The following is a 71,028-nucleotide window of genomic DNA, read 5'->3' as shown; positions in this document are numbered from 1 at the left end:
GACAGGTACCACGTACTGCAATCTACCCAGCGAGGACCGTGATGCCCCACGGTGTCGGTTGGCCAGAGGTGGGAGGCTACTCTCCCGCACTTGGCCCTCTTCTGCCACCTGAGCGTCGGGTTCTACACCTGAGTATCCGCGGCCCCCAGTCTACTAACGTCGAGGGCTATCCGTTGCCTCACTACCAGCTGTCGGGCTACGATTACCTCCACAGTACCTCTTGGGACTGATGTAGGCTTGCTTGTAGTATTAGTTGCAGTCGCCGCGAGCCTGTGTGCCGCCTATGATGTTTTAGTCTATGCACTGAACTCTGTGTACTGAACTCTATGCATGACCCCTTTTGTAAGTTATGCCGACTACTATGTAGTAGCTATCGTGCTCCTTTCATTATGCATGTTTCATCATGAATGATTCTTGTCATTGCAAATTTCTCAATGCTGAACTACCCCTGTTATATATTAGCAGGATGGTTAGACCAGGTGGTCGTGGTCGTGGTGGCGATGCCCCACCACCACCTGAGTACATGGCTGGTATGATCCAACAGTTTGAACTGAACCGCCAATTCATGGAAAATATGATGGCTCAGTTTCCTCGCCCCAATATGAACCAGCAGCCAGCTCAAGTGACTCTTCAAGATTTCATACGCCTCAACCCAACCATCTACCGCAGCTCAACTCAGCCCCTGGATGCTGATGAATGGCTCCGTGACATCACCTATGAGATGGAGTCTACTGATGTAGCCCCTGCCAGCTATGTCACCTTTGCTTCCTTCTTCTTGAAGGGACCCGCAGCTCAATGGTGGGACAGCCACAGGCGTACTCTGCCAGCTGGAACAATCATCACATGGGCAGACTTCCAAGCTGCTTTCCGTGCCCGCTTCATTCCTCAAGGAGTCATGGACCGGAAGAAGCGTGAGTTCCGCAACCTCACCCAAGGCAACAAAACTGTCGCAGCTTATCAGCGGGAGTTTCTGGACTTGTCCCGCTATGCTGAAGAAGACATTGCAACTGATGCACGCAGACAGGAGAAGTTCCGTGATGGCCTTCAAGCTGACATCAAGCTCGCACTTCTAGTGCATGACTTTGCTGATTTCGCCACCTTGGTGAACAAGGCCATCAATGTCGAAACTGGTCTGCAGGAATACCAGAGCTCTCACAGGCGCAACCGTGACACGGGCTCATCTTCGGGCTCGCCCGCACAGAAGCGTAAGATATGGATCCCGAACAGCATGTACCGTCCAAATGCATCTGCCCCAAGGCAGACCTATGCTGCACCTCGTCTGCCTCCACCACCCTCTAGGCAGTCAAGACTTCCAGCTCCACCATCCCAAGCTCCTGTTCCCACTCCCAATAATGGTCTGTGCTACAAGTGTGGACAACCAGGTCACCGTGCCAGGGACTGCCATCAGAATCAGAATCAACTTGCCCTCCCAGCAACTGGCCGTGGTAACAATCAGCCCCGCAACAACAATGCTAAGTCTTATGGTCGTGCTCATGCCAACCACGTTGATCTCAACGAAGCTCAAGACCAGCCTGCTACTGTGATGGGTACACTCCTCGTAAATTCAGTACCAGCATCCGTTTTATTCGATACAGGTGCATCGCATTCATTCAGTCAGAAGATTTTGCATACAAGCACGACGTTAAATGTGAGGAGATGAACACCTCTGTATTGGTCAAAACCCCCGTGGGACAGTGTCAAACCTCCTTGGTTGGCATCGATGTCCCCGTGGAAATCGAAGGGCTGGAATTCTATGCCTCTCCCATTATCCTGAAGACGTCTAACATCGACCTCATTTTGGGTATGGATTGGTTGAAAGCGCATACTGCTTCTATAGTTTGCGCCACTAAGACCGTCCATCTGCTACACCCTTCAGATGAAATAGTTGCTTACCAAGCTCATCTGGTGCAAAATGCCGAGGCAAGGCTCTATGCATTGAATGCATTGAACGCTGCACCACTCGAGGGCATTGAAAACATTCCCGTCGTGCGTGAATTCCTCGACGTCTTCCCTGAAGAACTTCTAGGGATTCCCCCTGCTAGAGCTGTCGAATTCATCATCGACTTGAAACCAGGCACCACTCCTATAGCCAAGCGACCCTACAAAATGCCGCCGCATGAACTCCTTGAGCTTAAGGAGGAAATCGACAAATCTCTTCGCAAAGGATTCATTCGCCCAAGTTGCTCTCCTTGGGGAGCACCTTCCCTCTTTGTCAAGAAGAAGGATGGGACAAACCGGTTAGTTCAAGACTACCGTCCTATAAACGAAGCTACCATTCAGAATAAATACCCTCTTCCTCGGATCAATGATCTGTATGATCAGCTGGCGGGTTCGTCAGTGTTCTCTAAGCTCAACTTGAGGTTGGGCTACCATCAGATCCGTGTTCACGAAGAGGATATCCCAAAGACCGCCTTCGTGACTCGCTATAGTTCATACGAGTACACCGTCATGTCTTTCGGTTTAACCAATGCTCCAGCCACCTTCTCTCGTCTGATGAACTATATATTCATGGATTACCTCGACAAGTTCGTCGTGGTTTATCTGGATGATATCCTGGTATTCTCCAAGAACGAAGAAGAACATGCTGAACATCTTCGACTTGTGCTGGAAAAGCTACGAGAACATCAACTATATGCCAAGTTCTCCAAATGTGAATTCTGGCTACCGGAAGTAACCTATCTTGGGCATGTCATCTCTAAGGATGGTATTGCCGTCAACCCCGAGCGAGTTCAGGCTATTCTTGATTGGACTCCTCCCAAGAACGTTAAGCAAGTCAGAAGTTTTCTCGGTCTCGCCAGCTATTGCCGTCGATTCGTCGAGAACTTCTCTAAGATCGCCAGGCCTCTGACTAACCTATTGCATAAGGGTGTCAAGTTCCAATGGACAGACAAATGTCAGGAAAGTTTCCAGGCACTCAAAGACAAGTTGACTTCTGCTCCAGTTCTAGCTCCACCTGATACTAAGAAGGACTTTGTCATTTACTGCGACGCTTCCCGTCAAGGATTAGGCTGTGTCCTAATGCAAGACCGCAAAGTGATTGCTTATGCCTCTCGACAATTGCGCCCTCACGAAGAGAACTACCCAGTTCACGACCTCGAACTTGCTGCTGTCATTCATGCGCTGAAGCAGTGGCGACATTACCTTCTCGGTAATCGTTGCGAGATCTTCACTGACCACCAAAGCCTGAAGTATCTGTTTACTCAGCCAGATCTGAACCCCTGTCAGCAGAGATGGATGGAGCTTGTTGCAAACTTTGACTTGGGTATTTCCTATACGCCAGGCAAGGCTAATGTAATGGCTGATGCCTTGAGCCGCAAGTCTTACTGCAACCACCTCCAGGTTCATAAAGTTCAGCCCTCGCTTGTTGAAGAATTCAGGAAGCTGAACCTCCATATTGTTCCTCCGGGTGCACTCGCTCCCCCTCCTATGGAGTTTGGCAAGGTGAACCTCCACGTTGTTACCCAGGGTTCCCTCAATACCCTAGTTGCTAAACCAGATCTCGAGGACAGCATCAAAAGGCTACAGAAGTATGACTCTGAAGCCCACAAGATTAAGCGCTACCTCGCAGAAGGAAAGCCCTCATTCTTCACTATTGCTGAAGATGGCACCTTATACTTCAAGGGCCGCCTAGTGGTGCCATGTGCAGAGAAAAACCTGGATATGACACAGGAAGTTATGAAAGAAGCTCATGATACGCCTCTGTGTATCCATCCTGGTAGTACAAAGATGTACCAAGACATCCGTCAGAGATTCTGGTGGTCTAATATGAAGCAAGCCATTGCTCGTTATGTTGCTGAGTGTGACGTTTGCCGTCGTATCAAAGCAGAACATCAAAGGCCTGCTGGAACTCTGCAACCTATCTCTATTCCTGAATGGAAATGGGACCATGTTGAGATGGACTTCGTCACTGGATTTCCCAAATCACAGAAAGGTAATGATGCTATTCTTGTCGTCATTGACCGACTTTCCAAAGTTACACATTTTCTGGCAGTCAAAGAAACGATCACTGCTAGCCAGTTGGCAACGCTCTATATGTCCAGGATTGTTTCACTCCACGGTATTCCATTGGTTATCAGCTCAGACCGTGGCAGCTTATTCACTTCAAGATTCTGGGCAAGTTTCCAAGAAGCTATGGGAACTCATCTGTCATTCAGTACTGCGTTTCATCCTCAATCGCAAGGACAAGTTGAACGCGTCAATCAAGTTCTCGAAGACATGCTTCGAGCTTGCGTTATTTCCTTCGGCAAGAAATGGGAGGAATCTCTCCCGTATGCTGAGTTCTCTTATAATAATAGCTATCAAGCTAGTCTGAAGATGGCCCCCTTCGAAGTGTTATATGGACGAAAGTGCCGAACCCCTCTGAACTGGTCAGAAACTGGGGAACGTCCACTCTTCGGTCCGGATATTATCCAAGATGCCGAAGAACAAGTCCGCATTATTCGCGAGAATCTCAAGACTGCTCAGTCACGTCAGAAGAGTCAGTATGACCGTCATCATAAAGACATGGTCTATCAACCTGGCGAAAAGGCTTATCTTCGAGTCACACCTATGAAGGGTGCTCACCGCTTCGGGATCAAGGGCAAACTAGCTCCTCGCTATATTGGCCCATTCACTATTCTCGAAAGGCGTGGAAAAGTGGCATACCAACTGGAGCTACCGCCGAACCTTTCTCAGGTTCACGATGTGTTCCATGTGTCGCAGCTCCGCCGCTGCTTCAAGGACCCAATCCGAGTTGTGGATCATGAAGTGCTCGAATTGCAGCAAGACCTCTCCTATAAGGAGCATCCGGTCCGCATTCTCGACCAAGCTGAACGCCGCACACGTCAGAAGGCGATCAAGTTTCTCAAAGTCCAGTGGTCGCACCATTCTGAAGATGAGGCCACTTGGGAATGAGAGGATCGTCTGCGCGAAGAATACCCCGCACTGTTTCCTTCTACCTCCTAAATCTCGGGACGAGATTTCTTGTAGTGGAGGAGATTTGTAACACCCCGAGAATCATGCTACAGTAACCCTCTGTGATTAAGCTAAGCATGTTGCTAAACAGGGCTTGATCACATTTGGAACACATTTCTTTTCAAACTCCTAATTCAAACTTCAATTAAATTTAAAGTGGAAAATAAAAGTTTTCAAAAATTTAAACCAAAATGTTCGGTGGGTGCCAGATAATACACTGGTAATTATGGTGGAGAAAACACATTTTTATAAAATACCTAAATACTTTTAAATGAAATAAAACAGAAAAGAAAATAAACAAATAAAAAGAAAATGCAAAAGAACACAGACAAAGAAAAAGAAAAAGGAGAAGGCCCCCCCCCACAGCACCCCTAGCCCAACTGGGCCGACCCCCGGCCCAGCCCACCTCTCCCGCTCGCCCCCTTCCCTGTTCCCCCGACCGGGGTCGGAACAGGGGCAGTCCCCGCCGCACCCCCTCGCCGGCGACGGGGAGGATAAGGGCGCCAGCTCCCCCCGCCTCCTCGGGCCCCTCTCCCACTCACCCCCGCTCACCTCTCGGCCCCTGCGCCTCTCTCTTTCCCCCCCAGATCCGCGCCGCTCTTTCCTTCCCCACGCCCGACGTGGTCGCCGCCGTTCCCGTCGTTCACACGGCCACCGTGCCCACCTCGCCGCCCCACGTTGTCTCCAAGGACCGTCGTCGCCCGCTGCTTCGTCTGGTGCAGCCCGTTGGAGACCGGAGCCCCTACAACGAGCACACCGAGCTCGTCTTCAACTTCGGACGCCGGCGACCCCCTTCTTCCCCGGCGCCGACCTGCTGCTCCTAAGCCTCTCACCGGCCTCCGTGTGCCGCGCGGTGACCCTCTCCCCCCTCCTCCCCTGTCCTTTCTCTCTCGCGCGCCCCCTAGCTGCTTCCCCACGCGCGCCCGAACGCCGCGCCGCGGAGCTCGCCGCCGGCAAGGCTCCGGTGACCAATTGGTCATGGGCGTAGGCCCGTTAGCTCGACTGCATCGTGCCGCACCCGCCTAGCTAGTTAGTTCGGCCGCTCGCGCGCTCTAACGCCACACCCGCCCCAGCCCGAAGCACCTCGCCGCCGGCGAGCTCGTAGCGCTCGCCCCCGCCCGTTCCAGCCACTCCGGCCACCACCGTTGGACGCGCGGCGCCGAGCCGCGTCGAACGCGCCCAGCCACGACCCCGCAGACCCCCTGTGCGCGAAACCCGCGCCCCTCCTGAGCCGCGCCGCCGCGTTGGGCTCGTCGGAGTCGCTCCGGCGCCGGCCGCCGACGTGGCTGGCCTGGGGCCACCCCAGTGCCACTGCCAGTGGGCCCCGTGGGCCCCGTTGACTGGGTCAACCCAGTCAACGTGCTGACTGGGCAGGCCCAGCCACTGACATGTGGGCCCCCCTTCTGTTAATTAGTCTAGCAATTATTTTATAAATAAAAATAATTATATTAACTAATCACTCACTGACATATGGGGCCCACCCCTCTAATTAGACTGTTAGTTTAGTTTAAATTACTGTTAGACTAACAGAGGCTGACATGTGGGTCCCACTGGACCCACCTGTCTGGTTTGACTGGTCAGCTGACCTGTTGACCTGCTGACGTCAGCATTACCTCATGCTGACGTCATAATTCATTTTTTTGCTTAATTCAAATAATTCCAGAAATTCAAATAAACTTTGAAAATTCATATCTTTTAAACCGTAACTCGGATGAAAATGTTTTCTATATGAAAGTTGCTCAGAACGACGAGACGAATCCGAATACGCAGTCCGTTCGTCCACCACACCTCCCTAACCTATCGAACTAGCAACTTTCCCCCTCCGGTCCGTCTGTCCGAAAACGCGAAACATCGGGAATACCTCCCGGATGTTCCCCCCCCTTCGCCGGTACCACCTACTGTCGCATTAGGACACACCTAGCACCGCTCATTGTCATGTCACGCATCGTCATGCTTATGTTTGCATTGTATTTACTGTTTCTTCCCCCTCTTCTCTCCGGTAGACTACGAGACCGATACTGCTGCTGCCCAGTTCGACTACGGAGTTGACGACCCCTCCTACTTGCCAGAGCAACCAGGCAAGCCCCCCCTTGATCACCAGATATCGCCTACTCTTCTCTATACTGCTTGCATTAGAGTAGTGTAGCATGTTACTGCTTTCGATATCCTATCCTGATGCATAGCCTATCCTTGCTACTACTGTTGTTACCTTTACCTGCAACCCTACATGCTTAGTATAGGATGCTAGATTTCCATCAGTGGCCCTACATTCTTGTCCGTCTGCTGTGCTATACTATCGGGCCGTGATCACCTGGGCGTGATCACGGGTATATACTTATATACTATATACATGACACATGAGATGACTAAAGTCGGGTCGGCTCGTAGGAGTACCCGCGAGTGGATCTTTGTGGCGGAGCAACAGGGCAGGTTGAGACTGCCTAGGTGAGAGGTGGGCCTGGCCCTGGTCGGCGTTCGCGGTTACTTAACACGCTTAACGAGATCTTGGTATTTGATCTGAGTCTGGCCATTTGGTCTATACGCACTAACCATCTACGTGGGAGTAGTTATGGGTATCCCGACGTCGTGGTATCAGCCAAAGCTCTTTTGACGTCAGCAACTGAGTGGCGCGCGCCGCATTGGACCGTAAGCTCGCGCTTGTATTAAGGGGGCTAGGTCTGCTTCCGGCCGCGTACGCAACGTGCAGGTGTGCATAGGGCGATGGGCCCAGACCCCTGCGCGCATAGGTTTAGACCGGCGTGCTGACCTCTCTGATGAGCCTAGGTGGGGCTGCGACGTGTTGATCTTACGAGGCCGGGCATGACCCAGAAAAGTGTGTCCGGCCAAATGGGATCGAGCGTGTTGGGTTATGTGGTGCACCCCTGCAGGGAAGTTTATCTATTCGAATAGCCGTGTCCCTCGGTAAAAGGACGACCCGGAGTTGTACCTTGACCTTATGACAACTAGAACTGGATACTGAATAAAATACACCCTTCCAAGTGCTAGATACAACCCGGTGATCGCTCTCTAACAGGGCGACGAGGAGGGGATCGCCGGGTAGGATTATGCTATGCGATGCTACTTGGAGGACTTCAATCTACTCTCTTCTACCTGCTGCAAGATGGAGATGGCCAGAAGCGTAGTCTTCGACGGGACTAGCTATCCCCCTTTTATTCTGGCATTCTGCAGTTCAGTCCACTAATATGCCCCTTTACACATATACCCATGCATATGTAGTGTAGCTCCTTGCTTGCGAGTACTTTGGATGAGTACTCACGGTTGCTTCTCTCCCTCTTTCCCCCTTTCCTATCTATCTGGTTGTCGCAACCAGATGTTGGAGTCCAGGAGCCAGACGCAACCGTCGACGACGACACCTACGACACCGGAGGTGCCTACTACTACGTGCAGGCCGCTGACGACGACCAGGAGTAGTTAGGAGGATCCCAGGCAGGAGGCATGCGCCTCGTTCGATCTGTACCCCAGTTTGTGCTAGCCTTCTTAAGGCAAACTTGTTTAACTTATGTCTGTACTCAGATATTGTTGCTTCCGCTGACTCGTCTGTGATCGAGCACTTGTATTCGAGCCCTCGAGGCCCCTGGCTTGTATTATCATGCTTGTATGACTTATTTATGTTGTAGAGTTGTGTTGTGATATCTTCCCGTGAGTCCCTGACCTTGATCGTACACATTTGCGTGCATGATTAGTGTACGGTCAAATCGGGGGCGTCACATCGACGGACTCCGTCAACCCTCGCCGCCCGTACCCCTGCATCGGGGTGAGCTCCTTCCCCCCCTCCCGCTACTTTCCTCGCACACACCCGTCGCCCGTGCGTGGCCACGCGCCCGCGCTGTCCCGGTCGCGGTCACCATCCCCTCCTAGCTCCAGCGCGCGCACCGCACCAGCCGTCCCCGCGTTGTCCCGCTCCTCGCGCCCACCATCGCGGTGCCCGCCCGCCTGCCTCGCGCCCCAGCCACTGCCGTCCGCGGCCACCTCCACCCGCGCCCGACCTCGGGAACCGCCGCGCCTGCCTTACTCCTTGCACCGGCCGCGGCCTCGCCTAGCGCCGCCCTCGGCCGCCGGCGCCCTGCTGCTGGCCTGGGCAAGGGCCCCGATGGGCTGGCGCCCGTCGCCCGTATCCCCCTCGCCCGTTCGGGCTGTGCCCGTAGCCCACACCCGCTATGGCTCCTCCTGAGCCACTGACTAGGGGGCCCCACGCCCCTGAGAACAAAAAAAAGGAATTAAAAAAATAAAAATAATAAATAGATAAATAAATAATAAGAATAACTTAATTAATAAAAATTAATAAATAAAGAAATAAAGAAAATAAAAATAAAAATAAAAGTAAAAGTAATTAATTAATTAGTTAATTAATTAAGTAAATTAACCCTGTTTAAATTAATCTAATTAATTAGTTAATTTAATTAAACAGTAATTAATTAGCTAAACCCTAATTAACCTAAACAGAGAATGACAGGTGGGTCCCACTGGACCCACGTGTCAGTTTGACTTAGTCAACCCCAGTTGACTGCTGATGTCAGCATGGCATCATGCTGATGTCATAAATCCATTTTCGAATTAAATTAAATTCCAGAAATTAATAAAATCTTTAGAAAATCATATCTTTTAATCCGTAACTCGGATTAAAATATTTTCAACATGAAAGTTGCTCAGAACGACGAGACGAATCCGAATACGTAGTCCGTTTGTCAGCCACACGTCCCTAGCATAGTGAACCTGCAACATTTCACCTCCGGTTCATCTGTCCGAAAACGTGAAACACCGGGGATATTTTCCCGGATGTTTCCCCCCCCTTCGCCGGTATCGCTTACTACCGCGTTAGGGCATACCTAGCACCGCGTTTTGCCTCCTTATGTTTTGTGAAGCTTTGTTGCTCCGTATTTACTGTTTCTTCCCCCTCTCCTTCTCCGGTAGACTACGAGACCGACGCTGCTGCTACCCAGTTCGACTACGGAGTTGACGACCCCTCCTTCTTGCCGGAGCAACCAGGCAAGCCCCCTCCTTGATCACCAGATATCGCCTATTCTTCTCTATACTGCTTGCATTAGAGTAGTGTAGCATGTTACTTCTTTCCGTTAATCCTATCCTGATGCATAGCCTGTCATTGTTGCTACAGTTGTTACCCTTACCTGCTATCCTACTGCTTAGTATAGGATGCTAGTGTTCCATCAGTGGCCCTACACTCTTGTCCGTCTGCCATGCTATACTACTGGGCTGTGATCACTTCGGGAGGTGATCACGGGTATATACTATATACATTATATACATGACACATGTGGTGACTAAAGTCGGGTCGGCTCGTTGAGTACCCGCAAGTGATTCTGATGAGGGGGCTGAAAGGACAGGTGGCTCCATCCCGGTAGAGGTGGGCCTGGGTTCCTGACGGCCCCCGACTGTTACTTTGTGGCGGAGCGACAGGGCAGGTTGAGACCACCTAGGAGAGAGGTGGGCCTGGCCCTGGTCGGCGTTCGCAGATACTTAACACGCTTAACGAGATCTTGGTATTTGATCTGAGTCTGGCCATTTGGTCTATACGCACTAACCATCTACGCGGGAGTAGTTATGGGTATCCCGGCGTCGTGGTATCAGCCGAAGCCTTCGTGACGTCAGCGACTGAGTGGCGCGCGCCATGTTGGACCGCTTTGACGTAACCGCCGTGATCGTGTGGGTTGCTAGGTCTGCTCGCGGCCGCATTCGCAACGTGCAGGCGTGCATAGGGCGATGGGCCCAGACCCCTGCGCGCTTAGGATTAGACCGGCGTGCTGACCGCTCTGTTGTGCTTAGGTAGGGCTGCGACGCGTTGATCTTACGAGGCCGGGCATGACCCAGAAAAGTGTGTCCGGCCAAATGGGATCGAGCGTGTTGGGTTATGTGGTGCACCCCTGCAGGGAATTTTATCTATTCGAATAGCCGTGTCCCTCGGTAAAAGGACGACCCGGAGTTGTACCTTGACCTTATGACAACTAGAACTGGATACTGAACAAAAAAACACTTCCAAGTGCCAGATACAACCCGGTGATCGCTCTCTAACAGGGCGACGAGGAGGGGATCGCCGGGTAGGATTATGCTATGCGATGCTACTTGGAGAACTTCCATCTACTCTCTTCTACATGCTGCAAGATGGAGATGGCCAGAAGCGTAGTCGTCGACAGGACTAGCTATCCCCCTCTTATTCTGGCATTCTGCAGTTCAGTCCACTGATATGCCCCTTTACACATATACCCATGCATATGTAGTGTAGCTCCTTGCTTGCGAGTACTTTGGATGAGTACTCACGGTTGCTTTTCTCCCTCTTTTCCCCTTTCTATACCTGATTGTCGCAACCAGATGCTGGAGTCCAGGAGCTAGAGATCCCGAGGATGATGCTACATGGAGTTCGGCTTCGAGGAGTAGTTAGGAGGTCCCAGGCAGGAGGCCTTGCCTTTTCGATCGTCGCTACTTTTGTGCTAGACTTCTTAAGGCAAACCTGTTTAACTTATGTCTGTACTCAGATATTGCTGCTTCCGCTGACTCATCTATGATCGAGCACTTGTATTCGAGCCCTCGAGGCCCCTGGCTTGTATTATAATGCTTGTATTACTTATTTATGTTTTAGAGTTGTGTTGTGATATCTTCCCGTGAGTCCCTGATCTTGATCGTACACATTTGCGTGCATGATTAGTGTACGGTCAAATCGGGGGCGTCACAGAAACAGACCAAACCAGTTGCCAAGTATGTTGGATATGGGGCCAGGGGATTGGGATGCCTTCTGGTACAAAATACCAAAGATATTGTAGCTACTGAACACATCAATCCCATGGCTTTGGTTACTGTGCAAGAAGGACGGCTAAATGACACCACTGTGGCTTATGGTTTCAGCAAAATGTTTGACTGGGGATGGACTTGGAGAGCCAAATTTCAGAGCCCAAAAACTTTTCTTATGAGATTCCCCAGTAAGGCCAAGCTGGTGGAGCTAAAAAACTTTGGCAAGTTCACCCTGCTTGGCACAGGGGCCATGGTGGAGGTGGATTTCTGGAGTCCAGATGATAAAGCAAAAGGGAAACTTCACTCGGTTTGGATCAAAATGTGGGGGGTGCCTGATACTCTGAGCCATTACTTGGGTTCATGTGAGATTGGTTTAGCTCTAGGGCCAGTGGTTGAAGTAGATATAGAACACATATATTCCAAAGAAGAGATTAGGGTGAAAGTGGGAGTGAGAGATCTACATAAAATACCTGCTGGCACTGAGATAACCACTAAAGACCTGCTGCTTTATGATATCAGTTTTGAGTTTGATTCCATTGCAGAACAGGGTTGGTACAAATTTGAAGAAGGGAATAAAAGGAAAATCTTTGACTATCTTGACTTGGAAAGTTCTGAAACACAGAGGGAGAATGAGATACAGAAAAAGAGCAAACAATCTGAATCTGGGAAGTCAAATGTCAGTCTGGGGAGCTTGGGGTTGCAATAATATGAACAGGTGGTGCTCAAAACAGGAGATGTGCACCAAAAAAATGAAATAAACAAGGAAAAGACAGGGACAGGGGTAGCTGGAGATGTTCAGGGTGAAGAAGAAAGTTTAAGGGCCAGGTTACAGAAAGCAGAGGAGCTAGCAACCAGACAGACTGCACAGCTTATGTTGGACGAAAAGAAGAGAAAAGAAATGGATATCATAAGGAAAACCCTGGAAAAGGAGGTCAAAAGACAGCATGAACTGTTGCAAATCAATATGAAAGCAAGTGAAGAGGTGAGGGGGTCACAGTCAGGGGAAAAAACATTGAAAGTGAAGAGGAAAAAGAGGACACTGAGGGGGGAGCAGCAGCAGAAGACAAACAGGAGGAGGGGGAAATGACAGACTTAGACTTGATTGAGCAGGCTGTAGGGCTGGGCTATATGGAGCCTGTGGACTATACAGCTAGTCAGGAGACTGACTCCTTTGAAACTAAAATCAAGAAGGCTGGGAAAGGGGAGCTGGAATCTCAAGAAGAAGAAGAAGAATTGAGGAGATGCATTAGATTGAAAGGCAAAGAAGACAAAAAGATCAGTGAACTGGCTAAAGAGAGAGTGGCTCAGAAGAACAACTATGGTGAGTACACACCTTCTGATATTATCTCTAGGTCCAATAATCTTCTACAACAGATTGCTGAGGGGTTGGAGTTAATTTGGGAAATAAACCTGACATTGTTAACCATAATCTGGAGTTAATAAAAATGGCTGAACAGGCAAGGATTGATATGTGGCTAGTAGATTATAGTAACAATCAAAAACAAAACTATATGCCTGAAGAGCCTAATATAATTGATACTGGAGAACATTCTCTAGAAGATTTATTAGATAATGGGGAAAATGAGGGAGAAGAGGAAGAGAATGAAGATTGGGAACTATTAAAAGAGCTTTTATCATCAAAAAAAGAGAGGAAAAGAGGTAAAACTACCAGAGGTTCTGGAGTTAAAATTGCCTCTGCTATCAAGACTCTGGAATCTTCTAGTAGGAAAAATAAGAAAAAAAGATGAGGGGGATTTTTTGGAACATGAGAGGATTTGGGGGGGACATCATAAAAAGATTCCTTAGGGAAATGATTATGGATATGAAAGTGGATTTCCTGGGACTACAAGAGACTATGAGACAACAATTTTCTAGAAATGATATGCAACAAATTTGTGCAGGGAGGGATTTCCACTGGCATTTCACCCCAGCTAGGGGGAAATCTGGGGGTCTTCTCGTGGGGGTTAATTATACCACTTTAGATGTGATCTCAGAGGATGAAGGGGATTACCATATAAAGATGACAGTTCAGGATATTAAAAATAGGTTTATTTGGGACCTAGTGGTGATATATGGAGATGCACAACCAGAAAGAAAAGCTTTATTTCTTGCTGAGTTGTCCAGAGTTTTTCAGAATAGTATTAATCCAATTTTGATTGGAGGTGATTTTAATATTATTAGAAAAGCTAGTGAGAAAAACAAACCAGGGGCTCCTGGACATTGGAGTTTCTTATTCAATGCCATCTTGGAACAAGCTGGGGTGAGAGAGCTTGACATGAATGGGAGGCAATTCACTTGGGGGGATAATATGCATATTCCTACCTTTGAAAAGCTAGATAGAATCCTTTGTACCACAGAGTGGGAAGAGGCATATCCACTAACCCAAGTGACAGCTTTAACTAGAGAGAAATCTGACCACACTCCTCTTTTCCTAGATTCTGGAGATTTTCAAAAATCTGATCCAATTTTCAGGTTTGAAAATGCTTGGTTCCTGAGAGAAGGAATTGATGAAATTGTTCAAAAAGTCTGGAATGATCCTAATATTCAAGGGGACAGCATAGATAGATTGCTAGGGAAATTTAGAAATTTAAGACCCAAACTTAAAAGGTGGAACAGAAATATGAATGCCTGGTATATAGAACTGAAAAAGGATATCCTACTAAAATTGGATATTATTGATAAAAATTGTGAGATCAATGGTCTTACATCTGCTGATAGAAAAGAACAGATAGAACTGAGAGCACAGCTTGATAGACTGCTTAAACAGAAGGAGACTAAATGGAGGCAGAGAGCCAAGATTGATGAGACTCTGGAGGGGGACATCAACACTAAATTCTTCCATGCCAAGGCAAATGGGAGACTTAGAAGAAACAGAATCAACAGGTTAGAACAGGATGAGGGGGTGATAGAAGGGGATAAGAATTTGATAGAATATATCACCACTTTCTATAAAAATTTGTTTGGTCCACCTGATAACTCCTCTGTCTCATTAAATATTGATAACCCTACTAAGATTCAAGAGAAATATGAAAAAATTCCGATTGAAGAATTTTCTTTGGAGGAAATCAAAAAGGTTGTCTTTAAAATGGCACACAATAAATCACCTGGACCAGATGGCTTCACTGCTGAATTTTGTCAGCATTACTGGGAACTGGTGAAACATGATTTAAAAGCTTTGCTGGATGACTTTGCTAGTAGGAAAATTGACATCAGTAGATTAAACTATGGGATTATAACTCTAGTCCCAAAAGGAAAAGATGCTAATAAAATACAGAAATTCAGGCCAATTTGCTTGCTGAATGTTTGCTTCAAAATTATTACAAAAGTATTAATGAACAGGCTGAACTTGGTGGCTGCTGATGTTATCTCCCCTGTTCAGACTGCTTTTATTAAAGGTAGATACATTATGGAAGGAGTTTTGATCCTTCATGAGGCTTTGAATAGCATAAAAAAGAAAAAATAAAGTGCTCTGCTTTTGAAAATTGATTTTGAAAAGGCATATGACAAAATCAATTGGTCTTTCCTCTTTCAAATGTTGAGAATGAAAGGGTTTCCAGACAAATGGAGTGATTGGGTTATGGAAACTATTAGAAGGGGGAAAGTTTGTGTCAAAGTTAATGAGAATCTAGGGAAATATTTTCCTACTCACAAGGGGTTAAGGCAGGGGGATTCCCTGTCCCCCCTAAACTTTGACCTGGCTGTTGATGCCCTGGCAATCATGTTAGATAATGCCAGAGAAAGTGGGCTAGTGAAGGGGGTTTTAAATGAATATACTCCAAATGGGGTTAATATGCTACAATATCCAGATGATACCATATTCCTATTGCAAGATGATATAGAAAGTGCACATAATTTGAAATACATTCTGTGCTTGTTTGAACAAATGTCAGGGCTGAAGATTAATTTTCATAAAAGTGAGCTTTTCCTGTTTGGGGAAGCCGTTAATAAGAAAGATGAATATACAAAAATCTTCACATGTCCAGTGGGTGCCTTGCCCATGAAATATTTAGGACTGCCTATAGATAAAAATAGAATTCGCAATAAACATTGGAAACCTCCAGAGAATAAGATGGAGAGAAAGTGTGAAACCTGGCAAGGCAGATTGCTTGCTAGCGCAGGGAGGGTCACACTGATTCAATCGTCTCTGACGGGCATACCATATTTTATGATGTCCTTTTATGGGCTCCCCGCTGGGGTGGGAAAACGCATGGATTTCTTTAGAGCCAGACTGTTGTGGCAGGAGAGTGACTAAAAAAGAAAATACCATCTAGTAAAGTGGTCTGAGGTATGCAGACCAAAAGATATGGGGGGTTTGGGAATTCAAAATCTTACATATATGAACAAAGCATTGCTGTGTAAGTGGTGGTGGAAACTTTACACAACTGAGGGGTTGTGGCAAAATATTATTTGGAAAAAAAATATGTTAAAAATAAAAACCTGGGTAATGTACTGGCCAAACAGGGAGATTCCCAGTTTTGGAGGGAGATACTGAAATATAGAGATCATTTTGCCTCTTTGTGCAAGTTTAGGATTGGAAATGGAGATAGAACACGCTTTTGGGAAGACTGGTGGATTGGCTTTGCCCCACTAAGTAAAAACTTCCCTAGACTCTATGAGCTTTGTTTTGATAAAAAGAAAACAGTTAAGGAGGTGTTTGAAAATAGCTTAGGTAATGTGCATTTTAGAAGAACTCTGATCGGAGATGCTAGAGAGTTATGGGAACATATTAAAGAAGTTTGTAGTTCAATAACTCTAAACGAGGATAAAGATGAGGTAAAGTGGTCTTTGACCAAAAAAAGGGATATATACTGTAAAATCCTTTTACAGACACTTGATTTAAAATGGTGTCAAATATCCACACCTTTACATGTGGAAGATCAAAATGCCACCCAGAATCAAGGTTTTCATGTGGTTGGCTCTTAGGAACAGTATTCTTACCAAAGACAATCTGCTTCGCAGGGGGTGGAAAGGGGATGATAGATGCCCTTTCTGTGGCCGTAAAGAAAATATTAATCACCTTTTCCTATCCTGTTCAGTAGCTAGATTGTTGTGGAACATTTTGAAATGTGCTTTCAATTTGAGAAACATTCCAGAAACCAATGAAAACCTGGGTAAAGACCTTTGGAAAAGATGAAAAAGGTTTGGTCATGATAGGAATTTCAGCGATCTGCTGGACTATTTGGAAGCTAAGGAACAACATTATTTTTGATAACAACAGGGTGAATGATCCTTGTGTGCCGGTTAACCTGTTTCTCAAAAATCTAATTGATTGGAATATTTTGCAGACAAACCCCGTAAGAAGTAAGATGATGGAGGCTGGAGTGAAACAAGTAAGCGAGGTGGCGGAAGAAGTGTTCAAAGCAGCTCACGGGTGGCGCCTGAAGACTGGGAGGATCCTGGGATGACGCTAATCAACTTCAGGACGAATCTGTTGCTGCGATGAATAACTACTTTCACTGCAATCTGGCTTGCTTCCTTTCTGATTTCCAGTCAGCCCATGATCTTCTGTTTGTTGTTAAGACTTTAATCAGGATGTATGTCTTCTATGTAAAAGAATGTTTCCATTCCAAGGCGGGGTTCTCTATGAACCCAGACTTTGGACCACTCCCTATAGGGTTGCTGCCTTGAGGTGGTTTTGGAGGGAAGGGATGGCTTTCCTCCCCTCCTCAGTAGGGTAGTGATGGCTGCGTAGGGGAGTGGAGTTATCTGATGCTTCTTTAGTTTGTTTCCCGCTTTGCTGTAAGACATGGTGATTTCTTTTAATGAAAATCGGAGAGAATGCTCTCTTTTGTCAAAAAAAAAAACTGGGCTAAACAGGCAGCTCAGAATCACTAGTACATGGACGAATTCAAAGTCAAAACACAACAAGCTAATCAACTCCACACCACATATACGGCCAGCTACGTTTCTTTCTTGCTACCTTCCTTCTTGGTCAAACTAATACTACTACTACTACAAGGAAGATGGAAACAAGTAGTACTAGCAAAGAAACTTTCTTCGGTTTGTTTATCATCTTGAAATATATGCATGCATGCATGCATGAGTAAGAACAACTCTAGCAGAGCGCCATACTATTGGCAGCCTCCATATTCATATTCAGTATGGAAGTAGCCTAGCCGCTCCCATTTTTTACTCCCTCCATTCAAATATATAGGGAAAAAAATATGTTTTTTGATGTCATATTGGACCACAAGTTAGAGCAATAATATATGACATGCATGTTACAAAAAGCATACCGCCAAATTGCTATGTGAAAGGAGCTTCTAATGATATAATTTTTATATTATAGATCTCATATATTAATATTTTTATCAATGGTTAAAGGCAACCTCAAAAACATATTAGGCCCTATATATTTGGATGGAGCAGGTAGATTTGTCTAAAGTACAACATTTTTCAAGTTTGACCATTGCAAAAAAAATTCTATATTCGGGATAGAGTTGTGACTTTTTTCCAACCGTTTTCTTCCTTCCCCTCGGCGGCTAGGGCCAACTCTTCCCTCCAAACTTCTCCGTTGAGCCCATGGGTTCACCTCCCCTCTGTCTGCCACTCCGACGACCTGCGGTGGGGAGGGGAATTTCAATGCCTTCGCTTCGGCTAATAGTTTAGGTTAGGGTTTTTAGTTTTCTTCCAAGCTTCGATCCTCCTCGAGTTCGTCCATCTAGACATAGTCAACGGGGCTTCGGCGTAGATTCATGCCGTCTCCTTGGGGTGGAAAGGTACGGTTTCTCGTCATGCATGCAAGACGGAGAGATATGATGGCCGTTGTTTCAGATCTATTCAAGGGTTCAACAACGACGATCAACAACGACGACTGCAACTCTAGGGCGCTGGTCCTTAGGGGCATGTGCACGAGACTTCTTGGTTGTCATCGATAAGATCAAGCCAACTCCGGTAGGGGAGCGGCTACTGCGGCGCGTTGGCGGCTTGTTCTGATGGCGATAGTGATCATAATGCTCATTATGATTGAGGTGCTTTTCTTTCCCGCAAGGGTGGATTTTATTTCCTTAAAATAGAGCATCAAGGAGATACAAACAGAATAAGCACACGGTGCTACATAGCTAAAATACATACAAGCAACAACAACAACAACACGCATACACATAAAAATCACACCAAAATCAAACAAGATAAAAAAATATGCCCTGGTGGAGTAAAAAAAACTTCAAAGTGATCAAAACAATGAGAGAGAAAAAAGCTATAGCGGGAACCATATGCTCACCGACCATCTCTTTGCAGAGGGAATACAACGAGAATGATTGGGAACGATGCTAAGGCGCCGTCATTGCCGGAACCAACCACTAATGGGTAGATAACAAGTCTTTCAGCGTGAAGAAACAGGTCCGAGCAAATTCGAACAATGCCTTGAACGTTATCAACTGCTTCCCATTTCCATTTACATCTATCACCCACGCCGGTCGGCCACACCACAGTTGAAGTTGAAGAAGACTCGAGTTTGTATTACAAGTTTTCCTTTACACTAATTGGGGAACATATACATACATACATATACATACAGTATATAGAGCAGCTGGTACGTACGACACAGTCTCCGATGCACCCACCCAGGCCGATCGACGGGCCGTCTGCATGCATGCATTTCCATGAATGCATGCATGTCTGCTGTCTTGTGTGCTGGTGGTACGTAGGGAGGGGTACTACAACACATTCGATCTGATCTAGGATCTGATCTCATCTGTTACACGAGACGAGACGTCCGTGCATCAAGTGAAGTGAAGCGAAGTGGAGTGAAGATCATCGTCCGGTGGGTTTTGCGATCTGGGAGAAGATGACGCTGTTGGCGATGTCCTCCTCGTCCATGTCCTCGCTGATGAGCGAGAGCGCCGCCGCGTTGGCCGCCAGGCTCTCCTCCATGGACGGCGGGGTGATGGTGAAGCTGCTGCTGTAGTCGTCCACCTCGGGCGGCTTCCCGCCGTTCTCGAAGGTGTCCTGCTGCTGCAGCGCGAACTCGAGGTTCCACAGCACGTCGCCCATGGACGGCCGGTCCACGCCCTGGTCCGCCAGGCACTTCTCCGCCGTCTCGGCGAACTTCTTGAGGCAGTCGGGCGCGATCTTCCCCTCCAGCACCGGGTCGATGATCTCCTCCAGGGTGCCCTTCCGCTGGCAGCTCAGCGCGTGGTCCGCCAGGCTCACCTGCTCCCGCGGCAGGCTCGGGTTCAGCGCCGGCCGCCCGCACAGCACCTCGAACAGCACCACGCCGAACGAGTAGACGTCCGACTTCTCCGTCAGCTTCTGCCGCCGGAAGTACTCCGGGTCCAGGTACCCGAAGCTGCCCTTCACCATGGTGCTCACGTGCGTCTGGTTCTGCACCGTCGGCCCCGTCTTGGAGAGCCCGAAGTCGGACACCTTGGCCACCCACTTCTCGTCGACGAGGATGTTGGTGGTCTTGACGTCGCGGTGGATGATGGTGTACTTGGCGCCCGTGTGCAGGTAGTGGAGCCCCCGGGCGGCGCCGATCACGATCTCCAGCCGCTGCCTCCACGGCAGCGGCGGCTTGCCGCTCTTGTACAGGTGCTCCCGCAGCGTGCCGTGCGCCATGTAGTCGTACACCAGGATCATCTCGCCGTTGTCCTCGCAGCACCCGATGAGGGACACCAGGTGCTTGTGCCGCAGCTTGGACAGCATCTCGATCTCCGTCTGGAATTCCAGCACCCCCTGCTCCGACGACGGGTTGCTCCGCTTGATGGCCACCTTGGTGTCCCCGTCCACCACCCCCCGGTACACCTTCCCGAACCCGCCCACGCCGATCACCAGCGACTCGTCGAACCCCTTGGTCGCCGACTTTATCTCCTGGAACGAGAAGTGCCGGCACATGGCCGTGATGTTGGGGTTCAGCGTCACCGCGCTCCTGCCGCCCGACGACTTGCTCACGCTCGTCTGCGAGTTGCCGCCGTACACCGGCAGCCACCCGGAGGAGGAGTGCGACGGGCTGCTGCTCAGCTCCCTCCTCCTCTTGCTCTGGTACGCCACGAAGCACACGGCCGCCACCAGCCCGAACGCCGCCGCGCCGCCCGCCGCCCCGCCGATGAGCGCCCCGACGTTGCTCGGCTTCTCCCTGAACTGCCCGTCCACGGCCCCCAGCTCGGCCTCCGCCAGCATCTTGGAGATGTCGGGGTTTGGGCCGGCCAGGTTGCCGGAGGCGTCGCTCACCTTAAAGACCTCCAGGCCGTTGAGGAAAGCGTTGACGAACTGTGGATTGGTGGCGGTGTCTGGGCGCAGCGTGAGCCAGAGGATGGTGTCGCTGCCTGCCGGAGCGGCGGGCATGAACACGGCGTAGTCCTTGAAGACCGGCACGCCTTTGCCGGGCGCGCCGGGATTAGCAGGGTTCTTCTCCTTGGCCCAGGCGATGATGTCGGCGCTGCCGGTGGTGGTGGCCGTCTTGTTGTTGACGAGGATGGCGAAGACGACCTGGTTGATCTTGTCTTCCATGAGCGAGCAGAAGTGGAGGCGGAGGAGGTAGGTGAAGTTGCCGTCCACCTCGAACACCCAGGTGAGGTTGTTGTTCCTGTTCATCTTGGGGTCGCGCCCCATGTGGCGGAACGAGTCGTAGATGCTGACGGGCGCGGCATACTCGTCGGCGGGGGTCGGGTACTTGATCGGGATCGTGTCGTTGGCCTCGAAGGTGACGCCCGTGGCGGCGCCGTAGACGTAGGGTGTGTCGGAGAACCACTCACGGGACAGCCCGGAGTCGTTGGCGGGAGGGATGTAGGAGCCGCCGACGCTGAGCCGGTACATGGTCTGCAGGTTGCCGGCGCTGGCGTCGAGGGACTGGTCGTCGAGACCGACCAGCGTGGCCGGGTCGCCGAAGAAGCTGGGCATGGAGATGATCTCGATGCCGTTGACGAAGGCGTAGGAGGCGTTGTTCATGGCGGTGGGCGTGAATTTGAGGGAGAGCGAGCCGGTGGTGGAGGGAGGGAGGGAGAACTCCCGGACGATGTAGGCCTGGGTGAGGGCCTTGGCGGTGGTGTAGACGCTGAAGTTGCGGAGCAGCGTGACGCCGGTGGAGGTGGTGACGGAGAAGAAGAAGTGGTCGGCGGGGATGCCGTGGTAGGCCGCCGGGTAGAAGTGGAGGCGCACCCAGTGGCGGTCGGCGTCGGCCACGGGGAAGGTGTAGGCGGTCTCCTTGGGGAAGACCCGCGCCGTCATGTAGGGCACAGGGGAGGGGAGCGACGGGTCCGGCACGTCGGCGGTGCCCATGACGGAGGACTTGCCCCCGTCGGGGAGCCACTTGCTGTCCTTGTCGGCGGTCCACTTCCTGCCGTCCTCGTCTTGCCCGTCCTTGTCCGACCCGCAGTGAACCAGAATGGAGTCCGTTGGCTTGTATATGTCTGCGTCGACGAACGCAAACGCCACCATCATCAAGAGGAGGACGGCGAGAAGGACGCCTCGGCCTCGGGCGGCCGCCATGAGGGACGACGTACGTACCGGTCAATCACGGCGATGGAGGTTTTTTGAGGTGGCAACTTCAGTTTAAATTGAATGGATGGAAGGATGTTGAGGAGGGAGAAGAACAGAGGAGGGCCTCCCTCTCCTCCTGCTCCTGCTCCTGGAGTTCCTTCCAGGGAAGGGAAAAGAGAAAGAGAAAGAGAAAGCTAGGGGAAGGGCGGAGGGAGGGAGCTTCACCAACGACGGGCGTTGAGGAGGGAGGGACATGCATGCAGCAGGCAGGCAGGGCAGGGCAAGAGCGTTTTGGCGCCAACGGCTGCATGCCATGTGTGGTTTCACTTAATTTGGCAGGCACTTGCAAGCCATGCATCCTCTCTGGCTCACCGCATGCTTAGGAGAGGAGAGGATCCATCCCTCTTTTAATTTAGACCATGCCATGCCATGCAACACAAGAGAAGAGAGGACCCTTTTCAATGGAAAGTCACTTGAAGCAACTCCAACAGCTTTCGTATCCTTGAATAAACTATGGGTTGTTTAAGACAAAAATAGCACTTGAACAGCTCCCATAAACCCAACTTCTTCTTACGGAATCCCGTATAATTGCCCCCAACTGCTCTCACTTTTACGGCAAGATACTTCTTTCCATATAATTTGATTTGGTAGGCTGAAAACCGCTTGAAACTCCAAGAAAGCGGCCCCCACCACCCAACAGCCACTGTAACATCCCAAATATCCAATTTAAAATGTTATATATAGATCATTCATGCATATCATATTTTATTACATTTCAATTTGCGATCCTCGAAATTCTAATCAACTCAAGGACCCACGGAGAGAGTTGGGGATTTCACTGTTTTCATATTTGAATTTTTATCAAATATCGAAACGAGGATCATTTGTTTTAATTATTTTTCTCTCCGAAAATATTTCATATTAAAATATATGAGAGGAGATAATATGGCTTCTCCAAAATAAATGAAATATTGGAGGAAAAATATTAAAATCAAATATTTAATTTTATTCGGAGTTTTTTGCTATTTTATTCGCATAGGAAAAATATGCGTTTTTCAAAATTGCATTATAGGCCCAAATAAATTTCACCTTGTCCGGCTTATTTTTAGAGGACGGGGAAATTTTATTTCGTAATTTTTGGAGTTCGTTTAGTACTCTTTTTCTTTCTTTTTCTGCACACCGGAATTATTTTAAATAAATTTCACCTCCGCCTGCCGCTGCCGCTGCCGCGCGCCGCCACACCACGCCGCCGCCGCCCGTCGCCGCCCGCCGCCGCCTGCCACTGCCGCGCCGCCGCCGCCGCGCCGGATCTCGCCGTTGACCGGTCGGTTTTCTACGGATAACCCCGGTTTTTTTATTTTTCTTCGGTTTATTTTCGATAGATCGGTTTTTCCGATGATTTATTTATTTTGCGGACGTTCGTCCGTTCGTTCGTTTAAACGAACGCCGTTCACTCGTTAGTCACAGACAGCGAACGTTCGTTTGTTAGCCTGTTCGTCAGTTTTCTTTTTCTCAGATTTTTCGTGATTATTTTCGATCGCGATTTCTGATCCGATTTTCGTTTTAGCGTATCTTTTTGCTCGTTTATCGGAATCAGGCGATTCAAGCGCCTAGATCTTCGTCTCGAAGCCCTCTTTCTGTTTAACCAACTTGAACAAGATTTTGGTACTGTAAAATTTGAATTTAGTCCAGATTAGTAAACGGATCTTGTTTCTTTCGCAGTTTGTGTTTCGTTGCTCTGTTTGATTTGATTCTTTTTGCAAACCGGAGTTCTTAAGTTGAACCTTCTGGTTAGATCTTGTTATTTGAGTTTTACCCGTGCATCTTTGCTTGATTGCTTATGTATGTTATTGCTTGTTTGCGATAGAATTTGCGGAGTGCGAAGCGTGCTACTATGAGTCACTAGGTTTTGCGGATCGTCAGCAAGGAAAGTAACGCATTGACTGTAACGCCCGGATAATCATGCTACAGTAATCTCACGTTAATGATGGCACGTCACCTCTGTCACTGTAATTAATCTCGGGTTAATTCAAAACCGTTTCAAATTTAAATTCTAAATAAGTCAAACGACAAAAGTTTTCAAATATTAAAATAAAAATGTTCGGGAGATGCCATATTTTGCATAAGTAAATATGATGTGGTAAACACATTTTTATAAAATGCCTAAATAGTTTAAATTGAAATAAAACAGAAAAACCAATAAATAAAAAAAAAGAAATTACAAAAAGAAAAGAAAACAGAAAAAAAAACAAAAAGAAGAGCCCCCCACTGGACCCTGGCCCAACTGGGCCAACCCCCAGGCCCAGCCGGCCGGCCCACCGACACCCCACCTTATCCACCCCCCCCCCACTCCCCACCGACAGCACCCCCCACTCCCCCCGAAATATCTCCCCTCTCCCCCGATTTGGATCGGGATCGAGGAGGAGGCGTTCGACCCCGTCGCCGACCGCCCCGTTGCCGTCGCCGGAGCACACACACCCCCCCCCCCGCCGCCGGCCTGCTTCCCCTTCCTCCCCTGCGTGCGTCGTCCCCGTCGCTCCTCCCCGCGCTCGCTGCCCAGACCCCGCACCCCCGCCGTGAGCACCTCCCTCACTCTTCTCCTCTGCCCCGCGCTCGCGCTCGCGGCGCCCTGCCGCGCGGCCCGCGCCGTTGCCTCGCGCCCGTGGCTGCGCGCGAGCTCGCGCTCCCGCAGCCCCCCCCCCCCGCGTCGCGCCCCTGGCCTCCCCTTCCTGCCGCTGCTGCACCGCTGCGGCCTGCCACCCTGCGCGACGCCGTGGCCCCCTGCTCGCCTGCAGCCCGCTCGCCCCGCTCCGGCTTTCCCCGTGCGCGCCCGCAGGCGCCTTCCCCCCTCTGGTCCGCGGCCCCGCTCCGGCCAGCCCCGCCGCTACCTTCACCCCCGCGCCGCCCGCGGCCCTCCGCCGCCCTCCTGGCCGGCGTCGTGGGCGCCGGCGGCCTCATCCATGGCCACGGCCCCGCCCTGCCCTGGGCAGGCTACGGGCGCCCGTCGCCCACGCCCACCGCCGTCGCCGCGCCGCGCCCGCGCCCGCCTGTGGCCCCTGGGCCACTGCCAGGTGGGCCTCGCCCCCCCCCCCCCCTGAGCCACTGCCCCCTGGGCCCGAACCCCCCTGGCCCAATGACAGCCGGGGCCCACGCACAGAACGAATAAAAAATAAATAAAATAATAATAATAATAATAATAATAACAATAAAAATAATAAATTCATTAATAAAAATTAATAAATAAATAAAGAAAATAAAAATAATTTTAATTAATTAATTAAGTTAATTAATCCTGTTTAAACTAATCTAATTAGTTAATTAATTTAACTAAACAGTAGTTAATTAGCTAACAGTCATTGACAGGTGGGACCCACCTGTCATGTTGACCAGGTCAACGGTCAACGTTGACTACTGACGTCAGCATGACCTCATGCTGATGTCATAAATCCAAATTCGAATTAAATTAAATAATTAATTAAATTCCAGAAATTAATAAAATCTTTAGAAAATCATATCTTTTAATCCGTAACTCGGATTAAAATATTTTCAACATGAAAGTTGCTCAGAACGACGAGACGAATCCGGATATGCAGCCCGTTCGTCCACCACACATCCCTAACCTATCGAACTCGCAACTTTCCCCCTCCGGTCCGTTTGTCCGAAAACGCAAAACATCGGGAATACTTTCCCGGATGTTCCCCCCTTCGCCGGTACCACCTACTGTCGCGTTAGGACACACCTCGCACTGCTCATTGTCATGTCACGCATCGTCATGTTTATGTTTGCATTGTATTTACTGTTTCTTCCCCCTCTTCTCTCCGGTAGACTACGAGACCGACCCTGCTGCTGCCCAGTTCGACTACGGAGTTGACGACCCTTCCAAGTGCCAGATACAACCCGGTGATCGCTCTCTAACAGGGCGACGAGGAGGGGATCGCCGGGTAGGATTATGCTATGCGATGCTACTTGGAGGACTACAACCTACTCTCTTCTACATGCTGCAAGATGGAGATGGCCAGAAGCGTAGTCTTCGACAGGACTAGCTATCCCCCTTTTATTCTGGCATTCTACAGTTCAGTCCACTGATATGCCCCTTTACACATATACCCATGCATATGTAGTATAGCTCCTTGCTTGCGAGTACTTTGGATGAGTACTCACGGTTGCTTCTCTCCCTCTTTTCCCCCTTTCCTTTCTATCTGGTTGTCGCAACCAGATGTTGGGGTCCAGGAGCCAGACGCCACCGTCGACGACGACACCTACGACACTGGAGGTGCCTACTACTACGTGCAGCCCGCTGACGACGACCAGGAGTAGTTAGGAGGATCCCAGGTAGGCGGCCTGCGCCTCGTTCGATCTGTATCTCAGTTTGTGCTAGCCTTCTTAAGGCAAACTTGTTTAACTTATGTCTGTACTCAGATATTGTTGCTTCCGCTGACTCGTCTGTGATCGAGCACTTGTATTCGAGCCCTCGAGGCCCCTGGCTTGTATTATAATGCTTGTATGACTTATTTATGTTTTAGAGTTGTGTTGTGATATCTTCCCGTGAGTCCTTGATCTTGATCGTACACATTTGCGTGCATGATTAGTGTACGGTCAGATCGGAGGCGTCACATTGACCATACTACTTTCATACCCAGTTTTTATGCATTAGTTCCAACTCTCAAACACTGCATGATTAGTGTGACGCCCGGGTAACTAAGCTACAACAACCCTCTGCTAATGATGCCACGTCACTTCAATTACTGTTGATGATCTCGCGTCAGTTCGAAACCGATTCAAATTCAAAATCAAGCAAACAGAAAAAATTTCAAGTAGTAAAACTAAAATGTTCAGAGTGAACCAGATATTGCATAGGTAATTATGGTGGAGAAAACATCTTTTTATAAAATACTTAACTGCACTAAATTAATTAAAACAATAGTAAGACTAATATTTAAATGCCTTTTGAATACTAAACAAATATAAAATAATTGTTTAGGGTGCCAAATTAATTGTGGCGGTGTTATTAGTATTAGTACTAATTTAGGGGCTAGGTTTATAGTTTGTAAAACTAAAGTAAAATAAAAATAGATAAAAAGCAAAGGGCGCAACAAAATCACAATCCCCCCCCCACTGGGCCACGGCCCAGCAGGCCATCGGGCCGCCAGGCCGGCCCAGCCGCACCCCACACCCTCCCCCCTTACCCACCCCACTAGAGGAAAAACCCTAACCACCCATCCCACTCGCCCCACTCCTCTCCCCCCCACTCTCCCCGATCCCCTTTTGGATCGGGCCAGCCACCGCGGCGCCCGGCGCGCGCCGGCCCTCAACTCGCCGGCGACGACCTCCTCCTCCCCGTTCTGGATCTGGCCGCCCCGGTCGCCCAGACGCCGTCGCCCCGGAGCTGCCACGCCGACGCCTGACGCCGTCACCGGCCACCGCCACCGCCCGTCGCCTCGTCCTCCTCGTCTCCTCGCCGGCGACGCGTCCCCGTCCTCCTCCCCAAAGGCTCCACCGAGCCTCGCCGCCCCCCCTGCTCACCAACGCGGGTGAGAACCCCGTCGTCTCCCGCCTCTACTCATGCGCCCGCCGTGGTCTCGCTCACGCCCACTGCCTCGCGGTCGCGCTCACCGCGCCTAGCCTTCGTGCTCGCTGCGACCAGGCCGCGCTCCCGCATGCCCCGTCCGCCCCTGCTCACCCCCGCCTCCGGAGTCACACACGCTCGCCTGCGTAGGCCCCCGACGCGGCCACCCGCACCACAGACTGCGCCCATGGATGCCTTGCCCCGACCTCCTCGCTCCGCGCTCACCGCAACCACCCCCCCCCCCCCGTGCCCACGGCCACGCCCGCTCGCTCGCACCTGGCCGCCGGCCGCGCCATCGCGCTCACCAACGCCGCCTGCGGCCACGCCCTCCCGCTGTAGTAGAGTCTACTTCTGTTGCAGCTGCCGTGGCCTCGCCCCCACCGTCCGTCCTCGCCGCCGTTTTGCCGTACTGCTCCGGCCGCCGTCGAGGCCGGCGCCCCCTGGTGGCCTCGGCCTGCACGCCCGGCGCCCGTAACCGCGCCCGGGTGCCCTGTGCCCGTTAGCGGGCAAACCCGCTAAGCCCCTAGGGCCTATGACAAACGGGGCCCAGCCCCAGAACGTTTTATTAAAAAAATTATTTAAAAATTAATAATAATAATAAATAAATAATTAATTAATTAACTTAATTAAACATAATTATATTAATCTAATCAATAATTAACCTAATTAACTGTTAGTTAATTAATCAGTCAATGACATGCGGGACCCTCACGTTAGTTTGACCCAGCCAACGCCGTGTTTACTGCTGACGTCAGCACACACTATTCTGGATAATGTTGAATTAAAATAATTAATTAAATTCTAAAAATGATTAAATTTTTAAAAATGAATATAAAATAAACCGTAACTTGGATGAAAATGTTTTGTACATGAAAGTTGCTCAAAACGACGAGACGAATCCGAATACGCAACCCGTTCGTCAGCCACATGTCCCTAGCATAGCAAACGTGCAACATTTCACCTCCGGTTCATCTGTCCGAAAACGCGAAACGCCGGGGATACTTTCCCGGATGTTTTCCCCCTTCGCCGGTATCACCTACTACCGCGTTAGGGCACACCTAGCACCGCTCGTTGTCTTGTCATGCATCGTCATGCTTATGTTTGCATTATATTTATTGTTTCTTCCCCCTCTGCTCTCCGGTAGACTACGAGACTGACGTCGCTGCTGCCCCAATCGACTACGGTGTTGACGACCCCTCCTTCTTGCCAGAGCAACCAGGCAAGCCCCCCCCCCTTGATCACCAGATATCGCCTATTCTTCTCTATACTGCTTGCATTAGAAGAGTGTAGCATGTTACTGCTTTCGGTTAATCCTATTCTGCTGCATAGCCTGTCATTGTTGCTACAGTTGTTACCCTTACCTGCTATCCTACTGCTTAGTATAGGATGCTAGTGTTCCATCAGTGGCCCTACATTCTTGTCCGTCTGCCATGCTATACTATCGGGTTGTGATCACGGGTATATACTATATACTTTATATACATGACACATGTGGTGACTAAAGTCAGGTCGGCTCGTTGAGTACCTGCAAGTGATTCTGATGAGGAGGCTGAAAGGACAGGTGGCTCCATCCCGGTAGAGGTGGGTCTGGGTTCCTGACGGCCCCCGACTGTTACTTTGTGGCGGAGCGACAGGGCAGGTTGAGACCACCTAGGAGAGAGGTGGGCCTGGCCCTGGTCGGCGTTCGCGGATACTTAACACGCTTAACGAGATCTTGGTATTTGATCTGAGTCTGGCCATTTGGTCTATACGCACTAACCAACTACGCGGGAACAGTTATGGGCACTCGACGTCGTGGTATCAGCCGAAGCCTTCGTGACGTCAGCGACTGAGTGGCGCGCGCTGGATTGGACCGGAATGCCTGCTAGGCTAGGCCTGCTTCCGGCCGCGTTCGCAACGTGCAGGTGTGTAATGGGCGATGGGCCCAAACCCCTGCAAGACGTAATCACTTGTTGAAACCTCTAGAAAGACAAATTTTTAGGAACGGAGGGAGTAGTACTTAGTACATTCCAGAAGCACCGAGCGCAGTGACTACATATAAATTAATAATGGCATCTCCCTCACATCACACACCTCTCGTACCTCCCTGATCACGTAGTATTTTTTTGAAATCCTAACAAGAAAGAGACTAATATTGCTTGCTCTTCTTTTTGCTTGGTTATTACGCCATGGAATTTTGCAACTTGACATACATGGCCAGCGTTGAACCTGTCCTTCACCGTCGCTCTTAGCTACACCATCATCACCGCCTTTCCCTTTGTTTATAACAAAATTATGCTTTATGGAAATTCTAGTCGCAAATAGTTTATGTAATATTATCTTGTATGAAAATATTGCAAAATTTGTTCTGGGAAAGTATTTTTTATAAAAAAAATCAATGCAATCTTCTTTCATTTTTTCATTTGTTCGAAAAATTTAAGTTGCAGTGTTTGGATGCTTGTAAGCTGTGCATGTCAGCAGCACAATACACAAGCACACACCAACACACATGCACAGGCGCACACCACCAGATCAGATCAGCAATAGTGACGCTGCACAGTGTGTGCAGGATGCATCCTTGGGTTGCTTTATGGTTTGGCCAGGGTTAGTTGTAAAACATAAGTGGGTTGGATTGAGGCGGGTTCCATCTAATTACTTGTGGTATGGGTTCGTGCATGTGATGGCCGTGGCTGGCGCTCACCTCCCTCTTCTATCCTTGCGGCTTTGCACTCTCCCTCCCCTCTTCTCCCCCGCTTTGCCCCCTATGGCGTCGCAACCCGCCATGGCCGTCGCACATACCCCCCCCCCCCTGCCAGGTAGTGCCTATGAACGCCGCCAACCTCCACTTCTTCCCTGGTGACGGTTGCCCTGCAAGATTTTGATGGAACCCGCATCCGCTCGTGCTACAACTGGTCACGGAATTGCCGCGACTGGCCACAGCATCGCCTGCAGCCACGGATGGCGTTGTGGTGCACGGCAAGATTTTTGCTGCTATCGGTCCGTAGGAAAGCTACAACCAGCATCACAGAAGCTACGCTGACGACGGACCGCGAGATAATAATAATTGTTCTGAAGGAACAAACCCAATTTAATTCTTTTGCTACCATTGGCTTTGTTTTTTGTTGGAACTAGCATACATTTTTGCCACCACCATCTCATTTTTTGCTGGAACTAGAGGATATTTTTTGCTACCAGCATCTTTGGATTTTGCTGGAACCAACCATTTTTCTTTTGCTACCACCGGCTTTGTGTTTTGCTGGAACTAGCACCCATTTTTTGCTACAATCGTGTAAGGTTTGTGCTGGAACCAGCGTATTTTTGCTACCAGCATCTTTTGTTTTTGCTGTAACCGGGCTAATTTTTTGCTAGCGGCGTCTTTCGCTGCGAGGGAGAGCGCACGCAGAGCCGCGGTTGGAGGAAGATTGGCTGCGAGGAGGGAGGGAGGGGGGCGTTTCTCATGAAAGCGTTGACTGGAGAAAGAATAAGGAGCCGGGGGTTGAGATGCCAGATGGGATGGACCCGTCTCACTGCATCGGGCAGCTGGGCCGCGACCGGGCGAACAATTGAGCAAGAAGTTTGAGTGGGCGGTAAATTTTCCTGCAAAATAGAATAGAGTAAAATGAAATCATATGCAAAAAAAAGAAAAGAAAATAGAAATAGAATAGAGTAAAATGAGATGATTAGAAAAAGTAATCTCAAAAGGATTTTAGATTTTTCTTCTTCTTCTACTAAGGATGAAATGAAAACGAGCAGAAAGAATAGCAACCGGACGGACGGACGGACGCCCTGCCCTAGCCAGCCTAGACAGACACTCCCTCCCCTGGAGTAGTGTAGATAGGTACTAGTACTAGATAGAGTCGGGGACGGAGACGGAGACGGAGACGGACAGCTCCCCGCCGCCGCCGCCTCTCCTCTCCTCTCCTCTCCTTATAGGACGGACGGAGGAAGAATCAACAGCTCCACCCGCAGGTACAAGGAGAGGTAGATCTCTCCACTTTGTTTTAGTTGATTTCCGCTCCTGCTCTCTCAAAATTTCTTTCTTTCTTTCTTTCTTCCCAGCCCATGATTCAAGGGGGCACCAGGCTTGCTGCTTGCTCTTGATTCTGATTCTGATTCTGAATCCCCGAAGAGATAGAGACAGAGACGGATGGAGGAGTTCATCAGTCTCGGCGGCGACGAACCTGAGCCTCGCGCCTCGGAAGATCTCGACCAACCCCAAGTCCAAGCCCAAGTCGATTTGAATCTGAATCTGAATCACGCACCACCACCAAAGACGGAGACGGAGCCTCTGCCATCCCACCACCAGCCACAAGACAGCGGCGTCGTCGTCCTCGAGGAAGGCCAGATCGCCTGCCAAGAATCTTCTTCTGCTGCTGCTGTCCAAGATGCGCAGGCCAAGGCCCAAGAAGAAGCCCTGCTGCGAGCAAATGGAGTGGGGCCTCCTCCCCCATCCCGCCAACAACCGCAGGCCACAAAGGCCGCCGCTTGTGATGACATCATCGATCTCGAAGAAGGCCAGGTTGAGGACATGGACCTCTCCGACGACAATGCCGTAGTCGTCGTCGTTACAAAGCAGCATGGTGCTGTTTCAGCTGAAACACCCAAGGGCAACAATGTTGGGCCTTCCCTTTCGACACCGAACAGCGCCTTTATCGACCAAAGCCGTATCCTCTTTGACATGTGACTAACTTATTATTCCTCCTTTGTTTCCATCTTTTTACCATCAGCTGTAGTATATTGACATCAAAACAGTTATTACCAATCGGATCGTTTCTAGTACATGTTTTTGTTCCTTGATGATATTTGCGTCGTCTTCAGCCACAAGAGGAGTTAAAAGAGCCCGTGCCGAATCAACCGAGCCCTCTGTCCGTGTAGTCTACAACAACTTGACAAGGTCCGTTAATCATGACATGCTTTTTATTCTGAATGAATAGTATCTAACTATGACAGCGCATTGCATTTGTTAGTCCTTTTATCCTTACATTTTTTAATTTCCCGATACATGTTGTTCCAGGGAAAGCAAAAGGAAGCTCATGGAACTGATGCAACAATGGTCCGAGTGGCAAGCTAGAAAGCAGCACGCCTCGACGGTACTGTTCCTTATAACCATGGCTTTTGCTGCTATGCTAGTTTGTTTTGCATAAATCAACTTTATAATCTTTATTCCCATGTCAGCACAGCAGCTCTCCCGCTACGGTTTATTAAATGAGAGCTGTTTACATCGATAGGATATGGGCACCAGAGAAAGATTAACAAGAAAATGGGCATGCCAGAATTAGTTTTGGTTCTTGTAAATTATTGTTTCCCTCAGTGCTATTATTATTGCTTCACTGCCAAAATATAATTATTGCCTTGGCCAATAGAAGAAAATAGTGACTTGTAGAGAGTACATTTGAAAAAGTGCTGAGCACCAGATTCCCCTTTGTTGATAATTAATTATTGTTTGTTTTGTTTGTGAAAATGGCAGGAAACTGTGGAACAAGTCTTGGACTGTGGTGAAGAGACTTATTATCCAGCATTACATGTTGGTTCAGAGAGATCCTGTGCTGTGGTATGTATAAGCTCGCCATTGTTATCCTTCATAAGCTCAGTCTGAAGATTAAACCTCCAACTGAATTATGGGATTGCTGTTACAAAACTTTGGTTGGCCTGTTTCCGATTAAATTCATTCACTAAAATGCACATCGAAGACATGCTGCCATGCTGGAGTTATACGAGTTCTGTTTCCTGAAAATTGTAATTCTGCTACCTGCAATGTACTGTACCTGTTATGAGCATCAAGATATAGCACCACCTTTACATTTACCCAGCCAGCACACGAAGCAACCACTCATTTCCAGATGAGGACGGTGCTAACAATCCCAGAGACTGATATATTATTTCACTGAGGCTCCAGATTAGCTAGATAGCACATAGTTGATTAGTTGCTTCATTTGGTTCTTACTTTCGGTATCCCCTTTAACATTTAGGAAGACATAGCATTGTACGAAAAAGAAAATTAAGGCATAGGATTGTCCTAAAAAAGGAAAATTGAGTAGTACTTGGATATGAGATATGACTAGTATCAGGATAGGATACAATCAGTAGTAGTGGCAGCAGGATAGATGTATGTCTTTAGGTCTTAATTATCTTTGGTAGGTGTTGCGTTTGAGTTGAGATCTGACTTGTGAATTAAGTTAGTTAGAATCTAATAATTCTACCTTCTGTTTTATTTTGTTTCTTATTGAGAAGTCATTCTGGGTGGATAGCCAAGCACGAGGAAATGCTGCTGTGGATGATGGTGCGGTGCCACTGTATGATCGAGAATTTACATTGGGTTCAACTCCTATGGGTGATTCATCAAACGCTGAAGGGTATTTATGAATTCTGTCCATATACCGACCTTGCTCTTATTTTTATTCTCTGATCTTGCATTACCTGGTAGAATTAAAATGCCATTTGTGAGTGACATTGCATTCAGCATGACTGTTAAAGTTCCATCGCCTTTATTCCTAAATATTTTGGGCAAGCAACAAAGCTGTATTTACGTGCTCGAGTCTTAATACTAGTTTCTGCGTGACACCAATATGTTGTAAATTAATGATGTATAAATATCACCAATTTGATTTATTCATAGATGTCATATTTTGATCATCAAATGTAATCTGCGAATAATCTTTGTCCTGGTACCAATATATTCTGAGACTATGAATAGATGATTGAAGACATAGTAACTAGTAACTCCAAAGTTAAAAAACATGAAGCTGTCTGTTCATATTTCTCGTAGTTACTTCCATTTGGCGTTTCTTGTCTTCTGATGATCTTTCTCATAGCTGATCCCTAATTATAGCATTAGTATACCTTTACGTGGATCCGCAACATGACATGCCTCGTTTCTCTGGCAGCAAGAAAGATAAGGATGATTCTCGCTGTTTCAACTGTGGTTCGTATAGCCATGCTCTGAAGGATTGCCCAAAGCCTCGTGACCATGTTGCAATTAGCAATGCCCGCAAGCAGCACAACTTGAAAAGGAACCTATCTAATGTTGGTAATCGTGGACAAAATCGGTACTACCAGAAGACGCCAGGCAAATTTGATGATCTCAAGGCAGGAGTCCTGGGATCTGAGACTAGAGAATGCTTGGGACTCAGGGTAAGGGATGCGTTCTCTTTTTCAGTTAAAGTTTGTTTCACTTGATTTTGTTTGGCCTTCTTGTTTGTTTTCCATTTTTCATGATTAGCATATATCAATTTTTCATTGTTGTTAGGATATACCAATCTTTAGTTGAAATGTGAGATGGAAGGACCCATCTTTTAGCTTCCACCTGTTAGCTTAATTAAACGATCTGTAAATATGTGCATACACGAGCTGAAAGCAAATAGCTGATTATATTCAATACATCAGCCATCATAGCTATATGTACATATTCTTTTTCTTTTGAATTTTAGTACTCCCTCCGTCCCAAAATTCTTGTCTTAGATTTGTCTACATACGGATGTATCTATTCACATTTTAGTGTTAGATACATCCGTATCTAGATAAATCTAAGACAAGAATTTTGGGACGGAGGGAGTAGCATGGATAAACAAACGGCAACATGTGTCAGTCCAACCGTTTTGTTGTCTGATTATTGTCTAGGGTTAAATGATTTTGTCGTGAGTACAGCATCCTTCTTTCGGTATGATCAACCATGACTAATTAAATTCCGTACAAATTCTTGAAATGAAGTTTGAAATCCTTTTGTAATCAGCCAATCGCCTTAGATGTTCTCACCATAAAATAGTTGGAACAAGGGATGGTTTCGTTGCTAGAGCACTGGTTCAGTTTTGTGAACTCAAGTCTCTCTTGTCACTTAGAAACCAATAGCAACACTGCCCCAATTAATTTTTATGTTAATTTCCACACGTTTCTTTTTCTGAGTATCGCAATCCATGCAGGAAAATGACCCGCCGCCGTGGCTGCACAGGATGCGTGAATTGGGTTATCCTCCAGGTTACCTAGGTAAGCATTTGTGAGTCTTGTTGCTCTCTGACTGTGATCTGCAATATTCAGGTCGTTTCTCGAGTCTCATTCCTCTGTGATTGTGATATCTTAGATGAGGTGGAAGATGAAGACAAACCATCTGGCATCACCATATTTGGGGACGGGGAGGTGAAGGAAGAGCAGCAGCAGCACGAGGAGGGAGAGCTTCCGGAGAAGGGCGAAGCATCCCCACCTCGCAAGAGGATGACGGTGGAGTTCCCTGGAATAAACGCGCCCGTCCCAGAGAACGGCGACCCTTGGCTCTGGGGCAGCGCTCCTCCGCCCCCTCTTCAGTCCTCCTCGGGCCGTCACAACCAGCACTCGTCATCAGATTCGAGGGATAGAGCTCCTCCTGCTCCTCCAGGCGTTGAGCATTACTCGTCATCGAGGTATCACTCATACGACTACGGACCGGCGATCCCTGGTGCCGGAAGAAGAAGCTCATCTGGTTATGACGATGGTGCCTGGACCCCGAGCCCTTCGTTTTCGAGCAGGCAGCACTTAGGGTCGGGGGGATCGAGGGAGAGGGAGAGGGAGAGGGAGAGGGAAAGGGAAAGGGACAGAGAGAGGGACAGGCACTACTACAGCAACAGGAGGTGAATGGAACATGTTTGTGTAGCTGAGAGACCTCAATTTTGTTTAGTACCAAATTTACCAGCAGTTGAAGAAGCCTTTACCTATCTATCATGTCATTGTTGGTATACTAGACATTGCATTACATGGCTGTGGTTTATAACAAAAAAAAAAAAAAAAACAGCCTCTCAGAATGAATATTCGTTAGCACTTGCAATATCACTGTTTAAGCTTCTTATGTGGATGTTATTTTGTCAAGGATGGTAGTAATGAGCAAAGAAAGGCCAAACTAGTACTACAATGTGGGCCATTTTACCAGTGTTACAATGTTTGTTCATCTGGATGATGATCAAAGCCCAAAGTAAAAAAGAAGTCCCACACAACATAAGACGTTTACAAAATCGTCTTATATTGTGTGGGGCGGAGGGAGTGAAAGAGAAGACAAACTCAAAGAAGCACCGTCATTCGTCCGAGCGCCGCACCTGCGAGGACTAAAATACCTAACAACGACTCACCGGAGCAGAGGTATCGGGATTCTTCTCCCGACCACCAGCGGCTAGCAGAGGGAAGGTGAATCCATGGATTTGTTGATGAAGCCTGAAGGAGAGAGTTTGTCCTAACCGTAAGGGAATAGGTAAGGAGAAGCCAAAGACGTGTGGTGCATATTTGATTTGATGAATGAGAGACAATGTATGTGAAAAGAGAAAACAGAAGGTCAGCCTCTTGACCAATGCCATCACTGTTTAATTCCACTGGTCTTAGTAGAAAGCGATAGATGATGGAGGAAGAATCCTCGTCCTCTTATCTGCTGCAGCAGCCTCATTTGTTAAATTACAAGATAATTTGAAAATAGTCAGTTTTTTGGTTAAATTACAAGACAATATTCCCTGGTTAATCACTAAATCTCACTTAGATGCATGACAAGTGGTGGAAACTGCTTAAGTAGTAAAAAGTGTGACCCTCCTTGTAAGGGTTGCTCTATCACATGACATCGGGAGCTTTGGGAAGAGAAGCTGTACACGCGTCCTCCTCCTCCGCCTGCCTCGCCACGCCTTGCCTTGTCACGACGTGTTGTGGGAATGACGAGCCGAGCCTTATTTCTTTTTACCGGTCAAGAATGGTTAATTGATTGTGGATTGATTAACGAGTCACTAACGAAAGTGCCGCTGCCCAAGACGGAAATAAGGTTTTTGGGAAGCGTCTCGGCGCGACTTCTTCGGATCCGTCCTCCTCTGCTTCCACTACTTTCTCAGCATCGCCCCCATGGCCGACGCTTCCACTACTTGCTCTGCATCGCCCCCATGACCGACGACGCCGCCGCCAAGAAGAAGGCCACGGACGACGCCGAGGGTGCTGCTGTCGCTGCCGCGTTGGCCTGGCCAACCGGAGGGTGTGATCTACTCATCCCTCATTTACGTTCATGTGCTAGCCTACGTATATGCTGTGTTCATATATGTTTCGATTCCTTGTTCGTCTTGAGCAATCCGAAAATCGATCAGTCGACTGACATTTAGCAATTGTGAGTATCTTTTATCAAATCGAATTTGCCTTTCAAATTCGCAACTCAAATGCACGTATTTGACTTGAGAGACAGTGGATGGATGTGAAGAGAAGAAGAAGAAAAAAGTCAGCTTTGGATGAATGGCTGCTATCTATCGCGGCGCGAGGGCGACGGAGGAAAGGTCGTCGGAGGGCGGCTGCAGGGTGCGCTCCCACGCCCGGGACTCCACGTACAACCGCGACACCTTGCCCGCCACCCACGCCATCTCCGGCCGCTCCTTTCCCTCCTCGGCATCGGCATCGGCGGCGCACCGCAGCCCCACCTCCGCTAGCCTCTCCGCGGCCGCCACGGGGAACGAGTCGCTCAGCTGCCGGTCCACCCAGCTCCGCACCCGCCCGCTCCGGACCGCCTCCGCCGCCGTGTCCACCACCGACACGCGCGCCAACTCCTTGGTGGCGCGGTCGAACCGGTAACGGCTCTCCGCCGCCTCCCCCGACAGCAGCCCCAGCAGCAGCACCCCGAACGCGCGCACGTCCGCCGCCTTTCCCTTGGACGGCTGCTCCTGGTTGTCGGCTTCGGCGTCGGCGTCGTCGTCTGGGGCGGCGAAGTGGCCCGCCCCGAAGTGGGTGAGCACGGCGCGCACGCTCTGGCCGCCGTGGGCGTCGGGGACGAGGAGCACGGCCGACGGCGAGACGCGGCCGTGCGCGGCGTCGGCGTGTGCGTGCGCGTACTCGATGCCCTGCGCCACGTCCACGGCCACCTGCACGCGCGACAGCCACGTGCGGAGGACCACGCTTCTACTGGTGCTGCTGCCGGCGCGGGAGGACGAGGAGGTGGAGGAGGAGGAGAGGTATGCGGCGAGGGTGCAGGCGCCGGTGGGGAGGGCGTAGGCGAGGTAGACGTGGGCGCCGGCGGGGCAGGCGCCGAGGAGGCGCGCGAGGCTGGCGTGGTGGTAGCGCGCGACGCGGGCGAGCGCGGCGGAGGCGGCAGCGGGCGTGAGGAGCGGGAGCGGGCGGAGCTGGAAGAGCGCGGCGGGGCTGGAGCGGAGGGAGCAGCGCCAGAAGGTGTCGGAGGAGCCTCGCTTGGCGAGGAAGTTGTTGGTGGCCGCGGCGAGCTCCTGGAAGGTGTAGAGGACGGGCTGGTCCGGCAGGGAGGCGCGCGCCGCGGCGAGGCTGGAGCGGCTGGACCTCGACCTGGAGGAGGAGGTGGAGGCGGTGTTTGTTGTTGTTGTTGAGGTGGCGGTGTGGCGGGGTCCCGAGGAGGTGGAGGAGGAGGATGCGGTGGCGGTGGAAGGGGATCGGCGGCGGCGGCGAGAGGAAGAAGGAACGGTGGTGGTGGTGGTTGGGAGAGCGTCTGAGCTGGACTTGCACATGGTCTCCTCTCCTCTACTCTAGATAGATAAGCAACGGGTGCCTATGGGTTTTCCTTTTCCCCGTCGGCAGCAACTAGAAGACGGTGGATCTTTCTGTTTTTGAGGCAAAGGTTGGAGAGCAACCCTAGTCCTTTGTTTTTGTTTCCTTTCCTTTGGTTTGTGCGCGGTGCGTGCTCTCGCGTGGACGGTGTCGTGTCGTGTCCCCCTACCCTGCCCTGCCCTGCCAACGTTGTGTTGGACCAACGACCCGACCCACAAGACAAGATCAAACATTCATCCAAGAAAAGACCCGACTTTTCTCCTCTCCTCTCCCCTCTCGCCTCTCCGTCCGACTGCGTCGCCAGCGAATCGAATCCATGGCCGGCCACGCCAAGCTCCTCCTGTACATTGTGGTGGTGGACGAGAGTGGCGCCTCCTCCTTCCGCTACACCCGATCCCTCCTCCACAGCACGCTGCAGCTCATGGGGTGCAAGCCCAGGCACGCATTCGAGGTCTCCCTTGTCCCTTCTTCTTTCCCCTCCCCTCCCCTCCCCTCCCCTCCCCTCTTGGATTCTGATTTTGATGATTTCGATCTCTCTGATTGGATTTCTCTCAATCAATCGAATGAAAAAACAAAAAAAGATTAGCCGGCGGGTGTTCGATGTGGTCCGCGGCGACCCCGCGGAGATGGAGATGCTCATGGCCATGTCCCAAGGTAAAAGAGGGGTGCAGCGGTACGAGCTGCCGGACGCCGCCACCAGCCCCAGGCAGTTCCAGTTCGAGCTCTACAAGCGGCGGACCACGGTGCTCATCCCCAGGGACCTCTTCCTGCACCTGGTGTGCCAGGCCCTGGCCCTCTACAAATACCTCGCCCCAAACCAGAGGAACCACCTCACCCTTGCCTGCAGGTCTGCCAAGTCCCTTCCTCATTCACTACCGTCTACCAATCTCATACAGTACATGAGGAGGAATGTTTTTCCAATCTTCTCTTTTAACAAACATTTCATGAGTAGAGTAGAGTAGTAATCTACTCCCTCCGTCCCATAATATAAGAACGTTTTTGACACTACACTACACTAGTGTCAAAAACGTTCTTATATTTTGAGACAGAGGGAATTCCTACTCCATGCTTACATACATTATTTATTATCAACACACACTCACTGCTTCTTCTGTATGTATGTATGTATGTATGTATGTATGTAGTCTATCACATACGGAGTATATTACAAAGTGGCAAATTACTTGTTGCCATCTCATCTCATCTCATCTGGTCTCATCTGTCTGTCAGCAGCTAAAACCATATTGAATTTTCCTTGTTTGCAATGCCACTTGTTTAAATTCCATGCCTACGGAGCATCTCATACGTTTGCTTCTGCCTCTGAATTTCCACACATGCCTGCCACTCAGGGCCAAGAGAGGAACCAACTTTCAAAGGAATCTGATATTATTCCTTTACAATCTCTCCCTAGGATTCGAGAAAGAAAAGAGTCCGTCACGGTTCTTCTATGCGGAACAAGTGGTTGCGGCAAGTCCACCCTTTCTACTTTGCTGGTACACTCACATCCCCCCTTTTTTCTATCTTTCCTTTTGCATTCTTACTGTATCTACTGCTGCCACAACCATTCTTACACCAGCTTATTTATCATAGCTAAATAATAAACTGTAGAGGCAATTTTGCAGCCTGTCAATGCCACCAGGATAACAATGGCCCTTGCCCCGTCAACTTATACTCCCTCTGTCCCAAAATAAGTGTCTTATTATGGGACGGAGGGAGTACGTACTGCTTAGGCTATCAAGAATTAAATTCCTTCTCAGCTAGCTGGTATATAACAAATTTGGCCTATGAGCAAGCAGAAACACTAAACTATTTCTTCACAACACCAGAGCATCATGCCCTGTGCACCCAACTTTATTGTCTCTCGTTTCAAAATTATAAAGCATTATATTCCAATGTATGTATCTGTTCAACAGGGGAGCAGGTTAGGGATCACCACTGTAGTTTCCACAGATTCCATTCGCCACATGATGCGGAGCTTTGTTGACGAGAAGGAAAACCCCCTTCTCTGGGCATCCACTTATCATGCAGGTGAATGCCTCGACCCGGTGGCTGTTTCTGAAGCAAAAGCCAGGCGGAAAGCAAAGAAACGCTCCGGCGTCTCCAGCAACTCAGGTATGGATTATGAGGGCAGTGGAGACAAGGTTGAGGGAAAACCAATTGGGAAGAAACAAATGGCTATAGAAGGTTATAAGGCACAGAGTGAGATGGTCATCGACAGTCTGGATCGGCTTATCACCGCGTGGGAAGATCGCAAAGAATCGGTCGTTGTTGAGGGTGTTCACTTGAGCCTTAATTTTGTGGTATGTGCTGCTGAAAACCATAATACTGTCCCCCCTGTACATTTATTTTCCTTCTATTCTTGCCCTTTCCAATTATGTCGAAGATGCTCTGTTTTCAGTTTCTTTTCCAGTCAAGGTGGAATTATAAGTTCACGATCAATCTGTTCTTATGCCCCCCGTTATATTTATTTAGTATGAATTTGTCAAATAATTCCGATATTTCAGATGGGCTTAATGAAGAAACATCCATCAATAATTCCCTTTATGATCTACATATCCAATGAGGGCAAGCACACCGAGAGGTTTGCTGTACGCGCAAAGTACATGACGCTTGACCCAACCAAAAATAAGTATGTCAAATACATCAACAACATTAGAACCATCCAAGAGTACCTCTGTAGCCGAGCTGATAAATACCTAGTTCCCAAGGTAAACAACACTAATGTTGACCGGAGCGTGGCTTCCATCCATGCCACCGTCTTTAGCTGCCTCCGCAGGCGAGCTACTGGAGAGCAGTTGTATAACCCTGACACAAACACTGCAGCGGCTGTAAATGAAGAGTACAAAAACCAATGTGTTGCCAACTCCATGAGTTCCAAGGGGATGTTCAAATTAATCCAGCGCCTAGGATCCTCAAGGAAGCTCATGGCCATCGTTGATGTGGATGGATCCGTTTCAAAGGCTTGGCCCGTTGAGTCAAGCGATGGAGATGGGAAAAACGGTTCCCAAGGTGGCGGAGACCAGAAATCTCTAGGAAACCCAATATATGGACCTCTGAATATTGGAAGGGCGGAGTCGGTGAATCTCCAGTTTGGCTCCTTTGGAATAAGTGCATGGCCTACCGACACAGGCTGTACAAGTCAAGCTGGAAGTGTCGACGGCTCGTGGATCAATGGTAATGAAGGCAGTAGCAGCAGCCATGTTGCGTCTTCCTCCGGCGGCTCCCCTAAGAAGGCCGATGGACATCATAAAGAGGTAAGTAGCAATTTAACTTCCTACTATCTGGCAGCATGAACTTGTCTGATCTTTTTGGCACAACTTTCTGTCAGTGAACAACAGAGAAACACCATCAGATTTGTTAGTATCTTATAATTGCTGATATATTTATTTTTGTTTGCCGGGGACTCCTAGATTAAAGAGTCAGCAGCAGCATCTGGCAGTGACGACGACGACGAAGAAGAAGCTGATGTTCCGCCTAATTCAGGGAGTGATGAGGACCTAAGTGAAGAAGATCACGACGAAAACCACGATGAGGTGAGGCGTGGAAGTCTATTTATTAATATCTTTATTTTGAGTTAACAAAGCGTTTTTTTCTTCCTTTTCTGGTCAAAATAAAAAATAAAAAATGCTTGACAAATTGTTACTACACTAAGTTGCTTAACATACATACATACATATCTGTGGGTGCTTTGGTTGGCAGATGGAAGGGTCTGTGGACGAGGACTGCAACAGGTCCGATGAGGAATACGACGACCTGGCCATGCGGGACAGTATGGAGAACGGTTATCTGAGCGACGACGGCATCATGGTGCACACCGGCTTAAGCAAATGCCTGAGCAACAGGTTTCCGGACGGCAGCCAGCATAATAACCGCGGCACGCCGAGGAAACTGCGAAGCCTGTCCAAGGTTGATACCACTACACATGTTCCTGACACGGCGCGCTCTTGTGCTGCCGCTGCCGCTGCTACACCTGGTGGCAACAGAAGCACGGGTAGGAAGTGGAGGCGGTCCCTGAGCGACAAGATCAGTTCGCGGCCGCGGAGCTGCCCCTCTCTCGCGGAAGTGGCGGCCAAGCCCAAGGGCTCAGCTGCTGTTCCAGTGGTTCCTCAGTCTTAAAGAGTCCTGGCTCCTGGGAGGTAGGCCTATATCTTCTATATGGTTGATGTAATAATAATAATAATGAATAATGAATAATAATAGCAAGGGAAGGGAAGGGAAGAGCTGCATTGCATTGCATGAAGGTGGTAAGTATAATATGTGCATGCATGATGTTTGTTTGTTGGGAGGCTGCAAAGGGGAGGGGAGGCCAGATGACAGATGAATGAATAATGCAAGAGAACTCCCTCTAACCGGTTAACTTGCCCTAGTAGCATTTTCTTGTTTCTTTCTTTCTTTCTTTCTTCCTGTTTTGGTCTAGAATTGAGAGTCTTTTTATTGTGTGTGTGTGTGTGGTTCCTGAGTCTTAAAGAGTCCTGAGAGAGAGGTAGGCCTATATCTATATGGTTGATGTAATAATAATAATAATGAATAATAATAACAAGGGAAGGGAAGGGAGAGCAGGGCATGGAAGAGCTGCATTGCATTGCATGAAGGTATTGATAATAGGGTATGCAACTCCCTCTAACCGGTTAATTTGCCGTAGTAGCATTTTCTTGTTTCTTTCTTTCTTCCTTCCTTGATGTTTTGGTCTGGAATTTAGAGTATTTTGGTTTTGCACAGGGCATAGAAAAGTGTCACAGCCCTAGCTTAGCCTTTGCTTGTCCCTGCATGATCATCATGTCATCATGCCTAAATTTCATTTAAATATGAAATGGGGGTTGAACAAACCCTAGCATCAAATTAAATCAAATAGGCTCAAGTAAAATCTTTTTCAATGAACCCAAAATGCCCTTAAAAATGTCCATAATTCATGGAACAAGGTGAGAACCTAAACCAAAAATGGTGGACATTTTTCCAGGACATAAATGGGCTTTGAATTAATCCAATATGTATTTGAATTGGAGCTTTAAAATTCTATAAATATTTTTACAGCTCCAAATATTTTGAAACTTGCTGAGGGTCTCTGAAATAATTCAGTTAGTGCCCATAAAAAGTTTCAAAAGTTTACAAAAATGATTTAGTGCTTGAACTAAATCAAAACAGATTGAAATAAATAGAAAACAGTAATTAAAATAGAAAACAGAGAAGGAGGGAGTACCTGTAACTTACCTGGCCGAGGAGAGAAGCCAGCCCACCAGGCCCATGTGCCAATCATCCTCGTCCTTGCGCCAGAAAGACGCCGGCGCGTGCCCGACGTGCGCCGCGCCACCTCCACGCTGCCTGCATGTGTGCCGACTCTTCTGAAGATGCCATGCAGCCGCCGGAGCCGTCTAGCTCTTCCTCTCTCTCCCTGGAGCTCTTCCCCCTCCTCTGGTTCCCTCTCCCTCGCTGTTCCCCACCTCACCAAACCGCGCCGCCGCCACTGACGAGCTCCACCGACGAGCTCCACCACGGCCACAGCCACTCCCTCGCTCCCTCTCCGCGTCCCCGAGCTCCGCCACGACCCCGTGGAGCAACACACCCGACGCACGCGACCAGAAGAGGCCCCAGTCGACCGGAGCGTCGTTGTCTTCACCTCCGGTGCCCAGAGATCGACTCCGTCAATTCGCCTCGTCCAGAGCGTCCCGAGGCCACTAACCTACCCTGTCGCATCGCCGTGAGCTCCTCTTTCTCCTCCCCTTACCATGTTGCTCTGCTCGTCCCCTAGCTAGCGCTGCCGCCATGGCCGAAGCTTCGACGCCGCCTCGCTTGCCGCCGTTGCAGTTTCCGACCACCCCAACACCTCCCGTTGCTACCAAACGACGCGCCTCGCCGCGCCGTGTCCGTAGAGCCCAGCCACGCGACCTCCCGTCGCCGGAGCTGGCCGGACGAGCGACCTCGCCGTGCCTGTTTACGCCGGCGATTAGTCGCCGGAGTTGATGACGTGGCCCAGGCTTAATTAGCGCTAACCACCGATTAGTTAACCCCCGGGTCATTGACACACGGGCCCGCCCCCCTTAAATTAATCACAGGGTTATTCCCTGTTTAAATTAAGCTAATGACCGTGGCCCACTGGTCAGGTTTGACCTGGACAGCCCCGTTGACCTGCTGACGTCACAGTGACGTAATGCTAACGCAGTAATACATTTTCTGGATTTAAAATAAACCAGGAAATTCCAGAAAATGTTTAAAACTTGTAAAAATCATAGAAAATAATCTATAACTCCAAATGAAATAAATCATATATGAAAAATTATCAGAAAAATCCAAAGAATCTGAATATGGCATGTTCATGCATGTTTGACAGTTAACCTCACTGAATAGGACAATTCATGATTATGGAATAAATGGTAATTAGTTTTGGAGTTGGAATTTGCTATATGTTTGAATTCCACTTCAATGAATATGACTAACTGTTGCACTAGGTCAATTCAGTACCTTAATATGACATGTCATTCATTTGGATGTGCATTGCATTGATTGTGTTATTTCTTTGTTGCCGGTGGTTGTTCCCCCTCGATAGACGTGTTCCGATGTTGAGTTCGATGACACCGATGAAGAACTATATCTTCTTCAGGAGTGCCAGGCAAGCAAAACCCCCTTGTTCATTCCGATACAATCCCACTCTCTCGCTCCTGTTCTCTTTTACTGCATTAGGACAACAACGTTTCAACTGTTACATGCTGCGGTAGTTGAAGCCCTTTCCTCTGCTTGATCTGTCATTGCCACAGTAAATAGATGAAACCCACTAGCATGAGTAGGAGTTGTTTGAGCCCTGATGTGCCTACTCATTCATGCTTGTTTGTCATGCCTGCTACTGCTTAGAGTTGAGTCAGGTCTGATTCATCAGGGATGAATTGGAATGTGGTGAACATGTCCTACTGTTGAGAGCTAAGTGTGTGAACACGATTTGGTAAAGGTAGAGGTGAGAGGCCATGTAGGAGTACCTGGTGGGTTGTCTCATTGTAGCCGTCCTCAGGAACTGAGTTCTGTGTTTGTGATCCATGAACAGTTACTACCACGCATTGGAATGCTTAAGTGCCCCTCTCGACTTATTAATCAACCTGATCTCTGTCCAGGAGTTGCAACTAGTTTCTGGTGTTTGTAGGTAGTGTTAGTAGTCTACCAAGTGGCACCCGGTACATGTGGGCTTAGGACAGAGTAGGCATCGTGGCACGGTGTACCAAGCGTAGATCCATCCGTCGAGGTGGGCTTGGGAACCCTGCACACATCGTTTGGGGCCGTGAGCGACACCCCGACCGGATCTCCTTGTGGATGAAACCCGAATAGGCGATAAACCTGGACTAGAGACTTGCGTGGTTAATCAGGTCGTGGCCAACTCCCTCGCCAGGCTTCCGCTTGAAGGTTGCCGAGATACACGACGTGTACATGGTGGTAAGTGGCGAGAGCGTGTGTGAAGAAGTACACCCCTGCAGGGTTAACATCATCTATTCGAATAGCCGTGTCCGCGGTAAAGGACTTCTGGATTGCCTGTACAGTTCATAGATAACTTGAAGTGGATACTCTAAAATGCGCAAGATAAGCGTGAGTGCTATGGATGGCCTTCTCGTAGGGAGACGGGAGCGGATCCATAGTGGTGTATTGATTGGTGAATATGTGGACTCGTGTGCGCCACCTCAAAAGAGTTACTTGCAGTCGTAGTTTAGGATAGCCACAGAGTCAAAGCTGGCTTGCTGCAGTTAAACTCCACCACCCCCTTTTGTTGATACCGATGCATATGTAGTTAGTTCTGATGTAAGTCTTGCTGAGTACATTTGTACTCACGTTTGCTTAATTTATGTTTTGCAGAGAGACTTCAGTCTCGCTAGTAGTTCCGCGTGGACTTCGACGTTTAGCTTGTTACCTTAGCTACGATCTTGTGCCCTCGGCAGGGTCTTGTAGATAGTTAGGCTTCTCAGCCTTTTCTTTTGTAGTTGTCTGTACTCAGACAAGTTAAGCTTCCGCATGTGCTATTGCTTGTATGACTTGAATGCTGGGTCATGAGACCCATGTTTGTAATATCTGACTCTTCGGAGCCTTATAAATAAATACTTTGAGTCGTAGAGTTTTGTTGTTATGCCATGTTGTATTTACACATATCGAGCATATTGTGTGTATGATTGAAATGCTTGGTATGTGTGGGATCTGACAACCTAGTTGTCTTTCCTTGGTAGCCTCTCTTATGGGGAAATGTAGTCTAGTGCTTCCACTGAGCCATGGTAGTCTGCTACAGCCCGGTTTACCGGAGTCCTGTTAGCCCAGTTGCTACTGCTCCGGAACACTTAGACTGGCCGGCATGTGTCCTTCTTTGATCCCGTGTCTGTCGCTTCGGGGAAATGTCACGCGGTGTCTTTCGGAGTCCTGTTAGCCTGCTACAGCCCGGATTTCCGGAGTCTTGCTAGCCCAGTTGCTACAGCCCGAATTCACTCGCTGATGACTGACACGTTCGTTGTTGGGTCATGTATGTATGTCCCTGTAAGTTAGTGCCACTTTGGGTTCACGACTAGTCATGTCGGCCCGGGTTCTCTGTCATATGGATGCTAGCGACACTATCATATACGTGAGCCAAAAGGCACAAACGGTCCCGGGCCAGGTAAGGTGGCACCCGTGGGAATACCGTGCGTGAGGCCGCAAAGTGATATGACGTGTTACATGCTAGATCGACGTGGCTTAGGATCGGGGTCCTGACAGCTTTGGTATCAGAGCCTGACTGCCTGTAGGATTACCAAGCCAAACTGGTCGAAGTTGAGTCTAGAAATGCTTTAGTTATATAAGGGAATTGATTGTGGATGGGAACGTAAGGCTCTTTTTACTCCTTATACCTTATGCCTTCTGATCTGAGTCAGCCTCTTCTTTTCTATGGGGATTAAGAACTAGGCTTCTCGTCTTTCTATCAGGATCACGTGTTACTAATCTGTAGACTCTTAGGATTGTTGGTCTCAAGCCTCAGTTCTGTTCCTACTACTTCCGTGTGTTGACAGTTGATCTCGGAACCCTGATATTGTGATGTTGAGTGGTCATGCCACTATTTTGCAGGATGTCTCAAATCCTTTTGAGCATTTACAGCCGTTATGCTGTCCGAGTCATTCCAAGTTTCTAAATAGTCTGATGCACTTGCAAATCTTCCCTATGTTCCCGATGTTTCTTTGGGCTAGTTTAACCACACTAATCGGTGAGTTGAGGTACTCTGTTGCCTCGACATATATGTTGGAGCTATTATTATGACCCTAGGTGTCTTAGAGGATCACCTAGTAATCTAGCCATGTTTTGTGTTCCTAGTGTGATGATTCTAGCCATCATCCTCGAAAGCATCCCGTGATGCCACTTAGTTAGTAGGCATTCTATTCCTGGGTTCTTGAACCCGAGATTCACCCTACTTCATGTTGATAGTGTTTGCTAGTTCCTTTAGGATATTAGTAACCTTTGCGATAGTCCTCGAGGTACGTGGTATATCATTCTTCCAATGCCATGAACCATCCTATGGCAGAAGTTCTTTTGAACCAAAAGATCACAACCAGAGTGCTCTTGATGAGTACTCCATTCTACATTGTGAATCTGCCAGTTCTACCTTTCTGCATGGGTTATCCGGAAGAAATGTTGAGCTTTGCTCGACATACTAATCTATGCACCCACAACTCAGAAAGACATATGTTCCTTGAGTTGTTACTCTTCACTTGTATTCCGACCATTGGCTATCAATCGATAGTCTAGAGTATGTGTGCATTCGTTCGTCGATGCCTATTATTCTTGTGGTATGTCAAGCCGTTCTATTACGGAATGACTAGGAGAAACAAACTCCAGTACCTCATCCATATCTAGGATTGGGTCAAAACAATTGTATTCCGCAGATCAAATGTCACTCTAGCTTTTGTTCTGCTCTACCTTGGAGTATTACCCCCTTTATGTCAGGATTCTTATGAGAATTGCATCACCTCTTATGAATTCTTGACGAAGTGATACGCCTCGCCATCATTGTTCATTCCTCGGTCTCCGTGTTATTGTAACCGGAATACTGACAAGTGAATTGTGATGTGTGAAATCAATACTCCTAGCAACCATGTTGCTTGGTAGTTAATGGACAATACTCTTATTCTTAGCGTGCTGGTTATTGAATCATCATCCTAAGATTGATCGTGCTACCTAGTCCTTATTACTGGTGCACACTTCGATCGACGAGTTGGGAATTTGTCAAATTCCTTGCTCTCTTGATCATATCGTCTTGCCCTGAAAAGCAAGATTATTCTTGAGCTTAGTAACATATTGGTGGTTCGTGATTTTCCGATTATCTTCTCGGAAGTATCACCAGGTTGTCCCCTGACCGTTATGTTGAGTTCGTGTTCAAATGGTTTCCCTATAAACCAACTCTTCTCCAAGAATCTATGGGATACCCCCTGAGCTACTTGGTTAAGCTAAACAACAACTTGGAGAGTTGGAAGATAAAAGCTTGTCCGACTTAGTTCATTTCAAGGGATATATTTGTGTGTGTTGAAGAAAGATGATATCCTCATCGATTGGTCCCTGTTATCAGTTGTAGGACCTATTGTCTTATCAAAACTTTGATTTGAGTGTGGGCTATCCTCAAATCAAATCAGAACCAACGATGTTCGTAATGTTGTCTTACTCATGGTTTTCCCTCGAGCATACTCCGTTATATCTTTTATTCTGACCTATGCTATCACCATGTCCACACAATTGTGGAATTCCATTTATATGAAAACCTGGATGAATTGTTGTTGAGCCCATCGACAACATCCTTATCATCTCCATGATTTTGTTGGACATTAAGCTAGTATTGGAAACTTTGTAAGGATTGCTTTCGTGTCCCGTTCATGAGGTATATGTTTGGATGAAAGAAAAGACTTCCTCTAATTCACGTGCACTTGATGTAAGTTGTCGCCGTGGATTCGAGAAAGATTGTTTGCTTCCTCTAGAATCATCCCAAGTTAGTCATGCATACGTGTGAAGTATTCTGTGGTTTGGAGACTTGCAACCTTCATTCTATATGTGTCCCTAGCACACCAAGCCACTGATTGATTTGTTCAAGGAGAAGAAGTTCCTTTTTAAGAGCTAACCCGGGCTTAATCAAGGACTTCGTTATCCGCAATGATGGTTCCCCACCTGAACTCGGTAGTGTTTCGTTGTAAGACTACTACGTGGTCATGCTTGTCTGGGACATCGTGTTCACATGTTTGTAGCAGAACCGGCTCATGTTTTAGAGCTTACCACCGTAGTCCATTGCCCGAGAATCCTGCAACGTCATCTCGTCGACTTGTGTTGCAAACTTTCATTTTTCTCTCTAGACTTGATGAGTCTGGAATATCCTGACACTAACCAGATCTGAATCTCAGGCAGATATGATGGTTGGAATGTTTCCCAAGAACTATAATATTGGTCTCTCTGTAACCGGTAAAGTGGATGTCGTGGCTGACACACCCACCCGGAAGACCTATTATTGTAGTGTTTTGATTGAGGAAGTTGGCTACCTCCCCATAAGGATTTCGTAGGATTTACTTCCATAGTTATTCCTTATGGATTCTTGTGCTCCCGAAGTCTGACCTTTTACTTGATGTTATAGGTACCAAACCATATCTATAAATGGGTTACGCTAGCACATCAAGGAGAACATTAGAAGCGGAGTGCTAAATGTCTCTCGGTCGATCATCCAGATTTTGTTTCCTTGGCCTCGCTAAGGTGAAATCTGAGAAGGTGTTATCTTCCTTTGCATCTGCATCGTCCATCACTATTCATCATGGTAGTATGTTGTGTTGCCAGGATCCTTGACACGGATGTTGGTAGAACCTTGATGAATATGGAAATGCTCAAGTTCTTGAGAGCACGTGCAAACAAAATCATCCCTTGCGTTGTCTTCAACAAAGTAGTCCACATCATCCATTCCGGTCTGGGTATACCATCCCTTCTTACCCCGCCAAACGATTGTTGTTATTTGCCTTAGGCTGGTATAAAGAGTTTCAATGATCTCTGAATCAAAAGTAATTCTTTTTGCCACTTAAGGGAATATTTCTGCAAGTCACCTTCCCTAAGGTGCCATTATGGAATCATGGTAGATAACTCCTGGTTATCTTGAAACCATGCACCATCTTATTCAGCGTGGAATTGTGCTTATCAACTTGAATCTTCGTTCTCTGTCTCACTCCATCCCTCTGGATGTATGTTTCGTGTCTTAGCTCGAGAGATGTTCAACATCTCATTCTGTGAGTTGATCGTGAGTTGCTCGATCTTTAAGAAGATCGATTCCTATAGAGTTTCTTCTGTCGTCATCGTGTTGGATGAAGATCTCGAAAGCAAAGACGTCAAGATCAATTTGAAGCAATGAATAACCATCTTCGATGAGGGCAATTGGATCGAGAAGATTGTGTTAGCTTTTGTGTCCCCTCTTCCTCTTACCCTACGCTTGAATCTTGGGACGAGATTCTTGTTTAGTGGGGGTGAGTTGTCACAGCCCTAGCTTAGCCTTTTCTTGTCCCTGCATGATCATCATGTCATCGTGCCTAAATTTCATTTAAATATGAAATGGGGGTTGAACAAACCCTAGCATCAAATTAAATCAAATAGGCTCAAGTAAAATCTTTTTCAATGAACCCAAAATGCCCTTAAAAATGTCCATAATTTATGGAACAAGGTGAGAACCTAAACCAAAAATGGTGGACATTTTTCCAGGACATAAATGGGCTTTGAATTAATCCAATATGTATTTGAATTGGAGCTTTAAAATTCTATAAATATTTTTACAGCTCCAAATATTTTGAAACTTGCTGAGGGTCTCTGAAATAATTCAGTTAGTGCCCATAAAAAGTTTCAAAAGTTTACAAAAATGATTTAGTGCTTGAACTAAATCAATACAGATTGAAATAAATAGAAAATAGTAATTAAAATAGAAAACAGAGAAGGAGGGAGTACCTATAACTTACCTGGCCCAGGAGAGAAGCCAGCCCACCAGGCCCATGTGCCAATCATCCTCGTCCTTGCGCCAGAAGGACGCCGGCGCGTGCCCGACGTGCGCCGCGCCACCTCCACGCTGCCTGCCTATTCCCCGACTCTTCTGAAGATGCCATGCAGCCGCCGGAGCCGTGTGGCTCTTCCTCTCTCTCCCTGGAGCTCTTCCCCCTCCTCTGGTTCCCTCTCCCTCGCTGTTCCCCACCTCACCAAACCACGCCACCGCCACCGACGAGCTCCACCACGGCCACAGCCACTCCCTCGCCCCCTCTCCGCGTCCCCGAGCTCCGCCACGACCCCGTGGAGCAACACACCCGACGCACGCGACCAGAATAGGCCCCAGTCGACCGGAGCGTCGTTGTCTTCACCTCCGGTGCCCAGAGATCGACTCCGTCAATTCGCCTCGTCCAGAGCGTCCCCGAGGCCGCTAACCTACCCTGCCGCATCGCCGTGAGCTCCTCTTTCTCCTCCCCCTTACCACATTGCTCTGCTCGTCCCCTAGCTAGCGCTGCCGCCATGGCCGAAGCTTCGCCGCCGCCTCGCTCGCCGCCGTTGCAGTTTTCGACCACCCCAGCACCTCCCGTTGCTACCAAACGACGCGCCTCGCCGCGCCGTGTCCATAGAGCCCAGCCATGCGACCTCCCGTCGCCGGAGCTGGCCGGACGAGCGACCTCGCCGTGCCTGTTTACGCCGGCGATTAGTCACCGGAGTTGATGACGTGGCCCAGGCTTAATTAGCGCTAACCACCGATTAGTTAACCCGAGGGTCATTGACAGATGGGCCCGCCCCCTTAAATTAATCACAAGGTTATTCCCTGTTTAAATTAAGCTAATGACCATGGCCCACTGGTCAGGTTTGACCTGGACAGCCCCGTTGAACTGATGACGTCACAGTGACGTAGTGCTAACGCAGTAATACATTTTCTGGATTTAAAATAAACCAGGAAATTCCAGAAAATGTTTAAAACTTGTAAAAATCATAGAAAATAATCTATAACTCCAAATGAAATAAATCATATATGAAAAATTATCAGAAAATCCAAAGAATCTGAATATGGCATTTTCATGCATGTTTGAACAAGTTAACCTCACTGAATAGGACAATTCATGATTATGGAATAAATGGTAATTAGTTTTGGAGTTGGAATTTGCTATATGTTTGAATTCCACTTCAATGAATATGACTAACTGTTGCACTAGGTCAATTCAGTACCTGAATATGACATGTCATTCATTTGGATGTGCATTGCATTGATTGTGTTCTTTCTTTGTTGCCGGTGGTTGTTCCCTCTCGATAGATGTGTTCCGATGTTGAGTTCGATGACACCGATGAAGAACTATATCTTCTTCAGGAGTGCTAGGCAAGCAAAACCCCCTTGTTCATTCCGATACAATCCTACTCTCTCGCTCCTGCTCTCTTTTACTGCATTAGGACAACAACGTTTCAACTGTTACATGCTGCAGTAGTTGAACCCCTTTCCTTTGCATGACCTGTCATTGCCACAGTAAATAGATGAAACCCACTAGCATGAGTAGGAGTTGTTTGAGCCCTGATGTGCCTACTCATTCATGCTTGTTTGTCATGCCTGCTACTGCTTAGAGTTGAGTCAGGTCTGATTCATCGGGGATGAATTGGAATGTGGTGAACATGTCCTACTATTGAGAGCTAAGTGTGTGAACACGATTTGGTAAAGGTAGCGGTGAGAGGCCATGTAGGAGTAGATGGTGGGTTGTCTCATTGTAGCCGTCCTCAGGAACTGAGTTCTGTGTTTGTGATCCATGAACAGTTACTACCACGGATTGGAATGCTTAAGTGCCCCTCTCAACTTATTAATCAACCTGATCTCTGTCCAGGAGTTGCAACTAGTTTCTGGTGTTTGTAGGTAGTGTTAGTAGTCTACCAAGTGGCACCCGGTACAGGTGCGCTTGGGACAGACTAGGCACCGTGGCACGGCGTACCAAGCATAGATCCATCCGTCGAGGTGGGCTTGGGAACCCTGCACACATCGTTTGGGGCCGTGAGCGACACCCCGGCCGGATCTCCTTGCAGATGGAACCCGAATAGGCGATAAACCTGGACTAGAGACTTGCGTGGTTAGTCAGGTTGTGGCCGACTCCCTCGCCAGGCTTCCGCTTGAAGGTTGCCGAGATACGCGATGTGTACATGGTGGTAAGTGGCGAGAGCGTGTGTGAAGAAGTACACCCCTGCAGGGTTAACATCATCTATTCGAATAGCCGTTTCTGCGGTAAAGGACTTCTGGGTTGCCTGTAGAGTTCATAGATAACTTGAAGTGGATACTCTAAAATGCGCAAGATAAGCATGAGTGCTATGGATGGCCTTCTCGTAGGGAGATGATACGTCCATTTTGCATCATGCTTTTATATCATATTTATTGCATTATGGGCTGTTATTATGCATTATGTCACAATACTTATGCCTATTCTCTCTTATTTTACAAGGTTTACATAAGGAGGGAGAATGCCGGCAGCTGGAATTCTGGGCTGGAAAAGGAGCAAATATTAGAGACCTATTCTGCACAACTCCAAAAGTCCTGAAACTCCACGAAAGTTATTTTTGGAAATAATAAAAAATACTGAGCGGAAGAAATACGTCAAGGGGGCCACCACCTGCCCACGAGGGTGGGGGGCGCGCCCTACCCCCCAGGGCACGCCCCTGCCTCGTGGGCCCCCTGTTGGTTCTCCGGTGGCCATCTTTTGCTATATGAAGTCTTTCGTCCAGGGAAAAATCATAAGCAACCTTTCAGGACGAGACTCCGCCGTCATGAGGCGGAACCTTGGCGGAACCAATCTAGGGCTCCGGCAGAGCTGTTCTGCTTGGGGACACTTCCCTCCGGGAGGGGGAAATCATCGCCATCGTCATCACCAACGCTCCTCTCATCGGGGAGGGCAATCTCCATCAACATCTTCATCAGCACCATCTCCTCTCAAAACCCTAGTTCATCTCTTGTATCCAATTCTTGTCTCCAAGTCCGGGATTGGTACTAGTAGGTTGCTAGTAGTGTTGATTAATCCTTGTAGTTGATGCTAGTTGGTTTATTTGGTGGAAGATCATATGTTCAGATCCTTTATGCATATTAATATCCCTCTGATTATGAACATGAATATGCTTTGTGAGTAGTTACGTTTGTTCCTGAGGACATGGGAGAAGTCTTGCTATTAGTAGTCATGTGAATTTGGTATTCGTTCGATATTTTGATGAGATGTATGTTGTCTAGCCTCTAGTGGTGTTATGTGAACATTGACTACATAACACTTCACCATTATTTGGGCCTAGAGGAAGGCATTGGGAAGTAATAAGTAGATGATGGGTTGCTAGAGTGACAGAAGCTTAAACCCTAGTTTATGCGTTGCTTCGTAAGGGGCTGATTTGGATCCATATGTTTCATGCTATGGTTAGGTTTACCTTAATACTTTTGTTGTAGTTGCGGATGCTTGCAATAGAGGTTAATCATAAGTGGGATGCTTGTTCAAGTAAGAACAACACCCAAGCACCGGTCCACCCACATATCAAATTATCAAAGTACCGAACGCGAATCATATGAACGTGATGAAATCTAGCTCGACGATAATTCCCATGTGTCCTCGGGAGCGCTTTTCTCTATATAAGAGTTTGTCCAGGCTTGTCCTTTTCTACAAAAAGGATTGGGCCACCTTGCTGCACTTTATTTACTTTTTTTACTTGTTGCTCGTTACAAATTATCCTATCACAAAACTATCTGTTACCACTTATTTCAGTACTTGCAGAGAATACCTTGCTGAAAACCACTTATCATTTCCTTCTGCTCCTCGTTGGGTTTGACACTCTTACTTATCGAAAGGACTACGGTAGATCCCCTATACTTGAGGGTCATCAAGACTCTTTTCTGGCGCCGTTGCCGGGGAGTGAAGCGCCTTTGGTAGGTGGAATTTGGTAAGGAAAAATTTATATAGTGTGCTGAAATTTACTGTCACTTGTTACTATGGAAAGTAATCCTCTGAGGGGCTTGTTCGGGGTATCTTCACCCCGACCTGTAGAGCAAAGAGTTGCTCCTCAACCTACTGAACCTACTGAAAATGAAAATGTTCCCTTTGAAGTTCCTTCGGGAATTTTAGAAAAACTGCTAGCTAATCCTTTTGCAGGAGATGGAACAAAGCATCCTGATGAGCACCTAATCTATGTGGATGAAGTTTGTGGATTATTTAAGCTTGCAGGTATACCCGGTGATGTTATTAAGAAGAAGGTCTTCCCTTTATCTTTGAAGGGAGATGCATCGACATGGTATAGGCTATGTGATGATACGGGGTCATGGAACTACAAACGATTGAAATTGGAATTTCATCAGAAGTTTTATCCTATGCATCTTGTTCATCGTGATCGCAATTATATATATAATTTTTGGCCTCGCGAAGGAGAAAGCATCGCTCAAGCTTGGGGGAGGCTTAAATCAATGTTATATTCATGCCCCAATCATGAGCTCTCAAGAGAAATAATTATTCAAAGTTTTTATGCTCGGCTTTCTGATAACAATCACACCATGCTCGATACTTCTTGTGCTGGCTCTTTTATGATGAAGACTATTGAATTCAAATGGAATTTATTGGATAGAATTAAACGCAACTCTGAAGATTGGGATCTCGACGAAGGTAAGGAGTCAGGTATGACACCTAAGTTTGATTGTGTTAAATCTTTTATGGATACCGATGTTTTCCGTAAATTTAGCACTAAATATGGACTTGACTCTGAGATAGTAGCTTCTTTCTGTGAATCTTTTGCTACTTATGTTGATCTCCCCAAGGAGAAGTGGTTTAAATATCATCCTCCCATAGAAGTAAAAGTAGCTTCACCTATTAAAGTTGAAGAAAAGACTATCACTTATAATGATCCTGTTGTTCCTACTTCTTATGTTGAGAAACCACCCTTCCCTGTTAGGATAAAGGATCATGCTAAAGCTTCAACTGTGGTTCGTAAAAGCAATATTAGAACTTATACACCTCCTGAGCAAATTAAAGTTGAACCTAATATTGCCATTGTTAAAGATCTCTTGGCTGATAATATTGATGGGCATGTTATTTATTTCTGCGGTGAAACTGCTAGAATTGCCAAACCTTTTGCTAAAGATAAACATAGACCTGTGGTAGGCATGCCTGTTATTTCTGTTAAAATAGGAGATCATTGTTATCATGGCTTATGCGATATGGGTGCTAGTGCTAGTGCAATACCTATTGACTTATACAAAGAAATTATGCATGAAATTGCACCTGCTGAGATAGAAGATATTGATGTCACCATCAAACTTGCCAATAGAGATACTATTTCACCAATGGGAATTGTTAGAGATGTTGAAGTCTTGTGTGGGAAAACTAAATATCCTGCTGATTTTCTTGTTCTTGGTTCCCCACAAGATAGCTTTTGTCCCATTATATTTGGTAGACCCTTCTTGAACACAGTTAATGCTAGGATAGACTGCGAAAAGAATGTTGTTACTATTGGCTTGGGTGATATGTCTCATGAGTTTAATTTCTCTAAATTTAGTAGACAACACCGTGAAGAGGAATTACCTAGTAAGGATGAAATTATTGGTCTTGCTTCTATTGCCGTACCTCCTAGTGATCCTTTAGAACAATATTTGCTAGACCATGAAAATGATAGGTTTATGAATGAAAGAAAGGAAATAGATGAAGTGTTCTTTAAACAGGAACCTATCCTGAAACACAATTTGCCTGTTGAAATCCTAGGGGATCCTCCTCCACCCAAGGGTGATCCCGTGTTTGAGCTTAAACCGTTGCCTGATACTCTTAAATATGCTTATCTAGATGAAAAGAAGATATATCCTGTTATTATTAGTGCTAACCTTTCAGAGCATGAATAAGAGAGATTATTGAAAACTCTGAAGAAGCACCGTGCTGCTATTGGATATACTCTTGATGATCTTAAGGGCATTAGTCCCACTCTATGTCAACATAAAATAAATTTGGAAGAAGATGCCAAACCAGTTCGTGATCATCAACGACGGCTGAATCCTAAGATGAAAGAAGTGGTAAGAAAAGAAATACTAAAGCTTCTGGAGGCAGGTATAATTTGTCCCGTTGCTGATAGTCAGTGGGTAAGTCCTGTCCATTGTGTCCCTAAGAAGGGAGGTATTACTGTCGTTCCTAATGATAAAGATGAATTGATTCCGCAAATAATTATTACAGGTTATAGGATGGTAATTGATTTCCGCAAATTAAATAAAGCTACTAAAAAGGATCATTACCCCTTACCTTTTATCGATCAAATGCTAGAAAGATTATCCAAACATACACATTTTTGCTTTCTAGATGGTTATTCTGGTTTCTCTCAAATACCTGTGTCAACCAATGATCAATCAAAGACTACTTTTACTTGCCCTTTTGGTACTTTTGCTTATAGACGTATGCCTTTTGGTTTATGTAATGCACCTGCTACCTTTCAAAGATGCATGATGGCTATATTCTCTGACTTCTGTGAAAAGATTTGTGAGGTTTTCATGGACGACTTCTCCGTCTATGGATCCTCTTTTGATGATTGCTTGAGCAACCTTGATCGAGTTTTGTAGAGATGTGAAGAAACTAATCTTGTCTTGAACTGGGAAAAGTGCCACTTTATGGTTAATGAAGGTATTGTCTTGGGGCATAAAGTTTCTGAAAGAGGTATTGAAGTTGATAAAGCCAAGGTTGATGCTATTGAAAAGATGCCATGTCCCAAGGACATCAAAGGTATAAGAAGTTTCCTTGGTCATGCCGGTTTTTATAGGAGGTTCAAGGACTTCTCCAAAATCTCTCGGCCTCTGACTAATTTATTACAAAAAGATATACCATTTGTGTTTGATGATGATTGTGTAGAAGCATTTGAAATACTTAAGAAAGCATTGATCTCTGCACCTATCGTTCAGCCACCTGATTGGAATTTACCCTTTGAAATTATGTGTGATGCCAGTGATTATGCTGTAGGTGCTGTTCTAGGGCAAAGAGTTGATAAGAAATTAAATGTTATTCAATATGCTAGTAAGACTATAGACAATGCTCAAAGAAATTATGCTACTACTGAAAAAGAATTCTTAGCAGTTGTATTTGCTTGTGATAAGTTCAGACCTTATATTGTTGATTCTAAAGTAACTATTCACATGGATCATGCTGCTATTAAATATCTTATGGAAAATAAAGATGCTAAACCTAGACTTATTAGATGGCTTCTCTTGTTACAAGAATTTGACTTGCATATTATTGATAGAAAGGGAGCTGAGAACCCCGTTGCAGACAACTTGGCTAGGTTAGAAAATGTTCTTGATGACCCACTACCTATTGATGATAGCTGTGACGCCCCCGATTTGACCGTACACTAATCATGCACGCAAATGTGTACGATCAAGATCAGGGACTCACGGGAAGATATCACAACACAACTCTAAAACATAAATAAGTCATACAAGCATCATAATACAAGCCAGGGGCCTCGAGGGCTCGAATACAAGTGCTCGATCACAGACGAGTCAGCGGAAGAAACAATATCTGAGTACAGACATAAGTTAAACAAGTTTGCCTTAAGAAGGCTAGCACAAACTGGGATACAGATCGAACGAGGCGCAGGCCTCCTGCCTGGGATCCTCCTAACTACTCCTGGTCGTCGTCAGCGGGCTGCACGTAGTAGTAGGCACCTCCAGTGTCGTAGGAGTCGTCGTCGATGGTGGCGTCTGGCTCCTGGACACCAGCATCTGGTTGCGACAACCAGGTAGAAGGGAAAGGGGGAAAAGAGGGAGAAAAGCAACCGTGAGTACTCATCCAAAGTACTCGCAAGCAAGGAACTACACTACATATGCATGGGTATATGTGTAAAGGGCCATATCAGTGGACTGAACTGCAGAATGCCAGAATTAAGGGGGGGATAGCTAATCCTGTCGAAGACTACGCTTCTGGCAGCCTCCATCTTGCAGCATGTAGAAGAGAGTAGATTGAAGTCCTCCAAGTAGCATCGTATAGCATAATCCTACCCGGCGATCCCCTCCTCGTCGCCCTGTTAGAGAGCGATCACCGGGTTATATCTGGCACTTGGAAGGGTGTGTTTTATTAAGTATCCGGTTCTAGTTGTCATAAGGTCAAGGTACAACTCCGGGTCGTCCTTTTACCGAGGGACACGGCTATTCGAATAGATAAACTTCCCTGCAGGAGTGCACCACATAACCCAACACGCTCGATCCCATTTGGCCGGACACACTTTTCTGGGTCATGCCCGGCCTCGGAAGATCAACACGTCGCAGCCCCACCTAAGCACAACAGAGAGGTCAGCACGCCGGTCTAACCCTATGCGCGCAGGGGTCTGGGCCCATCGCCCTATGCACACCTGCACATTGCGTACGCGGCCGGAAGCAGACCTAGCCTAGTGGCGTTCCAGTCCAATCCGGCGCGCGCCACTCAGTCGCTGACATCACGAAGGCTTCGGCGGATACCACGACGCCGGGATACCCATAACTACTCCCGCGTAGATGGTTAGTGCGTATAGACCAAATGGCCAGACTCAGATCAAATACCAAGAACTCGTTAAGCGTGTTATGTATCCACGAACGCCGACCAGGGCCAGGCCCACCTCTCTCCTAGGTGGTCTCAACCTGCCCTGTCGCTCCGCCATAAACTAACAGTCGGGGGCCGTCAGGAACCCAGGCCCACCTCTACCGGGGTGGAGCCACCTGTCCTTTCAGCCCCCTCATCAGAATCACTTGCGGGTACTCCTCGAGCCGACCCGACTTTAGTCACCACATGTGTCATGTATATAATGTATATAGTATATACCCGTGATCACCTCCCAAAGTGATCACGGCCCAGTAGTATAGCATGGCAGACGGACAAGAGTGTAGGGCCACTGATGGAACACTAGCATCCTATACTAAGCAGTAGGATAGCAGGTAAGGGTAACAACTGTAGCAACAATGACAGGCTATGCATCAGGATGGGATTAACGGAAAGCAGTAACATGCTACACTACTCTAATGCAAGCAGTATAGAGAAGAATAGGCGATATCTGGTGATCAAGGGGGGGGGGGCTTGCCTGGTTGCTCTGGCAAGTAGGAGGGGTCGTCAACTCCGTAGTCGCACTGGGGGTCGCCGGTAGTCTCGGGGTCTACCGGAAAGAAGTAACGGAGGGGGAACACAATAAATAACAGAGCAATCAAAACAACACAAAGCGTAACATGACAATACACGGTGCTAGGTGTGCCCTAACGCGGTAGTAGGTGATATCGGCAAAGGGGGGAAACATCTGGGAAAGTTTTCCCGAAGTTTGCATTTTTCGGACAAATGAAACAAAGGGGGAAAGTTGCAAGTTTGCTATGCTAGGGACGTCTGGCGGACGAACGGATTGCGTATTCGGATTCGTCTCGTCGTTCTGAGCAACTTTCATATAGAAAGTATTTTCATCTGAGCTACGGTTTATTTTATATGATTTTCTAAAGTTTTAAATTATTTTAGAATTTATTTAATTCAACATTATCCAGAATAGTGCCTGCTGACGTCATCATGACGTCAGCATGACATCAGCAGTCAACAGGGCGTTGACTGGGTCAAACTGACGTGCGGGACCCACCTGTCATTGACTCATTAATTAATTAACTAACAGTTTAATTAGTTTAGTTATTAGATTAGTTTAATTAATCAAAAATTAATTAGGTTAATTAATTCTTTAATTAATTAATTATTTTTAATATATTATTATTATTATTATTATTATTTTTATTACTATTATTTATATATTTTTTAATTCTTTTTTTCTTCGTTCTCAGGGGCGTGGGCCCCGTTTGTCATTGGCTCTGGGGGAGCCTAGCGGTTACGGGCGTGGGTCTCGGGCGCGGTTGCAGGCGCCCATCGAGGGCGAGGCCGTGGCCTCGGGTGGGCACGCCCGCGTAGCAGGGGGGCCTCGGCCAGGGCCGGCGAGGCCGGAACGGGGCCGGAGCGGGCGCGTGGGCGCCGTCGAGGCCATAGCGGGGCGGGGCCGTAGCGAAAGCGGGCGGTCGCCGGAGGAGGACGTCGGAGCCGTGGAGGGTGCGGCCGGACCACCGCGGGGCAATTCGGCGAGCAGTGGCGCTGCTGGGCGGCAGAGGTGGCTGCAGCAGAGCTGCGCGCTCCGCGGTTGCGGGCGCGCGCGTGTGAGGAAGATCGGGGCGACGAGGTGTACGGGGGGATGGGGGGTGCGTGTGGCACGAGCGCCCGCGGGGGCGCGACCAAGGAGGCGGGGCAAGGCACTGCCAGGCGGAGTGGAGACGACGGCTACGGCTGTGGGCGGCGCGCGCGCAGGCGGACGGCGGGGCGCGCGTTGCGCGACACAGTGGTTCGAGCACGCGCGCGGGGAAGGAGAGGCCGGGGTCTCACCGCGGGGGGTAGGGTCCAGGGCAGCGGGGCTCGGGGAGGTAGACGAGGACGACGGCGGCGTGGAGGAGGCAGTCCGGCGAGGAGGGGCTTGACGAATCCGGCGAGGGCAGTGACGTGCGCGGTCGTCAGGGCTGAGGACGTGGACGACGAGGTCCAGCGGCGACGGGGGTGGCGACGGCGAGCGATGGGGCGCGGCGTCGGGGTCGAGGCGATGGGGGAGTCCGGCGACGGGGTTGGGGCGCTGGCGTCGCGAGAGGGGGGGAGCAGTTCGTCCCCGATCCATATCGGATCGGGAGGGGTGAGACGTGGGGAGTGGGGGGGGGGAGACGACGGGGTGGGCCGGCCCATTCGGACGGCTGGGGGCCCGCGTGGATGGCCAGCTGGGCCAAAGGGGCCCAGGGGGGGGGGGGGTTCCCTTTTTTTGTTTTCTCTTGATTTGCTTTTCCTTTTCTATTTTCCTTTTATTTCTTTACTGTTTTCATTTATAGTTTCTATTATTTTAGTTTTATAAAATGTCAAGTAGCACCTAAATTAGTATTACTAATTAGGCCACTGCAATAATTATTTTGGCACACTAGTTATATTATTATAACTTATAAAAGACATTAAATTAATTGTTTTGCCCTAGGCTTTGGTTATTTTAGTGAATTTAAATATTATAAGAAATGTTGGTTTCCTCACCATTATTATTCATGAATTATTCGGCGACACCCCAACATTTTAGTTTTAATATTCGAAAATATTTTATTGTTTGCTTGATTTTGAATATGAATTCGAACCGGTTTCGAACTAACGCGAGATTAGCAACAGTAATCATGGTGACGTGGCATCGTTAACAGAGGTTTACTGTAGCTTAATTATCCGGGCGTCACAATTCTCCTCCACTACAAGAAATCTCGTCCCGGGATTTAAGCGGTGGAGTAAGGGAGGAAAGTGTTGGTAGCGAAAAGCTAACGAGTCTTCTCGGTCTTGGCTGCCCTTTCGAAGAGGTTGATCCCTTTTGTTGATGTCTTTAATTCTCTGCTTCAGGTCATCATGATGAAGTCGTGATCCTTTCTTCAGAGTTTTCATTGTACATATGACGGACAAGGGGTAACTTCGGAAAAACGGACCTCCGAAAGGTTAACTATCTGGTTGATAAAATCGGGGGAAGGTGGAAAGTAACTCTCGAATTGAAACTTAAGAAAATATCGAGAGCAAAGTATGAAGGTAGCATGAGAAGTTTCGAGCAGGCATGCCATCGTTCGTTGCCTGAAACGAAGTGTGAAAAGGGTTCAGAGTAACGAGAATAACATGGTGTTTGATTCCAGGATGAATAATGGTATAGATTTTAGCTCGTGAATCACATACGAAGCTAGGTTCACAGGATACATTAGAATCCGGGTTGTAAAGAAGAGTCAGGTTTCGATCCTGTGGGACTGTGGTTATGGGCCCACCATGTGGGTTAAAAGTAGGAAGGGCGGTGACATCTTGCACGATCATGATAGCAAGGCATGTCAGAGGGTAGCCTGTCAGTTATATGTCAGCCACATCATTGGTACCAAGGGCGAGGGACGAAGAGAACCGTTTTCCTGCTCGTTGAAACGAGGCGGACCATTAGGCAAGTTCTCGTCCATCGGTGGTTACCGAAATGTCACCAACAATAGTAACAGGGTCTTACTGACAGAGTTGTACACCGAGGTGTTTACATAAGCAGGAGAATATTACTGCTTAGATCATATAGATCAACAGAAAGGTTAAACCAAACAATGGAAAGGAAATTATGATTATCAGATTAAACAGAAGAATGGAAAGGAAAATGTGTTTAAACACATATTTCAAGGGTATATCCTTCCCAAGGATAAGCTGAGCATGATATTCATGACAGGATATAATGTAGAAAACTCTTTAGGTAGGGGAGAGAAATTTCATGACATTACCCATACAACGGTGTTTGGATAATTGAGCAGGAAACATTTAGCATTGGGCTTCAAATGTTCCTGTTGAAAATCGGAGTACCATAGACATGCTTCGAGATAGCATTGACATGGTCAACAGGTGAAGATCAGACTTTGGAAACAAAAAGGATCCATCAGGAACAACTTGTAGAATAAGTCTTACAATTTCCTCATGGGAGAATGGTTAACCTTGCTAAAAAGGAAATTATAACAAAAGGTCCTCTGGCTAGGGGTGCTAAGCAAAGACACCACCTTATCGAGTTATGTAGAGACCAATGTTATAACTCTTGGAAATATGTTCCAACCATCATATCTGACCGAGATTCAGATCTGATTGGTGTCACGATTCCTCAGACTCAGGATGCCTGAGAAGAAAAGGTGCAAAACAAATTGACGAGACGACATTGTAAGATTCTCGGGAAATAAACTATGGAAGCAAGTTCTGAGACAAGGGTTCGTCATTAAATCAAGGAGAGGTGAGGAGGTGACTGATTGACTCAGCGACAATCCATTGAGATTTCCAAAAGATGGATTTCCACAACTATGTGAACAAGGAGATAACATTTGTCAGATCAAATGGTATAATGATGTATGCTCGAGGAAAACATACACAATTAAACATTGGTTGAAATGTGCACCCGAAATATGGGCTAGGTAGCACGATCAATGTTCGAATGATGATTCAATAAGCAACAGACTTAGAATGAAACTATCGACCATTAACTTCAAAGCAATAAGGTTACTAGAAGTTTTAAATTTACACATCACAGACCATTTGTCGGCATTCCGGTTAGAAACAACACGGACACCAAGAAAAGAACGATGATGGTAATAAGAACGGTGAAAAGAACGGTGATGGTAATAAGTATTACTTGTATCAAGAATTCTTAAGGGGTGGTGAAAATTCCCATGACATTCTTGACATAAAAGATGGTAATACTCCAAGGTAAAGAAGAACAAATGCTGGATAGCAAGGATCTCAAGGTATAACACAAAACACGAACAAGTTTGTGTTAAACGGAAGGCAATAAAGTGGTCAAAGATAACACAAATGGGGCAAGGATGGTATTTCTCATCATGAACTCAATTGATATCCTGGAAGAGCCCATAAGGTTGATGATGATCACGACACATTTGTCGAGAGATTTCATGAAGATGTAATCAATCAGCGACGACATCAAGTCAAAGGAATGATGAAGCGGAAGGTTATTGGAAACATGGGTAGGACACAAACTCGAAATCAAGCTTGCTGTTCAAGGCGAAATGATATGACGAGGAAAATCGACGTAAGCTTAGCTCATCGTCGAAAGTGGTGCTCCGGGAATAAAGACCAGGTAGCACAGTTAAAATCGGCACGATAATGATGTAGCCAATCAGGCTAGGAATGACGTGATCGGGTACAAACTCATAAGTAAAGAAGATTACTAAGAGGTGTTTAATCGCAGTGCGGACTCGATTCAGTTATCGGTGGTTTTGAGTGTTTTAAAACTTGAAGCCCGTGAAAAATTGGAATCAGTGAGAATGTAGCACTTGATGAAGAACTCATAAGAAGTTATGCAGTTCCGTGATAATCTTGAGATACCAGGGGGGTAATACTCGACGACAAATCAAGGTAGAGGTTGGACTGGGGTATTACTCTGCAGAAGACAAGTGCTTAAACTTGCACGAGAAATGGTATTTAAAGGAGAACATGGTCAGAAACCACGATCATAAATGATCGAACCACGGATACAAGATGAACTTATAACAAGGGGGTAATTATTTTTACAAGCAGCTTCCATGATAAGTTATACATCGTGTCCATGGGCATGAACGCAAGGTTCAAGGTCGACTCCCACTTCTTCAATGTATAACCTTCCATTCACTCCTCGCTTTGGTAAAGGCATTAGTGTTGAAATTTTTACCTGGTGAAATACCAGATGAGTATGACTCGTGAAAACTTCTGAGTTCACCCACATTAAGGAAGGCATAGGTTCAACCCGTCAGGGTATCGTGGAAACATATACCACCAGCTTCAATAGTAAATACCACCAGCTCGAAAACAGAGCATGGTTGAGAAACAGAGGATACAATTTACCAAAGGAATTATATACCCATGGAAAGGCTCACAAGGTTATTCAATAGGAAGGACACTGTCGGATAAAATCCAACAAAGGAACCGATGGTCCACAAGGGATCTGATGTGAGCATCGGTACTCAACCAGAGGAAGAAGAATGCAAGGAGATCTGATTATAGAAACAACTGACTAACTCAAAGTTCAAATGCAAAAGAATTATGATTTCCAAATCAGGGGGTCAGAAGCAACGCTCCGATCAAGGATGGATAAGTTGAGTAGGCTTAGGGGTACAATCGATGGCAATTTGATAGGTCGAGATCCAGCTCACGTTTAAAATGACGTCTGAGCCGGAAGGATGAATTCTAGGATATGATTGAGGATTGCGAGCATTCACAACAAATTGAATCAACGGACTCAAAATGATAATGACAAAAGATGCCAATAAGATTATAGACTTATGGGATTAACCATAATGCTAGTAAGCAAGAATTTCAAGAGCAACAGGCTCCTGAAGATTTTCGGAGGATCGAATGATATTTTGAACACTTTTGTGAAATACTTGAATCAACTGGGGATGAGCGGATACTCGGTAAGTGCGAGGATTATCCGTAGGGGTATTCAGGTGACAATGAACAGCAAGGTAGTAAGCTCAAAGGATTCTCGGAACAAGAGAGAGAATTTCAGGGCATCTTGTAATAACAAGATCATCTGGGAAACATTGTATGAATGGCGAGTATACATGGTTATCCATAGGAGTTTATCGATGAAAGGGAATTGCAAAAGCGATGAACACAAGTTCTCGGGTTATCAGCGGAGAGTATCTTCAGGGTCTTCACGTGCAGCAGACGATCATCAGTAATAAGGGGCTCTCCGGGTGAAAGTGATAACGAGATCCTAATGTTAGATTTAGCAAAATTCATTTAACCCGAATAGAAGAGATGTCAGAGTCCCAGAGTATAGGTTGAGGAATAAAAGATCCTACTACCACCCAATGGCGACGTGGGCCCGTAAGCCACACAGCCATGTTAGTAAAACAGTTTTCACTGACTAGACTCAACTTTGGCCAAGGAGTTGGAAAGGGGGATTCCTGCAAGCAGTCGGCTCTGATACCAACTTGTGACGCCCCCGATTTGACCGTACACTAATCATGCACGCAAATGTGTACGATCAAGATCAGGGACTCACGGGAAGATATCACAACACAACTCTAAAACATAAATAAGTCATACAAGCATCATAATACAAGCCAGGGGCCTCGAGGGCTCGAATACAAGTGCTCGATCACAGACGAGTCAGCGGAAGCAACAATATCTGAGTACAGACATAAGTTAAACAAGTTTGCCTTAAGAAGGCTAGCACAAACTGGGATACAGATCGAACGAGGCGCAGGCCTCCTGCCTGGGATCCTCCTAACTACTCCTGGTCGTCGTCAGCGGGCTGCACGTAGTAGTAGGCACCTCCAGTGTCGTAGGAGTCGTCGTCGACGGTGGCGTCTGGCTCCTGGACACCAGCATCTGGTTGCGACAACCAGGTAGAAGGGAAAGGGGGAAAAGAGGGAGAAAAGCAACCGTGAGTACTCATCCAAAGTACTCGCAAGCAAGGAACTACACTACATATGCATGGGTATATGTGTAAAGGGCCATATCAGTGGACTGAACTGCAGAATGCCAGAATTAAGGGGGGGATAGCTAATCCTGTCGAAGACTACGCTTCTGGCAGCCTCCATCTTGCAGCATGTAGAAGAGAGTAGATTGAAGTCCTCCAAGTAGCATCGTATAGCATAATCCTACCCGGCGATCCCCTCCTCGTCGCCCTGTTAGAGAGCGATCACCGGGTTATATCTGGCACTTGGAAGGGTGTGTTTTATTAAGTATCCAGTTCTAGTTGTCATAAGGTCAAGGTACAACTCTGGGTCGTCCTTTTACCGAGGGACACGGCTATTCGAATAGATAAACTTCCCTGTAGGGGTGCACCACATAACCCAACACGCTCGATCCCATTTGGCCGGACACACTTTTCTGGGTCATGCCCGGCCTCGGAAGATCAACACGTCGCAGCCCCACCTAAGCACAACAGAGAGGTCAGCACGCCGGTCTAACCCTATGCGGGCAGGGGTCTGGGCCCATCGCCCTATGCACACCTGCATGTTGCGTACGCGGCCGGAAGCAGACCTAACCTAGTGGCGTTCCAGTCCAATCCGGCGCGCGCCACTCAGTCGCTGACGTCACGAAGGCTTCGGCTGATACCACGACGCCGGGATACCCATAACTACTCCCGCGTAGATGGTTAGTGCGTATAGACCAAATGGCCAGACTCAGATCAAATACCAAGAACTCGTTAAGCGTGTTATGTATCCGCGAACGCCGACCAGGGCCAGGCCCACCTCTCTCCTAGGTGGTCTCAACCCGCCCTGTCGCTCCGCCATAAAGTAACAGTCGGGGGCCGTCAGGAACCCAGGCCCACCTCTACCGGGGTGGAGCCACCTGTCCTTTCAGCCCCCTCATCAGAATCACTTGCGGGTACTCCTTGAGCCGACCCGACTTTAGTCACCACATGTGTCATGTATATAATGTATATAGTATATACCCATGATCACCTCCCAAAGTGATCACGGCCCAGTAGTATAGCATGGCAGACGGACAAGAGTGTAGGGCCACTGATGGAACACTAGCATCCTATACTAAGCAGTAGGATAGCAGGTAAGGGTAACAACTGTAGCAACAATGACAGGCTATGCATCAGGATGGGATTAACGGAAAGCAGTAACATGCTACACTACTCTAATGCAAGCAGTATAGAGAAGAATAGGCGATATCTGGTGATCAAGGGGGGGGGGCTTGCCTGGTTGCTCTGGCAAGTAGGAGGGGTCGTCAACTCCGTAGTCGAACTGGGGGTCGCCGGTAGTCTCGGGGTCTACCGGAAAGAAGTAACGGAGGGGAACACAATAAATAACAGAGCAATCAAAACAACACAAAGCGTAACATGACAATATGCGGTGCTAGGTGTGCCTTAACGCGGTAGTAGGTGATATCGGCAAAGGGGGGAAACATCCGGGAAAGTTTTCCCGAAGTTTGCATTTTTCGGACAGATGAAACGGTGGGGGAAAGTTGCAAGTTTGCTATGCTAGGGACGTCTGGCGGACGAACGGACTGCGTATTCGGATTCGTCTCGTCGTTCTGAGCAACTTTCATATAGAAAGTATTTTCATCTGAGCTACGGTTTATTTTATATGATTTTCTAAAGTTTTAAATTATTTTAGAATTTATTTAATTCAACATTATCCAGAACAGTGCCTGCTGACGTCATCATGATGTCAGCATGACATCAGCAGTCAACAGGGCGTTGACTGTGTCAAACTGACGTGCGGGACCCACCTGTCATTGACTGATTAATTAATTAACTAACAGTTTAATTAGTTTAGTTATTAGATTAGTTTAATTAATCAAAAATTAATTAGGTTAATGAATTCTTTAATTAATTAATTATTTTTCATATATTATTATTTTTATTATTATTTATATATTTTTTAATTCTTTTTTTCTTCGTTCTCAGGGGCGTGGGCCCCGTTTGTCATTGGCTCTGGGGGAGCCTAGCGGTTACGGGCGTGGGTCTCGGGCGCGGTTGCAGGCGCCAATCGAGGGCGAGGCCGTGGCCTCGGGTGGGCACGCCCGCGTAGCAGGGGGGGCCTCGGCAAGGGCCGGCGAGGCCGGAGCGGGCGCGTGGGCGCCGGCGAGGCCACAGCGGGGCGGGGCCGTAGCGAAAGCGGGCGGTCGCCGGAGGAGGACGTCGGAGCCGTGGAGGGTGCGGCCGGACCGCCGCGGGGCAATTCGACGAGCAGTGGCGCTGCTGGGCGGCAGAGGTGGCTGCAACAGAGCTGCGCGCTGCGCGGTTGCGGGCGCGCGCGTGTGAGGAAGATCGGGGCGACGAGGTGTACGGGGGGATGGGGTGCGTGTGGCACGAGCGCCCGCGGGGGCGCGGCCAAGGAGGCGGGGCAAGGCACTGCCAGGCGGAGTGGAGACGGCGGCTACGGCCGTGGGCGGCGCGTGCGCAGGCGGACGGCGGGGCGCGCGTTGCGCGACACAGTGGTTCGAGCACGCGCGCGGGGAAGGAGAGGCCGGGGTCTCACCGCGGGGGGGTAGGGTCCAGGGCAGCGGGGCTCGGGGAGGTAGACGAGGACGACGGCGGCGTGGAGGAGGCAGTCCGGCGAGGAGGGGCTTGACGAATCCGGCGAGGGCAGTGACGTGCGCGGTCGTCGGGGCTGAGGACGTGGACGACGAGGTCCAGCGGCGACGGTGAGCGATGGGGCGCGGCGTCGGGGTCGAGGCGATGGGGGAGTCCGGCGACGGGGTTGGGGCGCTGGCGTCGCGAGAGGGGGGGGAAGCAGTTCGTCCCCGATCCAGATCGGATCGGGAGGGGAGAGACGTGGGGAGTGGGGGGGAGACGATGGGGTGTCGGTGGCATGGATAAGGGGAGTGGGGGGGGCACGGGGTGGGCCGGCCCATTCGGACGGCTGGGGGCCCGCG

The 71,028-nt window shown here is 48.0% G+C and overlaps 4 protein-coding genes across 5 annotated transcripts; 2 read left to right on the top strand and 2 right to left on the bottom strand.

Moving 5' to 3' along the window:
* Positions 1-19,172: 19,172 nt before the first annotated feature.
* On the bottom strand, positions 19,173-22,143 carry LOC109770263 (receptor-like protein kinase ANXUR1). The gene has a single exon (XM_020328969.3). It carries the CDS (start codon positions 22,141-22,143, stop codon positions 19,471-19,473), a length of 2,673 nt encoding a protein of 890 aa, XP_020184558.1. The 3' UTR covers positions 19,173-19,470.
* Positions 22,144-31,435: 9,292 nt separating this feature from the next.
* LOC109770255 (uncharacterized) lies at positions 31,436-36,470 on the top strand. 2 transcript variants are annotated; one of them, XM_073496043.1, is made up of 9 exons: positions 31,436-31,660; positions 31,739-32,343; positions 32,498-32,573; positions 32,694-32,769; positions 33,147-33,230; positions 33,911-34,032; positions 34,564-34,810; positions 35,596-35,659; positions 35,754-36,470. In XM_073496043.1, exons 2-9 carry the CDS (start codon positions 31,827-31,829, stop codon positions 36,278-36,280), a joined length of 1,713 nt encoding a protein of 570 aa, XP_073352144.1. In that variant the 5' UTR covers positions 31,436-31,660; positions 31,739-31,826; the 3' UTR covers positions 36,281-36,470. The 2 variants fall into 2 exon arrangements, with proteins under 2 accessions (XP_073352144.1, XP_020184549.1); XM_020328960.4 differs by having other exon boundaries at positions 31,451-31,648.
* A 1,292-nt stretch (positions 36,471-37,762) lies between these two features.
* Positions 37,763-39,126, bottom strand: LOC109770257 (putative leucine-rich repeat receptor-like serine/threonine-protein kinase At2g19230). The gene has a single exon (XM_020328964.4). It carries the CDS (start codon positions 39,124-39,126, stop codon positions 37,906-37,908), a length of 1,221 nt encoding a protein of 406 aa, XP_020184553.1. The 3' UTR covers positions 37,763-37,905.
* A 138-nt stretch (positions 39,127-39,264) lies between these two features.
* Positions 39,265-43,402, top strand: LOC109770256 (P-loop NTPase domain-containing protein LPA1 homolog). Its single transcript, XM_020328962.4, has 7 exons — positions 39,265-39,617; positions 39,748-40,013; positions 40,578-40,659; positions 41,080-41,466; positions 41,671-42,420; positions 42,577-42,699; positions 42,866-43,402. The coding sequence occupies exons 1-7, from the start codon at positions 39,483-39,485 to the stop codon at positions 43,280-43,282; spliced, it is 2,160 nt and encodes a 719-aa protein (XP_020184551.1). The 5' UTR covers positions 39,265-39,482; the 3' UTR covers positions 43,283-43,402.
* Positions 43,403-71,028: the final 27,626 nt, after the last annotated feature.

Source organism: Aegilops tauschii, chromosome 4 (genome assembly GCF_002575655.3).
Source record: "Aegilops tauschii subsp. strangulata cultivar AL8/78 chromosome 4, Aet v6.0, whole genome shotgun sequence".
In the NCBI taxonomy this organism is placed as follows: Eukaryota; Viridiplantae; Streptophyta; class Magnoliopsida; order Poales; family Poaceae; genus Aegilops; species Aegilops tauschii.
The sequence above is the reverse complement of the archived record's forward strand: the minus strand, read 5'-3'. Positions and strand labels throughout refer to the sequence as shown.

What these genes read in the sequence shown, in the direction of transcription:
- LOC109770263 (XM_020328969.3), bottom strand. Translation starts at nt 22,143, where the DNA reads ATGGCGGCCGCCCGAGGCCGAGGCGTCCTTCTCGCCGTCCTCCTCTTG.
- LOC109770255 (XM_073496043.1), top strand. Translation starts at nt 31,827, where the DNA reads ATGGAGGAGTTCATCAGTCTCGGCGGCGACGAACCTGAGCCTCGCGCC. An exon ending in GTCTACAACAACTTGACAAG is followed by an intron (nt 32,574 to 32,693) that starts GTCCGTTAATCA and finishes ATGTTGTTCCAG; the next exon opens with GGAAAGCAAAAGGAAGCTCA. An exon ending in GATTCATCAAACGCTGAAGG is followed by an intron (nt 34,033 to 34,563) that starts GTATTTATGAAT and finishes TTTCTCTGGCAG; the next exon opens with CAAGAAAGATAAGGATGATT.
- LOC109770257 (XM_020328964.4), bottom strand. Translation starts at nt 39,126, where the DNA reads ATGTGCAAGTCCAGCTCAGACGCTCTCCCAACCACCACCACCACCGTT.
- LOC109770256 (XM_020328962.4), top strand. Translation starts at nt 39,483, where the DNA reads ATGGCCGGCCACGCCAAGCTCCTCCTGTACATTGTGGTGGTGGACGAG. An exon ending in ACTTGAGCCTTAATTTTGTG is followed by an intron (nt 41,467 to 41,670) that starts GTATGTGCTGCT and finishes CCGATATTTCAG; the next exon opens with ATGGGCTTAATGAAGAAACA. An exon ending in CCGATGGACATCATAAAGAG is followed by an intron (nt 42,421 to 42,576) that starts GTAAGTAGCAAT and finishes GGGGACTCCTAG; the next exon opens with ATTAAAGAGTCAGCAGCAGC.